At 35.5% G+C, this 72,089-nt stretch overlaps 4 protein-coding genes across 4 annotated transcripts; 1 reads left to right on the top strand and 3 right to left on the bottom strand.

Moving 5' to 3' along the window:
* Nucleotides 1-4,462: 4,462 nt before the first annotated feature.
* Nucleotides 4,463-9,852, bottom strand: LOC133320637 (uncharacterized). The gene is made up of 2 exons (XM_061529272.1): nucleotides 5,512-9,852; nucleotides 4,463-4,582 (listed from the first exon to the last, which is right to left on the bottom strand). The coding sequence occupies exons 1-2, from the start codon at nucleotides 9,850-9,852 to the stop codon at nucleotides 4,463-4,465; spliced, it is 4,461 nt and encodes a 1,486-aa protein (XP_061385256.1).
* A 14,415-nt stretch (nucleotides 9,853-24,267) lies between these two features.
* On the bottom strand, nucleotides 24,268-25,068 carry LOC133320635 (uncharacterized). The gene has a single exon (XM_061529271.1). It carries the CDS (start codon nucleotides 25,066-25,068, stop codon nucleotides 24,268-24,270), a length of 801 nt encoding a protein of 266 aa, XP_061385255.1.
* Nucleotides 25,069-25,070: 2 nt separating this feature from the next.
* Nucleotides 25,071-29,677, bottom strand: LOC133320634 (uncharacterized). Its single transcript, XM_061529270.1, has 2 exons — nucleotides 29,592-29,677; nucleotides 25,071-25,554 (listed from the first exon to the last, which is right to left on the bottom strand). Exons 1-2 carry the CDS (start codon nucleotides 29,675-29,677, stop codon nucleotides 25,071-25,073), a joined length of 570 nt encoding a protein of 189 aa, XP_061385254.1.
* An 11,479-nt stretch (nucleotides 29,678-41,156) lies between these two features.
* Nucleotides 41,157-45,644, top strand: LOC116767019 (uncharacterized). The gene has a single exon (XM_032657163.2). The coding sequence runs from the start codon at nucleotides 41,157-41,159 to the stop codon at nucleotides 45,642-45,644; it is 4,488 nt and encodes a 1,495-aa protein (XP_032513054.2).
* Nucleotides 45,645-72,089: the final 26,445 nt, after the last annotated feature.

The following is a 72,089-nucleotide window of genomic DNA, read 5'->3' as shown; positions in this document are numbered from 1 at the left end:
GCACTACACGTGTCATGCCATCGGTTTGTAGAAGTTTGTAGATATGATGCGCATGCACTACACGTGTCATGCCATCGGTTTGTAGAAGTTTGTAGATACAGATGCGCATATACTACACGTGACAGAGGCCCTGTACGTGTCAGAGAACTTGTAGAGTTTTGGAAAAATTGGGAGATGTTGTTTCAGTTGGTATTCGTAAGCCTGTTGTCATCACACTCGACACGCGACACTGCCATCCGTTCGTGTAGGTTAGGTACTTTTAGCAATTTTTGTGGTTTTCCTCTTCCTGTAACATGCTTAGCAAAATAACGGTCATTATCAAATATTTTATAAATCTCGTAGGGTACGCAAAGACCTAGGTCCAATGTTATATTCCCATCTATGTTAATTAAATTAGATATTCTAATGGAGTAGTGGTGATAATGGAGCTGTGATGACGTCGTGTCAGTAAAGTTAATTGAGAAATGCTAATGTTTTATGACTTGTACAATTTTAATGTTAGCCAAATCCAATGCAGTATGCTATTCAAAAGTTACCTATTTCTTGATCATCACTAAATAATTTTTCAAGATGGACTTGACGCACGTTCCTGATCCATTTGCTCGGCTAATACCTGGCTATACGGAGTAAATAGCTAATCCCAAAACTATCACAGAAAGTTTTAAGCTCTCCTAACAACTACCCCCGTCAACGATTATATTTCTTTTGGTGTACCAAATAATTTACCAACCAAAAGCATCACTTGTTCTAAAGCTGTCAAAATGGCTTTTGTCTATGCACGATATAATAACACGTATTTGGAAAAGACAGTAATAGTCACGATAATGCGTCTCTGTCTTTAAGTGTACCAAGTTTACTAGCAACGTACACGCTGATAACTTCAAATACCGAAGAGTGATTTGGTATGGGATGCTATCTGAGTTGTCTTGATACTGATAAACTTAAACATTTTCATTCATATTATGACCCGAGGGTCATTATATTCACCAGTGATTCTTTAAAATGGACAAGATTCGGACTGAAGTCAGCATACTGTAGTCCATTACATTTCTTATATTCAACACCAAAATCAAAATTTTGAAGGAAACCTCACCAACGGTGAATACGTGAAAGAACTCGTTTGTACTTAGATGCTTTCAAGGAGTCAAAGTCTTGTTAATGATTTGAATGACTTGAATTATCTACTATAAAAGAAATAGTGAACATATTTAATGGCGCGGACCACTACGCGAGTTTAAAGCTCCTACAAATGGTATCCGTTTTCAGCATCAGTAGTTCGTATTCTCCTATAATCGACAGCATGCTGTCTTTTGTTTTAGGACTTGAATGAGTACTGCCCTATAACCAAGAGGCCTTGCCTCGACATATGTTTCTATAGAAGCGTTTTCTTGAAATATGGGGAGAACAGGCTCAGCTGTTAGGAATTATATTATCATATTACGAGTCATCTCTTGTTCGTGAATCGAATTCCAATTTTACTTTTCTTGGTTAAGGCGTTATGATGTATACAGAAATTGGGAATAAACTCTCTAAAACTCCCTGCAAGACCGTTGAATTGTATTTCTTGGTTAATGGTTCTGGAAATAGGGAGATTTTATAGAATTTTTTACTTTTTGTCGGCCGGGACGCACTTTTCCCTTTGAAATTAAGTTACAGAGATATTCAACATACTTTTTTGAAGAAAGAGCACTCAATATTATTCGAAAAACTACCGAAGCCATCGACGAACATATGTCCAAAAAGAGCAAGCAGATGATTTATTTTCGTCTAAGGTATTAACTATTAAGTATTATTTATTACGTCTATAAGTCTGAATCAACATTTATGAATGACTACGTTGAAGTTTTTAAATGGATCATGTTTAAGAACGAAACCAATACCAGCCCCATATGTAACAATAACGGTGAGGCCGTTTTTCTCTAAAAATTTGTTCCCAAGAACATCTCAACGGAAAGCTCATGAGCTGACAAGACAAATAAACTGATTAAAGTATTATCCGAAAGGAATATGACCAGAACCGAACCGACTCCATCTAGTTCGTTAGTAAATGACGACCAAGGATTTTTTTTTTAAAGGTGCTCTAATAACGGCACAACCAGTACCACTATCAAAAAGGGCAATAAGAGATAAATTTTGAACTTATTTTACCATAGTGGTGAATGTAGGACTGCTATGTTCACTTATTGCTAGGAAATATCTTTAGTGATTGACATTACTGTTGCAGTAGCATCCTAAGGGTGACGTTGTTTGCATCTATAGCAAAATAAGCCCGATCCGATGATAAAATGATAAGATCTAATAATAGTTTGAAGTGAAATGGGTGGTTCCTTGTGATAACCATCGTTAACTCGACTTTTTAATCTTGCAGTGGCAGCTACAAAAATCAGTTTAGGTAAGGAATGAGTACTTACGTTCATAATTCTATGCTTAATTTTTGTCACCTGTATTTTCAATAGCAGCTTCCAAAAACGGCATTTTTTGACTTAATTTGTCGTTGGTAACTCTTCGCCATATGTTTTCGAACTTCTTGAAGAAAGGAAGTTACTTTCATTCGAACTTCCTACTCGTTCAAAGATTCTGGTTCCTCAATAGGAAACAAGATGCCCCAACGTCTTCATCTCAAAAATTGTGGTGCAACGGTTCTTGAGTCTTCAAAAACGTGCGGAGTTGTAAGTTAAACCAGGCGATTTCATGTAGACGATCCGGCGGTTGAAAGTGTGGCGTAAGACGTCCCTGCTTCTGATGTGAGAGCGAGGGGATCCTCGTGGAACCTTGGCCAAGACCCTAGTCCTTTAAAAGGCGTTCGAGTCTGGGCGTTAAGTACCGATGACGATGGACAGGCTTCCATTTCGAAGCATAGATAGTCTTTACTCAAAATGATACTTGTTTATTGCTAACAAATTCTTACAATGAATGTCAAGAATTGTATAACAGAGATTCTACCACTGTGGCTCCTAAGAGCGACCAACGTAGAATGAATTCAGTACGATTATGCTTGGACTTTTATATGATAAATTCTGTATTACAATTGTGGGTACTTGGAAAAAACTAATCACCTGATGTATTAATAAAATTATTAACATCGGTGAAGTGGGTAATTTGAAAACAATTATAATGAACGAATACACGAAAAGGAATATTTTCGATTCGAGAAGGCTGTCGGCGCGACATATATTATTTATTTGTTTGCTACGAAAGTGTGAGAAACAATACTTGATTTTTATAAATACCTGTTTTTCTATACAGTCAAATATTCTTAACTGAGAATTAGTTAGTTGTGACTGGACTGTTAGAGATGACTTGTTGAGATGAGTATTTTGAAATCATGGCCATAAGCCAGGTTTCTGTAGGAAACTTTACATGGAATTATTTTTATATATTTTTTTTATATATTATATGTATATATTACTCCTTCCTTACTTACTTCCATTGTATTTAACTTTTATTTACTTGTTAGTTTCCTCTTGTTCATTAGGATTTCTCAGCACTTTCAAATGCTAATGTCATTAAATTATAGTTTGTTTCTTTAAAACTATTTGTACGCTATTCAAATTCCTAAAACCTTAAATTTTTTTAAACCTTAAATTTTTTTTAAAAAAGTTTTTTAAACTTCTTAGGAATACATTTTGAAACTACATATTATGTATACCTTAAAAGCCTCCTTTATTTATATTGAACATTAGCCACAGTGGGCCGTCCTAATAATTAAACCAGAATACTTAAATTTGATCTTCTAGTATGCAACGCTATCAAGAACGTGACTCCCATACTATGATACATTAATCTGTAGTGAGATCAATATACTTTTTTTTTTTACATAAAAATTTAAATAAATAATTTATGAATCTACATTATATTATGAAATAACTGACTTGAACTATTTTGTTTTGTTTTAAAAATTAACGAGAAAATAATCCAAAACAATAATGATTAATTTAATGTAATTAAAAAGAAACGAGAAAAAATAATTGAATTATGCTAAATAATGTATCAGAAAAGAATTTATTTATTAAGAAATTCATCAAAGCGATAAATTTTTTCAGATTTCAGGCGAATTTATTAAAAATGTTCATTCCCAAATTTAGTAGTTTCAGGCGAATCAGCAAAAAGGAGTTATTCCCAAATTCAGTGAAACTAGAAGGCATTTCACAAACTAAAGGCATTTGTCTAAAAATAATATCGTTATTTCCCAGCAAGCAAGTTAAAAAGATTTTTTTTATTTCTCGTAGCTCCAACGCTACTCATATCACCTTACCAGGAGAACATAGATCTTTGCGGGTGATTTTACACTATAGATTGAAAAAAAACCGATATGGGACAGATGAGTTTTATTAAATTTATATCTTTTTTTTTTTTGGGGTCGGGTTGGAAAATATTAAGTGATGAAATACATGTGTATTTCATCACTTTATTACATGATTGTAGATTAGGGTAGGTTAATTCGACGATCCCCCGGGGGCTGTCAACTTGTGGTGGTGGGGGGCTTGAGTGCTCCAGTGATCCCCAGGGCTTTACCGGCAGGTACTACCATACCGGACGGATCTGGGGTGAGGGGATAGACTAAGAGCGACACAAGCGGTGTCTAAATACATAGTTTCACTGTTATATTTCTAAAAATGACAATTTTCCATACGAACATTCATCACCTGTTTTTACCCCAATTTTCGCAATAAAAAGTAGCCTATGTTCTTTCATTCCTAATAAAGTGTCTAAATACAAAGTTTCACTGTTATATCTTCAAAAATGACGATTTTCCATACGAACAGTCATCCCCTCTTTTTACCCATTCCCCCATTTTTTGCCATAAATACCAAATTTCATCAAAATCGGTTCACTGGTTTAGGCGTGAAAGCGTAACAGACACACAGACAGAGTTACTATCGCATTTATAATATAATAATAATAATAATAACAGCAATAATAATAATGATAAAATATTAGTATATAGTAAAATAGTATATAGTATAATAGTATATAGTATATAGTATGGATTTAATTTTTTGTTTTTTTATTTTGTTTTTAATTATTTAATTTTTTATTTTTTATTTTTTAATCATACATGAAGTATGAAATATTTAATGAGTAAATAAGAGATGGTTTTTTATTTCTGCCTTTACTTTATAAAACTACCTGTCTATCTTTACTTTTATTTACTTTTTACTGGATAATGCACGTTCCTTTAAAAAATAAGTTTAAATTTAAAAACAAATTGTGAACCGTAGTTTCAAGTCACGTTTATTGCGTACTAGCTTTTGCCCGCGACTTCGTTCGCGTGGACTTCAGGTTCGTCCCGTCTAGTCTAGTAATAAGTAAGAAATACGGTAACTAAGCACTGCAGAGCCCTAATCATAGGCCTATAGGTAGCTACTGCAGTATGCTCCTATAAACTACATTTAACGATCTTTTTCCTTCAGCATAAACATGCAGATTCTTCGCTTTGGAAACACGTGAGCAAGCCACATAGAGCTGACCGTGAGAAAAACATGGCGTGCCCAAATGTAGGCCTGCTACCTTCAAGGTTTGACCCTGCGATTTGTTGATCGTCATTGAAAATGCGACTTTTAATGGGAACTGCAGGCGTTTAAAATTGAATGGCAAGTTGTTGGGTATGATTGGGATGCGCGGTATAAGAACATTGTCTCCCTTGGCTTCTCCAGTTAAAATTGTAGCCTTCACTATATGCCTTCCTAATTCGGTAACTCGCAACCGAGTACCGTTGCATAATCTTGGCGCATCCAGGTTACGCATTAACAAAACGGGTACACCTACCTTTAATTCCAACTTGTGTGATGGCACCCCGGACAACTCTAAAGAGTTTAGGAACTCTACGGGATAACTTGTAGTGTCATCGGATGACATAACTGTGTCAATGGAATTATACACTGATGTTTCGCTGTTTATTTCGGCCAAGATGTTTTTATTTATTTTCGCAACAATCTGATTTTTTGGTGCCAATATGGTTCTTTCACACAACCAATTTTCGTCAAGAATATTTTGTTGCAGATTCGGAAAAACTTGTTCAATAAGTTCGTTTTCTGTCTCCACAGCATGACAAAATTGCTGTGTGAAAAGAACCATACCTACTTGGTCGGTGTTTAGGTGGCCTTCACCAATTTCTAGCAGTTTTTGAGCATATGCTCCTGATTCGACATCGCTGAATAACTGGACTCGCATGTTAGTGGTAAGATAAAGCTTTTCAACTTTAGACCACAGATATGAGGCTTTTAGACATGCGTTAATTTCATCTGCTGCAGTGCCTCTCTCGATAATAGGTAAAGTCTGTCTAAAATCCCCTGCCAATAACACTACCACACCACCCATCAACTTTCGATTGCTGTGAATATCTTGTAGACAGCGATCAAGCGCCTCAATGGCGCGTTTGTGTGACATAGTGCACTCGTCCCACACGATCAGCATACATTGTTGCAAGAGGGCGCCACGGGCACTGCTCTTACTGATGTTGCACGTTGGGGTTTCTTCGCTCGCCAGATTAAGAGGTAATTTAAAAACCGAATGTGCCGTTCGTCCACCGCTCAGCAATGTTGCAGCGATCCCAGAGGAAGCCACCGCTAATGCAACTTTACGGTCCTTACGAATTTTTGCTAGAAGCAAATTAAGCAAAAATGTTTTACCTGTACCGCCCGGGGCGTCAAGAAAGAAAAGGCCGCCTTTGTCAAGCTCAACTCGTTGTAATATTTTGTTATAAATGTTTTTTTGTTCGGGTAGCAGGCGTGGTTCAGTTTCGCTGACCTGAGCGTCTAATAAAGCAATATCGTAGCTTAGCTCTTTGATCAAATCGGTCGACAACTCTCCTCGACGCTCTGGTGTAGGCATACCGAAGTCAGACAATTTCTTACCGGAAATCGTTATTATTTTGTCCTCTATATGTCTCAGTGCTTCATTGAAACATAGATCATTGTTGACTTGATCCATCCTTTCAAATCTTTGCAAGATATCCTCCGATAATGCAGATTTATACTTATCCCATAGTTGAAGAGGATTGGATAAACCGCAAGTGCATATCAATATTGCAAATAGTTCTCTTATTTGCGAAGGAGAGCGACACAGCACTGCCTCTTCCATTGTGGCATCCCAGTGGTTGTCATCTTCCAACAACCCCAACTTCTCACACGCTTGTCGAAAAGTTTGAAGTTCTTGGCCGTCAACTGTTTTTAGATCCAAAAAGCTAGTGGGGCCCTGTACTACATTCAGCAGCATTCGCAAACAGTAACATTCGAAGTTACTAACATGCACTGTGTAAATGCGCCCAAGAGCATCTCCTGCCTTCACACCTGGCCAGCCGTCGACAGGTGTGCCTTGTAAACGACGTTTCCATTCTTTCGACGACACGTTCCATGTATAGTAGCGGGGTACGTCAACATAAAGTAATGTTTTTGCAAATGCGTCATTTTGGCAAAGCAGGAAAAATGCAGTTAGTGTCGTCTTAGGTGGTGCGGCCATTCTCTCTCTAAAATTGTTTTCAGTGAAGTAAATCCGCTGACCATTAGGCAGATGAACCGCAAGGTGAGTGACTGTTGGGTGTCTTTCATGCAGAGGCAGACCCAAGATCCGCCACGCTGCTTCGTTACTACTAACATATCTACCGGCTCGATACGTTTGCACCTCATCTCTCGGGTCAATATTAACATTCCCTTGCTGTCGAATGTTAAAAATAGCCTGGTCGCTGCCTTTGTTTATATATTTACAAATATATTTTATCGCCTGTACCGTATTGCAGAACTCTACATTTATGTGAAAGTTATAAATTTTAGACAGAAGAGGAGAATATGGGACAATCCAGCTATTGTCAACCAATACTTCCTGTGTTCCACCTCGGGTTTTTAGAGTTATCGTACGGCCGCCATCTCCTGGTGTTCTACGCCTGTACAAAGGATAGCCTTTGTCGTTAGTTTGAGTATCTTTCAAAAGCGCCCTTGGATACTTTTTGGTGCATTTTCCTTCTTTCATGCATGGTGATGACGGATTTAGTGCACCACAGGGACCGTGAATCATATTTTTGGTTACAGTATCGTAGAGTTTTCGATCACTTTCTGGATTTGGTATCTCCGCACTTATGACTTCATCAATTTGGTTGGGGCGTAATTTTTCCGTCAACCACAGCAGTAAGTGCACGTGAGGCAGACCTCTTTTTTGCCACTCGATCGAGTACATGAAACACTTCATATCTCCAAATATTTTACCTTTTGTAAGTAGAGCAACCAATTTTTGTACTTTTATTTTAAATAACCTGGCTGTTAAGTCATGTCTGTCTGTTGCATTTTGACCTGGAATGAGCTCTTTAGTAATTTCTGGCCAAGCGGGATTACATGTCATTGTAATAAACAGATCAGGCCTCCCGTAGTTACGCACGTATGTGAACGCATCCTGCGTGTACTCATGAAGATATCTCGGGCTATTTACAAATGACGATGGGAGTATTACCAATTGACCCAAATTGTTTGGATCTAAATCCGCATCATTCCTGACCGCGTCTTGTAAATGTATATAGTTTTCTGCTCGCAGTTTTGTTTGGTTTAAAGCAATAAACCTTAAGCGCTCACTCTCCACTTTGACATACATGTCCACCAAAAACTGAAGCAAGAGAAGCCTACATCGAAGCAATAAATTAAAATTGTTGCGACGTACCATCATATGATATGCATAAAAGTCTTTGCACGACACTTTTTTTTTCGGTATAGGCTGTTTTGTAACTGGGTTTGTCTGAGGAATATCAAAACTGTACCCCTCTTGTCCTTTCCAAAAAATTATCGGGTACTCGAGAGCATCATAAAATCTATGAGTGTCCGGAACTCTAGTAAGCCGGCCATCGTGCGCCTGAATAACAATGTCCCGAGACGCAGTTTGTTCAGTACTAACTACTACGGCAGCTATTTCGTTTGTGGTCGGGGCATTGAATCGTCTTTCGTGTTCACCACGTGGTACACGATCTGGGTGTATCACGACCTTGTAATTATCGCTAGTCACTCTATCTTTAGCCATTTTAAATTCATGCACTAAAACGTTGTGATCATGTAGAACTTTTTGTATTTTTTGAACTGTGTTTCTTTCCACACCTGGTACGTACTCAGAACGCCTATCAACTTGTGCTTCCTCATCACCCATGAAATAAACTTGCAAAAATTTTGGTTGCGTATTAGCAGCAGGAAGCAAAGAGCCAATTGTGTGGTATATTTGCCCTTGGATTGTAAAAGTCGGGCAAAATCCTGGCATCGACACAATGTTATCAGCTCCAAAAGATGTCATATGGAAGCATGTATTGTATTTTCTTATGTTTTTTAAAAAACGGCGAGACTCATCTGTTTCATTTGAAAAAAGTTCTTTAAGAGGTTCAACACGCTCGTCTATTGAAGGAAGAACTACTTTTCCTCCCGAACAACACATGCCTGCAGCTTCCTCTTTCCATTTAAGAGCACCGCAAAATCTGCATTCTTTATTCATCGCTTCTATTTTTATAAGCTTGTGGCTTTCGTAATCAAGAGTTTCATCGTACTCAAATGCAGCTTTATCAAATACTCCCCACGCGTTTCTTGTAAATATTAATCGTCGCTGTTGTGCCCTTTCAGCAACAGCGCATCTGCAAGCTTCAGCAGCTTCAACAGTTTCAGTAGCTCTTTGGGACCCTATGTAAGTCGCTTGCTGAAGACGCCGAGCTTGAGACTGTTCGGGTGTCTCTGCAGCCCGTTGAGATGCTAGATACTCAGCATGCTGTCGACGTCTATCTTGGGACCGCTCTGGTGTCTCAGCAGCTCTTTGAGCTGCCTCACGCTCTGCTCGTTTAAGCCTTCGCAGTTCGGCTTGTGGAAACGTCTCGTTAAGTCTAGCTACTTTCATAGTTCGAGCTTTATTAGAGCTTTGGGAAAGATTAGACTTACGCTTTCGCGGCATAATTCTTAAGTACGTGTTGTTTCTATACTTCCAAAAAATACAGTACGGTAGTTATTGTTATGATTGTACTTTAATGCAATCCTTGCCTATTTAATTAACCTATCTATATAGTAATTCAATTATCAATGAAGTAATTCGTTATAATTAACCTATTTATATAATTTGTTATAATTAACTGTAAGTAACCTATCTATATAGTAATTGAATTATCAATGAAGTAATTCGTTATATAATTAACCTATTTATATAATTTGTTATAATTAACTGTAAGTAACCTATCTATATAGTAATTGAATTATCAATGAAGTAATTCGTTATATAATTAACCTATTTATATAATTTGTTATAATTAACTGTAAGTAACCTATCTATATAGTAATTGAATTATCAATGAAGTAATTCGTTATATAATTAACCTATTTATATAATTTGTTATAATTAACTGTAAGTAACCTATCTATATAGTAATTGAATTATCAATGAAGTAATTCGTTATATAATTAACCTATTTATATAATTTGTTATAATTAACTGTAAGTAACCTATCTATATAGTAATTGAATTATCAATGAAGTAATTCGTTATATAATTAACCTATTTATATAATTTGTTATAATTAACTGTAAGTAACCTATCTATATAGTAATTGAATCATCAATGAAGTAATTCGTAAAAATGAAGTATCTTTTGTACGTGTAACTCCTAACCAAAAAGAAACCTGGCAATAACTAACCTTAGGCCTATATTACTTAAAGTAGGCGACCATACGTTTTTATCAAATCGCTAGTGCCTTGAAAATTCGCAAAACGGACACAACCGTCAACGACGTCTGCCCTCACGCGTCTGCCCGCGTTCGGGTCGCGCACTCAGCGATGAGCCACTTCTTCCCCACCGCACCTACCCCGCTCCCCCCACGCCCCGTTCGCCTGGCGCCGCTGCCGGTATTTATCACCGAAACGGTATTTATCGCCGAAATTGCTATGACTCTGCATTTTAAATCTGTGATATCTTCGAAAATATTTATTTAATTTACATGCTGTAAAAAGCCATATTGATCTTTATTAAATGCACAATGTATTTAAGATACTTAATTGGATAAGGATTAATACTGTATTGCTTAAAATCGCTTCGTAAATAAGCCATTATTTCTCGTACAAAGTAAAGGATAAAAAATGGTTATTGTGGGTTATTCCTAAGAGATAAACATATACCATACATAGACCTTTTTAAATTGTACAATACTGTAGTAAATTGTTTTGATCTAATGAGATCTAAGATTTTCGCGAGTATTCATTTAAATGAAACTAGTATTTTTCGGATTTACTACGCGGATTTTATTATTTAAAAACTACATAATCCCGACGTTTCGGTTACTTTGCAGCAACCGTGATCACGGGCAGACGAGGTGTGAATGTCTGTCAGTTGGTCCTTGTTATTTATCATCTACCGCCATCGATTTCTTAATTTTCTGGCGTACCGCTCTGGATGCCGGCAGAATGCGCTCACGGTGTCTTGAGGTCCTGCGGTGTGGTTTCGGACATGGGATTTTATATTTTTAAGAACGGGGTCCCAGGTGTTTGATAGATTCCAGCCATCTTCTCTATTGAAATTGGGATGTTTTTTAATTTCAATAGCCTCGCGAATTAATCTCGGTATATACTTGTCTTCCCGAGCGAGGATTTGAGGTTTATCAAAACGAATGTAGTGGCCTGGTTTGTCCATTGTGTGTTCACACACTGCTGACTTCGACGCGCGCCTGTTTTTGATGTCTGAGATGTGTTCTTTAACCCTAGTACCGATGCTCCTCTTCGTCTGTCCAATGTATGACAAGCCACAGTCACAATCGAGTTTGTATATATTGTGTTTTGATCTATCTTGTAGGATTCAGTCAGCGTTTGCAATGTAAGCGCAAAAAATGTGTTTTTTTTTACGACCTCACATTAAAAACCTCAAAAATTGTAGCCTATGTGTTATTCTGATGTATAAACTATATTGTGGTAAAGTTTCATTCAAATCCATTCAGTAGTTTTTACGTGAAAGAGTAACAAACATCCATACATCCATACTTACAAACTTTCGCCTTTATAATAGTAGTAGGATTATGAAGTACCAGGTGTTCATAAAGCTACAGAATACTATTACACAATTTGCTACGGGGATGCTACGAAAACCCAGAGAATTGGTTCTACGATAAACATACAAATATGCATTTCAAAGGGTTAATAGTGCAGACGTTGTGACAAACATGCATGCACGAACTAAGGCGAAACTATATTTTAGTGTCGGCTATCATGAAGAAAGGAATTCCCGTTTTCAAAATTAAATCAAACTAAGATATCTAAAATCAGAGAGCATAAAGGGCAATTGTATCAGGCTTACTGAAAACTAATGTAAAAAACAATTTTTTTTCTTCTGAGATTTTCTTAGACATACATTTTGTAACAATATATTTTGTCAATCTTAAAATTCTGCCTTACATACATATCTTGAAAACTAAGAGCAGTGGGTAGTCGTATCAGTATTGTATACAAATCAGAATACTTAAGTCTGTTCTCCTAGTATGCAACGTTATCAAAAACGTGAGTCCCATATTATGTATTTATACGTAACTGTAGTCAGGTCAATAAAGTTTTACTTTTCACAGCAATCATGAAACATATTGTACAACTCCTTCAGACTTATGAAGTCCTGGTTCCCGCACTATGAAACAAACGTGACCAATTTTCGAAGTTCTGGTGATTCCTTTGTAGCAAGCAACCATGATCAATTGACAGACGAGATGAAAATGAAATCATATACATATTTTCTAATCAGAAAATACATATATGTCGAAGTACGGTCCAGGCCGTGGTTTTTAAAAAGAGTGACGCCAGCATAACTGACGTCATCAATGACTTTATTCTTAATTGTAGACCAACATTGTTGTGACTACACTTACACAGGTGGCTACGCAGGTGGTTATGCGGCTAACACCTGATTATTTCAACTACCCACAATTATTAGTTTTTTGAATAATAAGAACTACGCCGTTATATATGTTTTTTTTTCAGTAAATTTTAGTCAAAATTGATTAAGTGTATATTTCGAAGTAGAGAGACGAAAGTGGCTGTACGAACTTAGTGCCTTATCATTTATAGAAAAAGAAATGCCCGCTTCGAAAGTAAATTTTTTTTTATTGGTCTCGTACCGCAACTCATAACATCGTACCAGGGAAACATAAATCTATGAAGGTGATGTTTCACTATGAATTGAGAGTGAAATTTGTGCTATATGAACATATTGGGACGGACGTGTGTTTTAAATATTTCATATCAATATATATTGATATTTATTTGTTTGTGTGTGTTCGTGTGTCATGGCCTAATTTACATTAATAAGAGCTTATTTATTTATTATTTTTTTCCCGTTATTCTTATGAATATAATTTTGTTCTTGTGATATATAAGTTTCTTTTGCGTGTTCCTGAAATCTTGCATTATGGAAGTGAATTTTGCTTTCATAAAATAATTTGCATTATTTTCAAGTTCGTAGAGCAGTGGACCATCGTCGTTCCGTATTGCATACAAAACATGATTCCTGAATTAATGTTCATCTGTAATACAAGGTTATAAGGTCAGGGTATATAAAACTATCAAGGTGATCTTTCTCCGCTTTAATCTCATCCTTATGTTTGCCCGTTGTTAATTTTTTTTGGGTAATTTTAAGTGTTGCATTGCATTGCATTGCAAAGATTTCAAGTTTTGTAGAAAAAAAGGATAAGAGATCATAAATTCTTAAAATTAATTTAGAGTCATCTCAGAGTCTCAGAATTCCAAAGCACCGAGAGAATTTTTTCAGCTTTGTCTAAAAAAGCCTGATTATAAATATAAATTATAAATACGTACACATTTACATACATATATACTTATATATTAATATTATACATAATATCTCTACAAAATATTTGAAGCGTAGTAGTACTCTTTTCCTTTAGTGACTTTACTAGTGCCCTTATTACTAAAATAAACGTGAGTACCTAATAATATCTTGCATTCACATTCATAGACGATTCACGACGAGCAATTTTTTTATATTCTCAAGGTATTTTTTTTTTATTTTGTAAACCTTGATCAGAAAGGAATTTTATACAAAAATAACCAATCGGACCATACTTTCTACAAAAAGAATTAATCCAGAAAAATTTCAATGTAATTTTCAAACTGTCTGTTTAATGCAGAGATGATTCTCAATAAAAATAATTAATCAATCTAGAAAAGAAAAGTCGATGGATCTCCTTCACAAAGCTGATTTTGATTTATTGATTGATTTCATAACACCGCCACAACTCACTAACTAACTCACTAACATCTTACCAGGAGAACATAAAACCAAGCCGATGATGTTTCACGGGAAGATAAAAGTGAAACTTTTCATTCATATGTATTTATTACACATTAAACTTATGTTTGTGGGTCGGTCATTATTATGTTTCTGTGAGCTTGTGCTGACTGGCATTATCGATTTTTCATCCTATTGCTTTTAAAATGTAGTGATTCACAGCGATACGCTAGTCACAATCAGCTGACTCTCACTGCTATGGAATGTCTGCCTCCATCTGCCCCTAGAAGATTGAGGTCATAATTAAAAGAAAAAAAAACAAATATTTACAATTATCTCTACTTGTACTATGTATCAGTCTAACATCGTATTTGCCATAAAACTTAATAAATACTCCATTGCATAGTAATTTCATAAAAAAAATAAATTCAAACAAGAAAATTCAAATTTTCGAGAAAAAGAAACAAAAAATTCAAAGAAAGTTTTCTGAACCATTGCCTCTCAATTTATGTTCTCCTGGTTGACAGTGTTATGAACAACGTGACTGTTACGTTCTGTTACCTAACTCGAAACATCTTACCAGGAGAACATAAAACTGTGTAGTTAGTTCTATAGTGTGCTTTTGCTACGAAATACTCGTGTCTTATGATTTCCTGGTTTCCCATCCGCTGAGATAAACGTGACTGACTGTGGCTTGTTTGTTTGTTTGTTTGTTTGTTTGCTTGCTTGTTTCGTTTGCACAACAAACTACGTGAAGTTTGTTACGTACGCGCTACATATTATAAAATAAATGAACATTGCCGGGGCAACATCGTTGTATGGATAAGATATCATATAACAAGTAACGCCGCTGACTCCGCGGAACGAACACCAAGCCGTGTGAACCAGAAGATTCCTGATACCAAACAAGCTATGGAATGGGATTGCTATCCTAACATCGGGGCAATCATGTAGTCTTAGGTATAGGTTATAAGTTTTAATATATAATTTTTATTATAATATACATATAAGTAAGTTTCGTAGTTTTCCTGGAACCTCCGGTTGCCACCTTATATAATTAGTTACTTCTTTATTTGGTGACTGGGGAGTTGGTTTAAAACGTTAAAAAACCGTTTTGAAATTTTGTGAGTAACTTTATTTTATAAATTTAAACTACTTACTTTTTTTAAAATAATACTGTGGAATATTTGATTATTTCATAATAGAAGGCAAATTTCGTCTCAACTTCCATATTAAATAAATAATAAATAAAAGAGAAAGTATTATCTCCTTGAAAATCATCTGCTCACAGGCATTGCATTTAAATGAGGGCTTGCGAAAAAAAAATTGTCTCAAGTATCATGAAGAAAAGGAATTCCCGTATTCCCGTATAATTAACTCAAAAAAGGGTGAATAAGACCGAATGACAAACTCCAAAATTCTGTTTACCACGAGACTTCACATTGGCTCCTTTCTATAAATAAAATGATCGTTTTAAATCTTTAAAGACTTACTAAATAATTCTTTAAAAATTTTAAGGCTATTTTCACTATAATATTGTTTAACAAAGTTTTCTAAGTAGATCTTAATCCAACAAATGACAACTAAAAGGATGTGCAGTCTTGTCAATTTGCAGCTATTATAAGTTTCGAATTACTTGTGGTATTAGAAATCGGTGGCGGGAATAGGGGTTGTTTTATTTCAACAAAATTATATTCATTTATACGTTGAAGCAATCGCATGAAAAGCTTCTTAAAAGCGATATCACATGGCATAAAGGGCAATTGTACCAAGCGTGGTGGTTTCAGTGTGGTCATAATTTTATATTTCTTCACAACTGGAAAAATACATATGTGAATATACTTATATATATGTTCTCTTTGTTTTCGTAGTATTCTCGTACCACTCTCGTAGCATTGTGCCTTAAGATTATGAATACCTAGAACTTCATTTTATGAAATAAAGTTTGTTTCTTCGTAGTTTTTTTTTCTTATGAAACGAATAAAACAAAGAAAAAATATATATTTTTAAAATTTTAAAAACTATAAATATACTTTTATATATAACAAAACATGTATATGAATGATAAATAATAAAAATAAATCAAAAGGGTTATACGTAGAAAAAGTGAATTGTTTGAAATATACATACACAGATTACTTTCAACTAAAGCAGAAAGAAGCTTGTTTCAATAGTTATTCTGTCTGGTGACTCTGAGTTCCCACTGAATTTACTATCGGAACATAAACAGAACAAGGATATTCTATTATTTCTTTTATTTCGGTTTAAGGAGTTTGACAATGTGTAAATTTTAATGATATGAAGTGTACATTGAAGTTGTACGAGTACATATTCTTATGAATTCTTAGATTTCGAAGCGTCCTCGTATCAATTGATACCATAGTACTTTACCTTTATAAAACTACATGGTGCTCCTTACTAAAGGTAGTCTGTTAAAGTAATCGTAAAACACGTCACGTTTCTACATCGCGGTATCAGTTAACACAGAATGTCTGGAGGTGTTTTAGTTCATATTGCACATAAATGTAATAAATAAATAATAATAAATATTATAATACTAAATATAATATATAATATATTGTAATACTAAATATTGTACTAAATTCCTAAATATTAAACAGTCTCAAAATACTAGCTATAGGTTGTATTCGCAAATTTTTGTAGATCTCCGAAATGGATCTGATAAACACGTCTTATTATGAACTAAACGTGAATATTGGCTTCGAGATTGCCATGACAGCGTCGTGACGCCACGAGAGCGACTTAATGCTTTTCCTAGTATAGACTCTATAGTTACTTTATTGAGTAATTGGCCCCATGTTGTAAAGAAAAAAAAAATAAATTCAAATAATTTAATCTAGTAAAATTTTGATATGGTTTTGAAAGCGTTTTTGGTTTCTGAAAGTCATTTCAAACAAGTTAATGATGTCAGTAGCAGAAAATTTTGTAATAAAATAATTTCAAAATAAAATCAACTATTTAATCATTTATATTTTGCATTGTATTTCGAGTCTTCAATCCAAATTCTTTCACTCAATTAATATTCACGGCTTAAAAACTACTCTTTCCAAATATAACTCAAAACTTGTCCGACGTTGATAAATTTGTTAATTTGTAATTTTTTTAATCATACATAAAGTATGAAAATATTTAACACCTAAATAAGATTCGGTTTTTTATCTTTATAAAACCACCTGTCTTTCTTTATCCCTATTTACTTTTTGCTGGATGATGCACGTTCCTTTTAAAACAAGTTAAAATTTAAAAACAAATTGTGAACCGTAGTTTCAAGTCACGTTTATTGCGTATTATGAAGTACCAGATGTTCATAAAGCTACAGAATACTATTACACAATTTGCTACGGGGATGCTACGAAAACCCAGAGAATTGGTTCTACGATAAACATACAAATATGCATTTCAAAGGGTTAATAGTGCAGACGTTGTGACAAACATGCATGCACGAACTAAGGCGAAACTATATTTTAGTGTCGGCTATCATGAAGAAAGGAATTCCCGTTTTTAAAATTAAATCAAACTAAGATATCTAAAATCAGAGAGCATAAAGGGCAATTGTATCAGGCTTACTGAAAACTAATGTAAAAAACAGTTTTTTTCTTCTGAGATTTTCTTAGACATACATTTTGTAACAATGTATTTTGTCAATCTTAAAAGTCTGCCTTACATACATATCTTGAAAACTAAGAGCAGTGGGTAGTCGTATCAGTATTGTATACAAATCAGAATACTTAAGTTTGTTCTCCTAGTATGCAACGCTATCAAAAACGTGAGCCCCTACTATGTATTTATACGTAACTGTAGTAAGGTCAATAAAGTTTTACTTTTCACAGCAATCTTGAAAATTATTGTACTACTCCTTCAGACTTATGAAGTCATGGTTCCCGTACTATGAAACAAACGTGACCAATCTTCGAAGTTCTGGTTGGTTCCTTTGCAACCATGATCAATTGATAGACGAGATGAAAATGAAATCATTCATATACATGTTTTCTAATCAGAAAATAAATAATAAAATATTTAATTAATTAATATAATATTAATTGATTTAGATTATAATTAATCAATGTTTTTCAAATACACGTATGTCGGAGTAGGGTCCAGGCCGTGGTTTTTAAAAAGTGTGACGCCAGCATAACTGACGTCATCAATGACTTTATTCTTGATTGTAGACCAACATTGTTGTGACTACACTTACACAAGTGGCTACGCAGGTGGTTATGCGGCTGACACCTGATAATTTCAACTACCCTCAATTATTAGTTTTTCAAATAATAAGAATTACACCGACATATGTTTTTTTTCAGTTAATTTTAGTCAAAATTGATTCGAAGTGGAGGGACGAAACTAAGTGCCATTATCATTTATAGAAAAAGAAATGCCAGCTTCGAAAGTTAAATTTTTTGTACTGGTCTCGTAGCTCCAACGGAACTCATAACATCCTACCAGGGAAACATAAATCTATGAAGGTGATGTATCACTATGAATTGAGAGTGAAATTTATGCTATATGAACATATTGGGACAGACGTGTGTTTTAAATATTTCATATATTGAATATATATTGATATTTATTGATATTTATTTGTTTGTCTATGTTCGTGTGTCATAACCCAATTTACATTTATTAGAGCTTATTTATTTATTAATTTTTTCCTGTTATTCTTATGAATATATTTTTGTTCCTATCATATATAAGTTTCTTTTGCGTGTTCCTGAAATCTCGTTTTATGGAAGTGAATTGAATTCATAAAATAATTTGCATTATTTTCAAGTTCGTAGAGCAGTGGACGATCATCGTTCAGTATTGCATACAAAACATGATTCCTCAATTAATGTTCATCTGTAATACAAGGTTATAAAGTCAGGGTATATAAAAATTTTAATTATTATTATAAAACTATTAACTATTATTATTTATTATCACTAAGGTGATCTTTCTCCCCATTAATCTCAAGCTCTAGTTGGTTTGTATAATTTTAAGTTTCATATATTTTTTTATTAAAATTATTAATAAATGCTAGATTTATTAATAATTTTATTCAATGCTTCCAATTTGCGTGTAACTTAATTATAACTGTAATTAACTGTATGATGATAACTTTAATAAACTCAGTTTAACGTATGAGAAGAAATGTGGGAAAAATTCCTCTAGCTAAGCTGTATTGGTTGCATAACACCAACTCATAACATCCTACTAAGAGAACATACAACCGCGTAGGTGATGTTTCACAAGGGGGTGGAAGTGAAACTATCTATCTATATTTAATATAGTCTACTTGTTTGTGTGATGGTTGTCTTTTATGTATGTGTAAGTTTGGTATGACTGGCTTGCTAGCTGGCTCTTTGATAATTACGAATATTGACATCGCACTATTATTTATTCTTACTTCAAAGTTAAATTCATAACGAGGGCAAAGTGGACAGAAAATTCAAAATAGTTTAGTTTTTCCCTGAGTTATTCACTAAACACAAATTGTATTCAAAATTTTGAAGCTTCTATATAAACTAGAAGCGCCTTACAGTTTGGATGATGGGTCAGTCAGTGAATGAAAAAATTTAACAAAACTAAGAACTTTGTCTAGTTGTAATGCTTGAGTTACTTTTTTCTTGCTTACCAGAAATATAGGCGTCAAGTTTAATGCGAAATGTACTTATAGGTCGAAAATGTCCCGAAATAATTTGAGAAAAGTGTAATACGGCCATGCCGCTTTTTTATTTTTGCTCGACTTGGCGGTTCACTATCGTACAAACAGGTAAATTTTACAATTCATTTTTCAGACAATATCGAATTTTATCTATAGTAACAAAATAGTTTTAAATCCAATCACCACTTCAATAAGTCAATATATATTTTTAGTTATAATTATTTAAAATAATTTAAATTGTGATATTCTTGATGATTCTAAGCTTAACGATATTTATATTCTAATATTTATTGGAAACTCTTATGATGGTTAAACTAGCGCCATCTGTATATTTGTTATAATAGTGTAAATTAATGTTAATAATGTTTCTGTACAGTAATTTAAATGTCCAAATACTTGACAATTGGTTTTATAATTTATAATGAGAGCTTCTGCATGTTTTACGTAATGTTCAGTGTTTTATAATTTTATGGAAACTCTTATGAGGGAAACTAGCGCCCTCTGTATGATATTGTAACTTACCCTCACCTAAAAATGTTACCTTTGAATATTATAAATAGGATGTAAGTGCTAGACTGGGGGATTTCTGGTACGAGTTGTGGAGCAATAGACATCTAAGTGGAAGTACTGCCTTATTTATTTCTAACAATATGTACAAAATTTCTATTTAATTAATGTCGGCTAGGTATGCGTGTTCATATTGTATCATATCTTAGGTCTATCCAACGACGATCCCTATGTACACTACGAGGTTCTCTAACCTCTCGCACAAATTGGTAGATTTAAAATTCTCTCTTTAGATAAACGAAATGTATGTAATGAGACTAGTATTTTTCGGATAAACTACGCGTGATTTATTTTTGTAAAAAACTACATACTCCCGACGTTTCGGTTACTTTTCAGCAACCGTGATCACGGGCAGACGAGATGTCAGATGTGATCACGGTTGCTGATCATGGTTGCTGATCAGGAATTCGTCAAACAACAAAAGTATATAATGAAATGTTTGTCTGGTAAAATTACATACTATTATTATCCAATAGCCAGTTATAATTAATTATTAGATGTCTTTATGGCAAGGAGTATTCTTAAATTTCACCATTATATTCAGGGATATATAACATGATATGCAAAATATAGCATAGTGGAGCCTCGTGATATCCCTTCCTTTAATACAAATTTTTTCCATAAATCCTTCTCTGTCCAAGGTGCACAGCTTTGGAACTCACTCCCACCTTCTGTTTACAAAGAGAGTCCAAGTGCACCTGTATTTAAGTGACATCTTCTGTCACTTTTACCTTCTGATATGTAATGTTTATTTTTTTACTATTTGTATATATTTATGTGTATTTATGTATATATCTACATAGTATGTATAATATCAAAATTTTCTATGATTATATATTTTTTTTGTATGCTTATATATATATACCTCTATATTTTTTTTCCTTCACTATTTTTATTGTACCTATGCACACCATGCTTTTTATGTAGTTTCCTTTATGAAAAGGGTTTCTGGTAGAGGTCTCTTTTAAGAGATAAGTTATCATTTGTGCATCACATTTCTTTCATAATTAATTATGTAACTATTTCTTCTCTTGGTATATAAATATATATATAAATCTACCGATTTGTGCGAGAGGTTACAGAACCCCGTAGTGTACATAGGGATCGTCGTTGGATAGACATAAGATATGATACAATATGAACACGCATAACTTTTTTTTTTTTTTTTTTTATAAAGGGGAAAATCATCATATGACCCCTCTTGTCCTGGGTGGGGCAAGAGGGAGTGTCAGACTCTTACTGACTAAAGACCCCCCCGTACCTTCTCCTGCTCCGAGCCAGGCCGCGGTACATCATTTCGCTTGCACCCGCAACCCGGCTTGGCAACGGCTCTCGGGCCCCATCTGTGGTGGTCAGATGTCTCTTTGAGGCGCGCGCGGTACGCTACGCGCCGTACGCTTAGGTCTGGTTCTGATCGGGCGACAAGCTACCCTTGCTCGCCGTCCGCAGACCCGCGCTTACGGTGGCTGAAGGTCATCTCGCGATCCCCAACGCCTGGAGCGTCCCCTGCAGCGTCTGGCGCGTGAAGAGGATCGTTCCCTCATGCGCTCCGCGTCCTCCTTAGCTAGCATGATTGCTTCGCAAAAGGAGGACACGGCTTCCCAGTGCCTCTTGCTCCGCACCATGGCCTGAACTAAAGCCGCACGCGAGAGGTCACCGCCGCCGATGGCTACCCTGAGGACACGGCGGTGCTCAGCCCAAGCTGGGCACTCCGCCACCGTATGCTCCACCGTGTCCTCTGGCTGGTCGTCGCAATGTCGACACCCGGGCGTCTCCTCCCTTCGTATCCGAAACAGGTACCTCCCAAAACATCCGTGCCCGGAAAGCACCTGCGTCAGGCGGAAGGTGAGCACGCCGTAGCGTCTCTCCAGCCACTCCTCAAAGATTGGTTTTACCGCTGCGATAGTAGCGAGCCCAGCCTTCGGCTGAGACAATCGTTCCTTCCACTGTGTCATGAGATCACGCTGGAGTTCATCTTGCCACGCTCTGATCTGGCACGGCAGCGGAGCTTGGCCCTGGCGACAAGCTTCAGCGCGCAAACTGAAGACCTGCGCAAGCGCCTTCGCCTCTAGATCCCAGGGCGGTGATCCGGCAAGGAGGTTCGCAGCCTCTCCGGAAATAGGGCGATAACCACGGATTATCCGAATGGCCATAACCCTCTGGGACGCGATCAGCGTACGAGCTGGACGCCGGCTCAGATTTAGCGCCCACACAGGGGCTCCGTAGAGGACCATGGACTGCATGATTCCCAAATATAACCTCCGGCAGGAGGCATTCGGACCCCCCAAGTTAGGAAGGAGCCGCTTGAGCGCAGCCCCTGTCCGTTCCAGCTTAGGAGCCAAACGTCGGAAGTGTTCCGCGAAGTTCCACCGGCTATCGAGGACAAGACCTAGGTACTTCATCGTCGACTCGACGCCGATGGTAACCCCTCCCGCCGTTATTCGGGACCTACCTGCAGGTGGTGCATTCCGCTGGCTGTAAAAGCTCATGGCCTCGGACTTATGGAGCGCCACCTCGAGTCCTAACTGCCGGATCTTAGAAACGAGTGTTTCAACTGCACATGTCATCAGGTTGGCCGCCGCCTGGTGCGACCTCCCATTGGCTAGCACCAGCGTGTCGTCAGCATAACAAACCACTCTGACGCCTCCGGGAAGGTCGGTGCGCAGCACCCAGTCGTACCCGATACTCCACAAGAGCGGGCCCAGAACCGAGCCCTGTGGAACACCGCGCGACATATCTCTGCGCTTCCACTCGCCTCGCTGACCAGGGTAGATGACAGACCTCTCCATCAGGTAAGCCTCGACTACACGGCGGAGGTAGGTAGGCACCCGGTGATATCGGAGTGCCTCTAGGATGCAGCTCCAGGGCAGCGAGTTGAAGGCGTTTGCGATATCCAGAGACATCGCCACGACAACCCTCCCTCTGGCCACTGCAGACCCCGTCGTGAGGTCCCTCACGCGCATGATTGCATCTACCGTGGAACGCCCTTTGCAAAAACCGAACTGGTTGTCTGCTAGATCCGGCCCTCTGCCGGTCAGGTGCGCGACGAGGCGGTTCGAAAGTATTCTTTCGAAGAGCTTTCCCACCTCATCCAGCAGCATGATAGGCCGGTACGCGGACGGAGAGTCCGCAGGGCGGTCCGGCTTCCTCACGAGAACCAGTTTACCTGTCTTCCAAGACAGCGGGAACTGGCCCCTCTCCAAACATGCACTGAAGAGACCAATTAGTCGAGGCTTTAAAGGCTCCGACGCCAAGATCCATGCCTTAGCAGGCAGATCGTCAGGTCCTGGGGCGGTTTTCTTGGTGCCCAATCGCCGCACCGCTGCTCTCAATTCTACCTCGGTCACCACCGGAGTACTGTCGTCATCCTCGTCAGAATCCGCATAAGGCACTCCAGGTTGCGGAGTCATTGTCGGAGGGGTGTACTCCCTTTGCAGTCGGGGGAATAATGTGCTCACCACTGCCTCCACCACCTCCGGCCGAAGTGTCTGAGTTAGCGGTTGAGCCATGGTGCGAAGTTTATTCCGCACCATTCGATAAGGCTGTCCCCACGGGTCTCTGTTCAGACTCTCCAGCATCTCCTGGCGGGCCTGGTCTTTGGCCCGCCGGATTTCCACCCTGAGAGTAGCTTTCGCAGCCCTGTTCTCCTCGTACAATTCCGCCTGTCTAGTTTCAGCGTCCAGAACCTGAATGCGGAGCTTGCGGTGCCTGGTGTATCGGCGTCGCGTTGCGATGCACTCACCGCGTAGAGCAGCCAGTTTCCGAGACCACCAATACACTTGCCCCTTGCGCTGACCCGAGGCATCGCTACGTCACACATCCTGGAGCCATCTTGCCTCCTCATTGACTTCGGCAGGCCTTTCTGGTGGAATTACCCAGGCCTGCACAATTGCGGCTTCGAGAAACAACTCTCGGTCTAGCTGCCTCAGGGCCCATCGCGTTCCACAGGGCGCCTGCCTGACCGGCGGGTCTTCGGACTCGGCAAAGACGTCGAACCGGATATACCGGTGGTCGGAATACGTCTCCACGTCCTCCATGACGCGCCAGTCAACGACGCGCGATGACAGAGTTGGGCTGGCAAACGAGATGTCCACCACCGACTCACCCTGCATCCGCACGCACGTAGGCACAGAACCCTGGTTTAGAATAACGAGGCCTGTCTCTAAAGCCCAGTCTTCCACCATCCTACCCCGTACGTCGGTGAGCCGAGAACCCCAAGCCAAGTTCTTGGCATTGAAGTCCCCTAGGACGAGCACAGTGAGAGAACGGAACTCGTTAACGACGTTAACCAAATCCCTAAGGGAGTTGTGAAACTCGGAGAGAGATCGGTTCGGAGAGAAGTAAACGCCCACCACAGCGATATCTCCAAACCGAGCAGCAACGCAGCCCCTGCTTCTCTGAGGCCTCTCTAGGGTCGGGGTGCCATTGGTAGCCGACGAGATGATAGTCACCGAGTCATCCAGGTCCACCACCCAGTGATCGTTGGGTGGAACGAAGTACGGCTCTGAGACTACAGCGACATTTATCGACCACTCCGCCATGCTCTGGAGCAGAAGATCCTGAGCAGCAGCGCAGTGGTTAATATTCGCCTGAAGTATGCGTAATGGAGCCATTATTAACAGTCCATCACGGCCTCCTCCGTGGTGGCAGCGGCGATAGCAGCAGTATCGGGAGTGGTGGCGACTGCGGCAACGGCGGCGGGAACAACAGCAGAGTCAACGTTGGAGGCAGAGAACTTACCCCTGCCCCTGGATTTGACGGGAGGGGAGCAGGACTTGCCCCCTACCCGATGGTCAGCCGGCTTGCCGGCGGCTGCACATGCATCACAGTGCAGCGGGGCAGTGCACGAACTAGCCCTATGACCGGGTTGACCACAGCGGAAGCAGAGATCGCTGCGGTCCACCTCCGAGGTGCATTTAGCGCTCACATGGTCCCCAATGTGGCATCGGAAGCACCTTAGAGGTCGGGGCTCCAGCAGCCTCACCTGCGCCGAAACCCAGCCCACCAGGAGCCTTTTAACCTCTTTTATTCTCTTGGCCGCTGTGACGGGACAGCTAACCACAACTGTTCGTAGTCCCGTACAATATGAACACGCATACCTAGCCGACAATAATTAAATAGAAATTTTGTACATATTGTTAGAAATAAATAAGGCAGTACTTCCACTTAGATGTTTGTTGCTCCACAACTCGTATCAGAAATCCCCCAGTCTAGTACTTACATCCTATTTATAATATTCAAAGGTAACATTTTTAGGTGAGGGTAAGTTACAATGTCATACAGAGGGCGTTAGTTTCCCTCATAAGTGTTTCCATAAAATTATAAAATACTGAACATTACGTAAAACATGCAGAAGCTCTCATTATAAATTATAAAACCAATTGTCAAGTATTTGGACATTTAAATTACTGTACAGAAACATTATTAACATTAATTTACACTGTTATAACAAATATACAGATGGCGCTAGTTTAACCATCACAAGAGTTTCCAATAAATATTAGAATATAAATATCGTTAAGCTTAGAATCATCAAGTATATCACAATTTAAATTATTTTAAATAATTATAACTAACACTCGGCCTTTCCTGATTCACAAATTTACGACCTCGTAATGGTATTGTGAACTATCTTACAATTTAAAATATCAATTTCCAGGTTTGTAAAAGTCCTAGAATCAAAAATTGAGGTTGTTTTTATTGAAGAAATTTTATAACTGTAAATAACAACTTATTTTCCAAAAATATTTTACTGCATGTATTAAAATATTTTACTGCATGTATAAGATTCCCCAAAAAATTAATTAAACGATCGGCCATATTGACAGCATATTACGTCCTCGTAATAGAATTATAACAATACAGCAGTACAAAGTTCTCAATAAACCTTAATTTATCTATTTCTGTTTTATGCACCGGACACAACAAGATGCTTTTGAAACTAGATCAATGAACAAACCAATTCGATAATATTTCCATGGGACACCTACATGGACTCTTTTTTTTTCTTAGCATCGGACACACCAGGATGCTTATAAAACCAAAACAAGAGTGATTATATTTCCATGGGACACATCAACATGGCTATTTTTCTTGTTTAACTTGGCACTGGACTTATCATAATGGACACACCATAAAGCCCTTTTTTTTAGAACTTTATTCACTGGACAAAACAATTTGATCTCAATACCATGGGACCCACCATCATGGCTATTCATTTTATTTAGCACTGGATACACCATGATACTCTTCAATTTTATTTATTTAAACTATTTTTATTTTAAAATATTAATCTCCCTAATAATGGGGCAAATATTCCAGTCACACGGGTCAGTGACCAAGTGTTTCTGGGAAGTGAAAATGTCAGTCAACTCATTAACAGATTCCAAAAATTCACGTACTATTCGACAGGTATTCAAAATAGCAGCTTTTTGCATGGTGATGTATGCGAGTGGTGGTAAATCCAGAATTTTTGACTTTGGTGTGAGTGTTTAGGAATGACTCCAGTAGCGGAAAGCACGATAGGGCCAATATGGATTAATTAATTTTATTTCCATGGGACACACCTACATGGATTCTCTTTTTCTTAGCACCGGACACCCCTGGATGCTTTTAATACTGGACAAACCAGTTAGAACTCTTATTTCCATGGGACACACCAGCTTGGTATTAACAAATTTTTGCCAAGTATTAGTATTTCATAATTTTTACTCTTGCATGGTATGCGACTCAACATATTCAATTATGTTTTAACATCATTATTATGATTACACATTGAATTTTCACTTTATAAAGCGTAAATATATATCACTTACTCTCCATATTGTAAGTGATTTACTTTGGATTTAACCTTTGATGAAAAGAAAAATATCAATTACATTAGATAGCTGAAACATTTTCTTTCTTAGTCAAATATCATCATCATTAGATTCACTATACAGAATAATGACATTTGTATTTAATTATTTGTATTAAATATGTTGTATTTTTATTAAATATTTTGTTTACTGAAATATGCTATAGGTTTTAATTCACCTTTCAACTGTTTTTAAAATAAAATACCACCAACTCCATGACTTGATGCATATATGTTTAACTGTGTTTCAAGTTCGGAATTATATATAGCCAGTACTGGTTCAGATTTTAAAGCTCGTTTATACCAATAAACGAATTTTGTTCTTCTTCCCCCCATTTCCACAATTGGTATTTCGTAGTAAAATACATAGCGGACGAATTCTATTCTCGAAAGATTTAATGAATTTACGGAAGTAACCAGCTTACACCCATTAAATCTTCTTAAATCGTGAATATTATTTGGTTCTCTAAATTCATTTAGTGCTTTTAATTTATTTGGCTATGGTTGGATCTCTCCACACGATATGATGTGACCTAAGTAATCGATACTTGCTTTTAAGAATGAACATTTGTCCCGACGCATTATTACACCATATTTGCTCAATAAAATCAAATCAAATTTCAAATTTCAAATCAAAGTTCTCAATTTTCCAAAGCCTGCGGGCTAGTTTTTGAAAATAATAAAATATCGTTGATAATGAGGAAGCGAATTCAAATCTATACTTATTCAGCATAAAATTCATCACTCTTTTATTGACATACGATACGGGTGATGATAAAAGGGAACTTAAGTGGTTAGTTCAATTTTTATTTCTATATCAAATCTCCTACCCCTACATGATCATCAAAACAATGATCAAATTTATTTAAGATTTTGAAGATTGTCTAGGTCCGATCTTGACACATCTGTATCGATTTTAATATTACCCGATTTATATTCAGAACCTCGAGTAATGCAAAGTGTAGCAAATAATGTTATCGGTTAATATATTAAGTCGTTTACGTCGATATACCCCCGGTTACCATTTATTTCAGTTATTTGTTCTGGAATATCAATTTCTTTACCAAGGCACCTATATTCAGACCGTTCAAGTTTCACAGAACACCATCGACATATTGTCGACAAATTGGTCCGTATAAACTAAAATTTTGATTAATCCATTAACAATTTTCAGGTCATGAGGTACCCTTAATTCTATTTTTGATAGATGGACGTCATTATGATTTAAAAATGGTAGTTCCATATTAACAGTGCTATTATTGCAGGAAAATGTTAAAGTATCCGTCGCTATCATAACACATATTCCCGGTAATTCACTAAAGGCCCGCCCTATTATCATGTCGGTGTCTTGTAGGTTATCACAAGACTATCAAAACCGATTTGCTAGCCCCGACGCCATCTATGTTCAAATTCAAAATTCAAAAGCTACTATAGAGTTTCACCTTCTGGTGTTATAATTTGACGCCCATAACCTTTTATGCTTGTTTGACATATATTATATTTTAAATTGATTTTTTAGAGCCGCTGATACTGTTATAGTATTATTAAAGTCAATATATGCAGTCAATTTAAAACCGTTAGCAATAATAATTTTACGAAATTTTGGTGATCCACATCAATCGGGCTAACAATTTAGATTTCTTTTCATCGAATTTATTGTTAGGTTTGACATAAGAACTATTTGGAGCCGATAGATTTTTAAAATAACAGTCTTTCTCTTCATAACCTACTTTACCACAGTGATCGGACTTTTTAAATCTGCAATATTCCGTTTTATGAACAATTTTATTATAATTATTACATCGGACGTTTTCCCTACATTGGGATGATATACATTGGGACGATGTGAGTCCACATGAAAAACATTTAGGCCCTGAACTTTATCAAAAGTTAAATTATTTGTTAATTGTGAGGGTTCAACTATAGTATCCGTTAAATAATTAAGTATCTTAAGAACCGGTGGCTTTAGAACCTGTGCCTCGGGTTCCAGCTTTCAAATTACGTGGCAGATTATATGATCACTTAACTCACATGACTCTCCAAGAGCTGGCTTTTTGAAAAATAAAAGTATCACCTGTGCATCCTGACGTTTGTTAGTTGCAACCATGTCGTGTAGTTTCGCAGCGAATCCGCGCTTGAGAGGGAAAAGTCTTTTCCACTCGCTCCAGGTCACATCGATGTTTTATTGGTGTTCAAACCGTAGCAGAGAGTTTCCTTCCAAGTTGCTTGTCATGTTGTATATTAAAGCTCTTTTTTTATCATCATATTTAAGCTTCTTACTTGAGCTTCAGCATCTCCTTGTTATTTGTATAGGGTCCAGGTTGTAATTGCGTTGCCATCTCACACTGGCTAGTAACTTCAATCATTTTCTCCAGGTGGTCTAAACGTTCAAGTATCTGTAGATCGGAGAGGTTTTCTTGTTTCTTTTTTCTTCAGGCTTCTTTGTGACATGTGGCAGCGGTTCATCTTCATTATTTCCAGTTGACAGGATATTTCGCGAACGATCCGTATACTTCTGACTTGTTAAAAATAAATAAGGCAGTACTTCCACTTAGATGTCTATTGCTCCACAACTCGTACCAGAAATCCCCCAGTCTAGCACTTACATCCTATTTATAATATTCAAAGGTAACATTTTTAGGTGAGGGTAAGTTACAATATCATACAGAGGGCGCTAGTTTCCCTCATAAGAGTTTCCATAAGACGAAGAGACGAAACCTCTTAGCATTCAATGGATTCACCGTGCGGGTGCCGGGTCCATTGCGTTGCAGGGAGTGGAGCTTTAACAGCGCCTGGGACTTGCGACCCAGGTGTAGGTTTAAGGGGCCCCTAACTAACGCGCGTTAAACGCTCACCTCCACTGTCCAAGCTCCTCTCCCTACCTAACCATATTTGACAAGAACCTACTAGGGCTGCCTTCGAAGTACGTTCCAAGAAAGAATTGATGTGAGTTCTGGACAGGCCCAAGTCTTTTAGTAGGTTGTAGAGAGATTTAGCCGTTATACCTCTCGCTCCCACTTCTACCGCATATAAATCCACGACGAACCTATTTCGAGTGAGTTCGTTTGTGAGCTCGTAATATTTGTTGACCTTGATGGTATGGTCTTTGGGGATGTTGGTTTCCCAAGGAACCGTAAGCTCTATCATCACAACGCGCTTTAAGATTCGCGAATACATGAATATGTCCGGTCTGGAGGCCGACGCACAAATATCCTCGGGGATTTTGTATTGTTTTTCACACGTATCCATCATTATAGTCCAATCCGTAGCCGCTTTAAGGATGGGGTAAGGCTTGACATTTGTTTTTATAGTCCTAATGCCCTCTCTCACAAAACCTACTGATCGCTCGTTTGTGGATATTCCTTTTTGCGCTCTGGCTACCGAAACACTAACCGCTTCACGTATGATTTCCAGAACCCTATCGTGACGACGCGAGTATTGACCGCTATCGAGGAGTACCTTACATCCCACTAACAAGTGCCTAGCAGTTCCAACTGCCTTCCCACAGATATAGCAAGTCTTTTCGGTACCTTTACCCCATCTTACTAAATTACTCTGATCTGGGAGAGTCATCTGGAATGCATTGAGATAGAATTTTAGCAATGCTGGCGACCAATCATGGATTAAGGTGCGCCATTTTAGTGCTAATGGGATGCAAAAATCTCCTATGTCTAACCACTCGTTCTGCATTTCTAAACTTATTGCATGGATCTTATATTTATCATTCTCGTCTTGTCGAATAAAAGACTTCAATATATCCGTATCTTGGACCTTCCTACTTGATCCTAACCCTACTCTGTTACTTTGCGCTCCTATCATAAACTGCTTGTGGAATTGAAGCCTTGACTCTAGCTCTGAGGCATCTTTGTCTTTTGGGAGCGATGTAACGACGTCATCCTGGGATTTCCCCAAGATGTACCTCTTGGAAACTCTCAGGTGTTTATAGAGCTCCGATGGCCTTTTTAGACTCATCCCAAAACTATTGCGATCCCTAAATAAAGCCGATGAATCAGCCGTTAGCGCGAGCCCGAGCCACAACTTCAACATCTTTATGACGCCTGCATCTAACTTTGACAAAAGGGTTTTATTAAAATCATAAACGAGGAAAGGCCAATTTAAACGTGAAGTTAGATAATTATCGTAGATCCAAGCTTTTTTATAAAACACTGAACATTACGTAAAACATGCAGAAGCTCTCATTATAAATTATAAAACCAATTGTCAAGTATTTGGACATTTAAATTACTGTACAGAAACATTATTAACATTAATTTACACTATTATAACAAATATACAGATGGCGCTAGTTTAACCATCATAAGAGTTTCCAATAAATATTAGAATATAAATATCGTTAAGCTTAGAATCATCAAGAATATCACAATTTAAATTATTTTAAATAATTATAACTAAAAATATATATTGACTTAATGAAGTGGTGATTGGATTTAAAACTATTTTGTTACTATAGATAAAATTCGATATTGTCTGAAAAATGAATTGTAAAATTTACCTGTTTGTACGATAGTGAACCGCCAAGTCGAGCAAAAATAAAAAAGCGGCATGGCCGTATTACACTTTTCTCAAATTATTTCGGGACATTTTCGACCTATAAGTACATTTCGCATTAAACTTGACGCCTATATTTCTGGTAAGCAAGAAAAAAGTAGCTCAAGCATTACAACTAGACAAAGTTCTTAGTTTTGTTAAATTTTTTCATTCACTGACTGACCCATCATCCAAACTGTAAGGCGCTTCTAGTTTATATAGAAGCTTCAAAATTTTGAATACAATTTGTGTTTAGTGAATAACTCAGGGAAAAACTAAACTATTTTGAATTTTCTGTCCACTTTGCCCTCGTTATGAATTTAACTTTGAAGTAAGAATAAATAATAGTGCGATGTCAATATTCGTAATTATCAAAGAGCCAGCTAGCAAGCCAGTCATACCAAACTTACACATACATAAAAGACAACCATCACACAAACAAGTAGACTATATTAAATATAGATAGATAGTTTCACTTCCACCCCCTTGTGAAACATCACCTACGCGGTTGTATGTTCTCCTAGTAGGATGTTATGAGTTGGTGTTATGCAACCAATACAGCTTAGCTAGAGGAATTTTTCCCACATTTCTTCTCATACGTTAAACTGAGTTTATTAAAGTTATCATCATACAGTTAATTACAGTTATAATTAAGTTACACGCAAATTGGAAGCATTGAATAAAATTATTAATAAATCTAGCATTTATTAATAATTTTAATAAAAAAATATATGGAACTTAAAATTATACAAACCAACTAGAGCTTGAGATTAATGGGGAGAAAGATCACCTTAGTGATAATTAATAATAATAGTTAATAGTTTTATAATAATAATAAAATTTTTTATATACCCTGACTTTATAACCTTGTATTACAGATGAACATTAATTGAGGAATCATGTTTTGTATGCAATACTGAACGATGATCGTCCACTGCTCTACGAACTTGAAAATAATACAAATTATTTTATGAATTCAATTCACTTCCATAAAACGAGATTTCAGGAACACGCAAAAGAAACTTATATATGATAGGAACAAAAATATCTTCATAAGAATAACAGGAAAAAATTAATAAATAAATAAGCTCTAATAAATGTAAATTGGGCTATGACACACGAACACAGACAAACAAATAAATATCAATAAATATCAATATATATTCAATATATGAAATATTTAAAACACACGTCTGTCCCAATATGTTCATATAGCATAAATTTCACTCTCAATTCATAGTGATACATCACCTTCATAGATTTATGTTTCCCTGGTAGGATGTTATGAGTTCCGTTGGAGCTACGAGACCAGTACAAAAAATTTAACTTTCGAAGCTGGCATTTCTTTTTCTATAAATGATAATGGCACTTAGTTTCGTCCCTCCACTTCGAATCAATTTTGACTAAAATTAACTGAAAAAAAACATATGTCGGTGTAATTCTTATTATTTGAAAAACTAATAATTGAGGGTAGTTGAAATTATCAGGTGTCAGCCGCATAACCACCTGCGTAGCCACTTGTGTAAGTGTAGTCACAACAATGTTGGTCTACAATCAAGAATAAAGTCATTGATGACGTCAGTTATGCTGGCGTCACACTTTTTAAAAACCACGGCCTGGACCCTACTCCGACATACGTGTATTTGAAAAACATTGATTAATTATAATCTAAATCAATTTATATTATATTAATTAATTAAATATTTTATTATTTATTTTCTGATTAGAAAACATGTATATGAATGATTTCATTTTCATCTCGTCTATCAATTGATCATGGTTGCAAAGGAACCAACCAGAACTTCGAAGATTGGTCACGTTTGTTTCATAGTACGGGAACCATGACTTCATAAGTCTGAAGGAGTAGTACAATATTTTTCAAGATTGCTGTGAAAATTAAAACTTTATTGACCTTACTACAGTTACGTATAAATACATAGTAGGGGCTCACGTTTTTGATAGCGTTGCATACTAGGAGAACAAACTTAAGTATTCTGATTTGTATACAATACTGATACGACCACCCACTGCTCTTAGTTTTCAAGATATGTATGTAAGGCAGACTTTTAAGATTGACAAAATACATTGTTACAAAATGTATGTCTAAGAAAATCTCAGAAGAAAAAAAACTGTTTTTTACATTAGTTTTCAGTAAGCCTGATACAATTGCCCTTTATGCTCTCTGATTTTAGATATCTTAGTTTGATTTAATTTTAAAAACGGGAATTCCTTTCTTCATGATAGCCGACACTAAAATATAGTTTCGCCTTAGTTCGTGCATGCATGTTTGTCACAACGTCTGCACTATTAACCCTTTGAAATGCATATTTGTATGTTTATCGTAGAACCAATTCTCTGGGTTTTCGTAGCATCCCCGTAGCAAATTGTGTAATAGTATTCTGTAGCTTTATGAACATCTGGTACTTCATAATACGCAATAAACGTGACTTGAAACTACGGTTCACAATTTGTTTTTAAATTTTAACTTGTTTTAAAAGGAACGTGCATCATCCAGCAAAAAGTAAATAGGGATAAAGAAAGACAGGTGGTTTTATAAAGATAAAAAACCGAATCTTATTTAGGTGTTAAATATTTTCATACTTTATGTATGATTAAAAAAATTACAAATTAACAAATTTATCAACGTCGGACAAGTTTTGAATTATATTTGGAAAGAGTAGTTTTTAAGCCGTGAATATTAATTGAGTGAAAGAATTTGGATTGAAGACTCGAAATACAATGCAAAATATAAATGATTAAATAGTTGATTTTATTTTGAAATTATTTTATTACAAAATTTTCTGCTACTGACATCATTAGCTTGTTTGAAATGACTTTCAGAAACCAAAAACCAAAAACGCTTTCAAAACCATATCAAAATTTTACTAGATTAAATTATTTGAATTTATTTTTTTTTTCTTTACAGCATGGGGCCAATTACTCAATAAAGTAACTATAGAGTCTATACTAGGAAAAGCATTAAGTCGCTCTCGTGGCGTCACGACGCTGTCATGGCAATCTCGAAGCCAATATTCACGTTTAGTTCATAATAAGACGTGTTTATCAGATCCATTTCGGAGATCTACAAAAATTTGCGAATACAACCTATAGCTAGTATTTTGAGACTGTTTAATATTTAGGAATTTAGTACAATATTTAGTATTACAATATATTATAATATTTATATTTAGTATTATAATATTTATTATTATTTATTTATTACATTTATGTGCAATATGAACTAAAACACCTCCAGACATTCTGTGTTAACTGATACCGCGATGTAGAAACGTGACGTGTTTTACGATTACTTTAACAGACTACCTTTAGTAAGGAGCACCATGTAGTTTTATAAAGGTAAAGTACTATGGTATCAATTGATACGAAGACGCTTCGAAATCTAAGAATTCATAAGAATATGTACTCGTACAACTTCAATGTACACTTCATATCATTAAAATTTACACATTGTCAAACTCCTTAAACCGAAAGAAAAGAAATAATTGAATATCCTTGTTCTGTTTATGTTCCGATAGTAAATTCAGTGGGAACTCAGAGTCACCAGACAGAATAACTATTGAAACAAGCTTCTTTCTGCTTTAGTTGAAAGTAATCTGTGTATGTATATTTCAAACAATTCACTTTTTCTACGTATAACCCTTTTGATTTATTTTTATTATTTATCATTCATATACATGTTTTGTTATATATAAAAGTATATTTATAGTTTTTAAAATTTTAAAAATATATATTTTTTCTTTGTTTTATTCGTTTCATAAGAAAAAAAAACTACGAAGAAACAAACTTTATTTCATAAAATGAAGTTCTAGGTATTCATAATCTTAAGGCACAATGCTACGAGAGTGGTACGAGAATACTACGAAAACAAAGAGAACATATATATAAGTATATTCACATATGTATTTTTCCAGTTGTGAAGAAATATAAAATTATGACCACACTGAAACCACCACGCTTGGTACAATTGCCCTTTATGCCATGTGATATCGCTTTTAAGAAGCTTTTCATGCGATTGCTTCAACGTATAAATGAATATAATTTTGTTGAAATAAAACAACCCCTATTCCCGCCACCGATTTCTAATACCACAAGTAATTCGAAACTTATAATAGCTGCAAATTGACAAGACTGCACATCCTTTTAGTTGTCATTTGTTGGATTAAGATCTACTTAGAAAACTTTGTTAAACAATATTATAGTGAAAATATCCTTAAATTTTTAAAGAATTATTTAGTAAGTCTTTAAAGATTTAAAACGATCATTTTATTTATAGAAAGGAGCCAATGTGAAGTCTCGTGGTAAACAGAATTTTGGAGTTTGTCATTCGGTCTTATTCACCCTTTTTTTGAGTTAATTATACGGGAATACGGGAATTCCTTTTCTTCATGATACTTGAGACAATTTTTTTTTCGCAAGCCCTCATTTAAATGCAATGCCTGTGAGCAGATGATTTTCAAGGAGATAATATTTTCTCATTAATTTATTATTTATTTAATATGGAAGTTGCGACGAAATTTGCCTTCTATTATGAAATAATCAAATATTCCACAGTATTATTTTAAAAAAAGTAAGTAGTTTAAATTAATAAAATAAAGTTACTCACAAAATTTCAAAACGGTTTTTTAACGTTTTAAACCAACTCCCCAGTCACCAAATAAAGAAGTAACTAATTATATAAGGTGGCAACCGGAGGTTCCAGGAAAACTACGAAACTTACTTATATGTATATTATAATAAAAATTATATATTAAAACTTATAACCTATACCTAAGACTACATGATTGCCCCGATGTTAGGATAGCAATCCCATTCCATAGCTTGTTTGGTATCAGGAATCTTCTGGTTCACACGGCTTGGTGTTCGTTCCGCGGAGTCAGCGGCGTTACTTGTTATATGATATCTTATCCATACAACGATGTTGCCCCGGCAATGTTCATTTATTTTATAATATGTAGCGCGTACGTAACAAACTTCACGTAGTTTGTTGTGCAAACGAAACAAGCAAGCAAACAAACAAACAAACAAACAAACAAACAAGCCACAGTCAGTCACGTTTATCTCAGCGGATGGGAAACCAGGAAATCATAAGACACGAGTATTTCGTAGCAAAAGCACACTATAGAACTAACTACACAGTTTTATGTTCTCCTGGTAAGATGTTTCGAGTTAGGTAACAGAACGTAACAGTCACGTTGTTCATAACACTGTCAACCAGGAGAACATAAATTGAGAGGCAATGGTTCAGAAAACTTTCTTTGAATTTTTTTGTTTCTTTTTCTCGAAAATTTGAATTTTCTTGTTTGAATTTATTTTTTTTATGAAATTACTATGCAATGGAGTATTTATTAAGTTTTATGGCAAATACGATGTTAGACTGATACATAGTACAAGTAGAGATAATTGTAAATATTTGTTTTTTTTTTCTTTTAATTATGACCTCAATCTTCTAGCGGCAGATGGAGGCAGACATTCCATAGCAGTGAGAGTCAGCTGATTGTGACTAGCGTATCGCTGTGAATCACTACATTTTAAAAGCAATAGGATGAAAAATCGATAAAGCCAGTCAGCCCAAGCTCACAGAAACATAATAATGACCGACCCACAAACATAAGTTTAATGTGTAATAAATACATATGAATGAAAAGTTTCACTTTTATCTTCCCGTGAAGCATCATCGGCTTGGTTTTATGTTCTCCTGGTAAGATGTTAGTGAGTTAGTTAGTGAGTTGCGGCGGTGTTATGAAATCAATCAATAAATCAAAATCAGCTTTGTGAAGGAGATCCATCGACTTTTCTTTTCTAGATTGATTAATTATTTTTATTGAGAATCATCTCTGCATTAAACAGACAGTTTGAAAATTACATTGAAATTTTTCTGGATTAATTCTTTTTGTAGAAAGTATGGTCCGATTGGTTATTTTTGTATAAAATTCCTTTCTGATCAAGGTTTACAAAATAAAAAAAAATACCTTGAGAATATAAAAAAATGCTCGTCGTGAATCGTCTATGAATGTGAATGCAAGATATTATTAGGTACTCACGTTTATTTTAGTAATAAGGGCACTAGTAAAGTCACTAAAGGAAAAGAGTACTACTACGCTTCAAATATTTTGTAGAGATATTATGTATAATATTAATATATAAGTATATATGTATGTAAATGTGTACGTATTTATAATTTATATTTATAATCAGGCTTTTTTAGACAAAGCTGAAAAAATTCTCTCGGTGCTTTGGAATTCTGAGACTCTGAGATGACTCTAAATTAATTTTAAGAATTTATGATCTCTTATCCTTTTTATCTACAAAACTTGAAATCTTTCAAGGTATAAGATAAAGGAGTGCCTCTGTGAGGTCGATCGTCTAAATAACCTACCCTAATCTACAATCATGTAATAAAGTTATGAAATACATATTATATATATGCTTCTTATGTTAGCTTATTAAAAGTTTCTTTTGTTTTTTATGTTTTTAAAGAAAAATCATTTTGCTAAAAAAAAATGCAACACTTAAAATTACCCAAAAAAATTAAACAACGGGCAAACATAAGCATGAGATTAAAGCGGAGAAAGGTCACCTTGATAGTTTTATATACCCTGACCTTATAACCTTGTATTACAGATGAACATTAATTCAGGAATCATGTTTTGTATGCAATACTGAACTGAAATGCAAATTATTTTATGAAAGCAAAATTCACTTCCATAATGCAAGATTTCAGAAACACGCAAAAGAAACTTATATATCACAAGAACAAAATTATATTCATAAGAATAACGGGAAAAAATTAATAAATAAATAAGCTCTTATTAATGTAAATTAGGCCATGACACACGAACACCCACAAACAAATAAATATCAATATATATTGATATGAAATATTTAAAACACACGTCCGTCCCAATATGTTCATATAGCACAAATTTCACTCTCAATTCATAGTGAAACATCACCTTCATAGATTTATGTTTCCCTGGTACGATAGTATGAGTTGCGGTACGAGACCAGTAAAAAAAATTTACTTTCGAAGCGGGCATTTCTTTTTCTATAAATAATAAGGCACTAAGTTCGTACAGCCACTTTCGTCTCTCTACTTCGAAATATACACTTAATCAATTTTGACTAAAATTTACTGAAAAAAAAACATATATAACGGCGTAGTTCTTATTATTCAAAAAACTAATAATTGTCGGTAGTTGAAATAATCAGGTGTTAGCCGCATAGCCACCTGCGTAGCCACCTGTGTAAGTGTAGTCACAACAATGTTGGTCTACAATTAAGACTAAAGTCATTGATGACGTCAGTTATGCTGGCGTCACTCTTTTTAAAAACCACGGCCTGGACCGTACTTCGACATATACTCGTATGTATTTTCTGATTAGAAAATATGTATATGATTTCATTTTCATCTCGTCTGTCAATTGATCATGGTTGCTTGCTACAAAGGAATCACCAGAACTTCGAAAATTGGTCACGTTTGTTTCATAGTGCGGGAACCAGGACTTCATAAGTCTGAAGGAGTTGTACAATATGTTTCATGATTGCTGTGAAAAGTAAAACTTTATTGACCTGACTACAGTTACGTATAAATACATAATATGGGACTCACGTTTTTGATAACGTTGCATACTAGGAGAACAGACTTAAGTATTCTGATTTGTATACAATACTGATACGACTACCCACTGCTCTTAGTTTTCAAGATATGTATGTAAGGCAGACTTTTAAGATTGACAAAATATATTGTTACAAAATGTATGTCTAAGAAAATCTCAGAAGAAAAAAATTGTTTTTTACATTAGTTTTCAGTAAGCCTGATACAATTGCCCTTTATGCTCTCTGATTTTAGATATCTTAGTTTGATTTAATTTTGAAAACGGGAATTCCTTTCTTCATGATAGCCGACACTAAAATATAGTTTCGCCTTAGTTCGTGCATGCATGTTTGTCACAACGTCTGCACTATTAACCCTTTGAAATGCATATTTGTATGTTTATCGTAGAACCAATTCTCTGGGTTTTCGTAGCATCCCCGTAGCAAATTGTGTAATAGTATTCTGTAGCTTTATGAACACCTGGTACTTCATAATCCTACTACTATTATAAAGGCGAAAGTTTGTAAGTATGGATGTATGGATGTTTGTTATTCTTTCACGTAAAAACTACTGAATGGATTTGAATGAAACTTTACCACAATATAGCTTATACATCAGAATAACACATAGGCTACAATTTTTGAGGTTTTTAATGTGAGGTCGTAAAAAAAAACACATTTTTTGCGCTTACATTGCAAACGCTGACTGAATCCTACAAGATAGATCAAAACAATTTACTACAGTATTGTACAATTTAAAAAGGTCTATGTATGGTATATGTTTATCTCTTAGGAATAACCCACAATAACCATTTTTTATCCTTTACTTTGTACGAGAAATAATGGCTTATTTACGAAGCGATTTTAAGCAATACAGTATTAATCCTTATCCAATTAAGTATCTTAAATACATTGTGCATTTAATAAAGATCAATATGGCTTTTTACAGCATGTAAATTAAATAAATATTTTCGAAGATATCACAGATTTAAAATGCAGAGTCATAGCAATTTCGGCGATAAATACCGTTTCGGTGATAAATACCGGCAGCGGCGCCAGGCGAACGGGGCGTGGGGGAGCGGGGTAGGTGCGGTGGGGAAGAAGTGGCTCATCGCTGAGTGCGCGACCCGAACGCGGGCAGACGCGTGAGGGCAGACGTCGTTGACGGTTGTGTCCGTTTTGCGAATTTTCAAGGCACTAGCGATTTGATAAAAACGTATGGTCGCCTACTTTAAGTAATATAGGCCTAAGGTTAGTTATTGCCAGGTTTCTTTTTGGTTAGAAGTTACACGTACAAAAAGATACTTCATTTTTACGAATTACTTCATTGATGATTCAATTACTATATAGATAGGTTACTTACAGTTAATTATAACAAATTATATAAATAGGTTAATTATATAACGAATTACTTCATTGATAATTCAATTACTATATAGATAGGTTACTTACAGTTAATTATAACAAATTATATAAATATGTTAATTATAACGAATTACTTCATTGATAATTGAATTACTATATAGATAGGTTAATTAAATAGGCAAGGATTGCATTAAAGTACAATCATAACAATAACTACCGTACTGTATTTTTTGGAAGTATAGAAACAACACGTACTTAAGAATTATGCCGCGAAAGCGTAAGTCTAATCTTTCCCAAAGCTCTAATAAAGCTCGAACTATGAAAGTAGCTAGACTTAACGAGACGTTTCCACAAGCCGAACTGCAAAGGCTTAAACAAGCAGAGCGTGAGGCAGCTCAAAGAGCTGCTGAGACACCAGAGCAGTCCCAAGATAGACGTCGACAGCATGCTGAGTATCTAGCATCTCAACGGGCTGCAGAGACACCCGAACAGTCTCAAGCTCGGCGTCTTCAGCAAGCGACTTACATAGGGTCCCAAAGAGCTACTGAAACTGTTGAAGCTGCTGAAGCTCGCAGATGCGCTGTTGCTGAAAGGGCACAACAGCGACGATTAATATTTACAAGAAACGCGTGGGGAGTATTTGATAAAGCTGCATTTGAGTACGATGAAACTCTTGATTACGAAAGCCACAAGCTTATAAAAATAGAAGCGATGAATAAAGAATGCAGATTTTGCGGTGCTCTTAAATGGAAAGAGGAAGCTGCAGGCATGTGTTGTTCGGGAGGAAAAGTAGTTCTTCCTTCAATAGACGAGCGTGTTGAACCTCTTAAAGAACTTTTTTCAAATGAAACAGATGAGTCTCGCCGTTTTTTAAAAAACATAAGAAAATACAATACATGCTTCCATATGACATCTTTTGGAGCTGATAACATTGTGTCGATGCCAGGATTTTGCCCGACTTTTACAATCCAAGGGCAAATATACCACACAATTGGCTCTTTGCTTCCTGCTGCTAATACGCAACCAAAATTTTTGCAAGTTTATTTCATGGGTGATGAGGAAGCACAAGTTGATAGGCGTTCTGAGTACGTACCAGGTGTGGAAAGAAACACAGTTCAAAAAATACAAAAAGTTCTACATGATCACAACGTTTTAGTGCATGAATTTAAAATGGCTAAAGATAGAGTGACTAGCGATAATTACAAGGTCGTGATACACCCAGATCGTGTACCACGTGGTGAACACGAAAGACGATTCAATGCCCCGACCACAAACGAAATAGCTGCCGTAGTAGTTAGTACTGAACAAACTGCGTCTCGGGACATTGTTATTCAGGCGCACGATGGCCGGCTTACTAGAGTTCCGGACACTCATAGATTTTATGATGCTCTCGAGTACCCGATAATTTTTTGGAAAGGACAAGAGGGGTACAGTTTTGATATTCCTCAGACAAACCCAGTTACAAAACAGCCTATACCGAACAAAAAAGTGTCGTGCAAAGACTTTTATGCATATCATATGATGGTACGTCGCAACAATTTTAATTTATTGCTTCGATGTAGGCTTCTCTTGCTTCAGTTTTTGGTGGACATGTATGTCAAAGTGGAGAGTGAGCGCTTAAGGTTTATTGCTTTAAACCAAACAAAACTGCGAGCAGAAAACTATATACATTTACAAGACGCGGTCAGGAATGATGCGGATTTAGATCCAAACAATTTGGGTCAATTGGTAATACTCCCATCGTCATTTGTAAATAGCCCGAGATATCTTCATGAGTACACGCAGGATGCGTTCACATACGTGCGTAACTACGGGAGGCCTGATCTGTTTATTACAATGACATGTAATCCCGCTTGGCCAGAAATTACTAAAGAGCTCATTCCAGGTCAAAATGCAACAGACAGACATGACTTAACAGCCAGGTTATTTAAAATAAAAGTACAAAAATTGGTTGCTCTACTTACAAAAGGTAAAATATTTGGAGATATGAAGTGTTTCATGTACTCGATCGAGTGGCAAAAAAGAGGTCTGCCTCACGTGCACTTACTGCTGTGGTTGACGGAAAAATTACGCCCCAACCAAATTGATGAAGTCATAAGTGCGGAGATACCAAATCCAGAAAGTGATCGAAAACTCTACGATACTGTAACCAAAAATATGATTCACGGTCCCTGTGGTGCACTAAATCCGTCATCACCATGCATGAAAGAAGGAAAATGCACCAAAAAGTATCCAAGGGCGCTTTTGAAAGATACTCAAACTAACGACAAAGGCTATCCTTTGTACAGGCGTAGAACACCAGGAGATGGCGGCCGTACGATAACTCTAAAAACCCGAGGTGGAACACAGGAAGTATTGGTTGACAATAGCTGGATTGTCCCATATTCTCCTCTTCTGTCTAAAATTTATAACTGTCACATAAATGTAGAGTTCTGCAATACGGTACAGGCGATAAAATATATTTGTAAATATATAAACAAAGGCAGCGACCAGGCTATTTTTAACATTCGACAGCAAGGGAATGTTAATATTGACCCGAGAGATGAGGTGCAAACGTATCGAGCCGGTAGATATGTTAGTAGTAACGAAGCAGCGTGGCGGATCTTGGGTCTGCCTCTGCATGAAAGACACCCAACAGTCACTCACCTTGCGGTTCATCTGCCTAATGGTCAGCGGATTTACTTCACTGAAAACAATTTTAGAGAGAGAATGGCCGCACCACCTAAGACGACACTAACTGCATTTTTCCTGCTTTGCCAAAATGACGCATTTGCAAAAACATTACTTTATGTTGACGTACCCCGCTACTATACATGGAACGTGTCGTCGAAAGAATGGAAACGTCGTTTACAAGGCACACCTGTCGACGGCTGGCCAGGTGTGAAGGCAGGAGATGCTCTTGGGCGCATTTACACAGTGCATGTTAGTAACTTCGAATGTTACTGTTTGCGAATGCTGCTGAATGTAGTACAGGGCCCCACTAGCTTTTTGGATCTTAAAACAGTTGACGGCCAAGAACTTCAAACTTTTCGACAAGCGTGTGAGAAGTTGGGGTTGTTGGAAGATGACAACCACTGGGATGCCACAATGGAAGAGGCAGTGCTGTGTCGCTCTCCTTCGCAAATAAGAGAACTATTTGCAATATTGATATGCACTTGCGGTTTATCCAATCCTCTTCAACTATGGGATAAGTATAAATCTGCATTATCGGAGGATATCTTGCAAAGATTTGAAAGGATGGATCAAGTCAACAATGATCTATGTTTCAATGAAGCACTGAGACATATAGAGGACAAAATAATAACGATTTCCGGTAAGAAATTGTCTGACTTCGGTATGCCTACACCAGAGCGTCGAGGAGAGTTGTCGACCGATTTGATCAAAGAGCTAAGCTACGATATTGCTTTATTAGACGCTCAGGTCAGCGAAACTGAACCACGCCTGCTACCCGAACAAAAAAACATTTATAACAAAATATTACAACGAGTTGAGCTTGACAAAGGCGGCCTTTTCTTTCTTGACGCCCCGGGCGGTACAGGTAAAACATTTTTGCTTAATTTGCTTCTAGCAAAAATTCGTAAGGACCGTAAAGTTGCATTAGCGGTGGCTTCCTCTGGGATCGCTGCAACATTGCTGAGCGGTGGACGAACGGCACATTCGGTTTTTAAATTACCTCTTAATCTGGCGAGCGAAGAAACCCCAACGTGCAACATCAGTAAGAGCAGTGCCCGTGGCGCCCTCTTGCAACAATGTATGCTGATCGTGTGGGACGAGTGCACTATGTCACACAAACGCGCCATTGAGGCGCTTGATCGCTGTCTACAAGATATTCACAGCAATCGAAAGTTGATGGGTGGTGTGGTAGTGTTATTGGCAGGGGATTTTAGACAGACTTTACCTATTATCGAGAGAGGCACTGCAGCAGATGAAATTAACGCATGTCTAAAAGCCTCATATCTGTGGTCTAAAGTTGAAAAGCTTTATCTTACCACTAACATGCGAGTCCAGTTATTCAGCGATGTCGAATCAGGAGCATATGCTCAAAAACTGCTAGAAATTAGTGAAGGCCACCTAAACACCGACCAAGTAGGTATGGTTCTTTTCACACAGCAATTTTGTCATGCTGTGGAGACAGAAAACGAACTTATTGAACAAGTTTTTCCGAATCTGCAACAAAATATTCTTGACGAAAATTGGTTGTGTGAAAGAACCATATTGGCACCAAAAAATCAGATTGTTGCGAAAATAAATAAAAACATCTTGGCCGAAATAAACAGCGAAACATCAGTGTATAATTCCATTGACACAGTTATGTCATCCGATGACACTACAAGTTATCCCGTAGAGTTCCTAAACTCTTTAGAGTTGTCCGGGGTGCCATCACACAAGTTGGAATTAAAGGTAGGTGTACCCGTTTTGTTAATGCGTAACCTGGATGCGCCAAGATTATGCAACGGTACTCGGTTGCGAGTTACCGAATTAGGAAGGCATATAGTGAAGGCTACAATTTTAACTGGAGAAGCCAAGGGAGACAATGTTCTTATACCGCGCATCCCAATCATACCCAACAACTTGCCATTCAATTTTAAACGCCTGCAGTTCCCATTAAAAGTCGCATTTTCAATGACGATCAACAAATCGCAGGGTCAAACCTTGAAGGTAGCAGGCCTACATTTGGGCACGCCATGTTTTTCTCACGGTCAGCTCTATGTGGCTTGCTCACGTGTTTCTAAAGCGAAGAATCTGCATGTTTATGCTGAAGGAAAAAGATCATTAAATGTAGTTTATAGGAGCATACTGCAGTAGCTACCTATAGGCCTATGATTAGGGCTCTGCAGTGCTTAGTTACCGTATTTCTTACTTATTACTAGACTAGACGGGACGAACCTGAAGTCCACGCGAACGAAGTCGCGGGCAAAAGCTAGTACGCAATAAACGTGACTTGAAACTACGGTTCACAATTTGTTTTTAAATTTAAACTTATTTTTTAAAGGAACGTGCATTATCCAGTAAAAAGTAAATAAAAGTAAAGATAGACAGGTAGTTTTATAAAGTAAAGGCAGAAATAAAAAACCATCTCTTATTTACTCATTAAATATTTCATACTTCATGTATGATTAAAAAATAAAAAATTAAAAATTAAATAATTAAAAACAAAATAAAAAAACAAAAAATTAAATCCATACTATATACTATATACTATTATACTATATACTATTTTACTATATACTAATATTTTATCATTATTATTATTGCTGTTATTATTATTATTATTATTATTATTATATTATAAATGCGATAGTAACTCTGTCTGTGTGTCTGTTACGCTTTCACGCCTAAACCAGTGAACCGATTTTGATGAAATTTGGTATTTATGGCAAAAAATGGGGGAATGGGTAAAAAGAGGGGATGACTGTTCGTATGGAAAATCGTCATTTTTGAAGATATAACAGTGAACCTTTGTATTTAGACACTTTATTAGGAATGAAAGAACATAGGCTACTTTTTATTGCGAAAATTGGGGTAAAAACAGGTGATGAATGTTCGTATGGAAAATTGTCATTTTTAGAAATATAACAGTGAAACTATGTATTTAGACACCGCTTGTGTCGCTCTTAGTCTGACCCCTCACCCCAGACCCGTCCGGTATGGTAGTACATACCTGCCGGTAAAGCCCTGGGGATCACTGGAGCATTCAAGCCCCCCACCACCACAAGTTGACAGCCCCCGGGGGATCGTCGAATTAACCTACCCTAATCTACAATCATGTAATAAAGTGATGAAATACACATGTATTTCATCACTTAATATTTTCAACCCGACCCAAAAAAAAAAAAGATATAAATTTAATAAAACTCATCTGTCCCATATCGGTTTTTTTTTTTCAATCTATAGTGTAAAATCACCCGCAAAGATCTATGTTCTCCTGGTAAGGTGATATGAGTAGCGTTGGAGCTACGAGAAATAAAAAAATCTTTTTAACTTGCAAAGCTGGGAAATAACGATATTATTTTTAGACAAATGCCTTTAGTTTGTGAAGTCTATTTCGAGTCTCCACTTTCTTAACTACTAGATTTGGGAATAACTCCTTTTTGCTGATTCGCCTGAAACTAACCGAAAAAATCTATCGCTTTGATGAACATTAATTAATAAATAAATTATTATTATTTTTCTGATTTCTTTATTTAGAATAACAATAAAATACATTTTTTTAATTCTGTTTTTCTGCCTCTTATACATTAAATTAATCATTATTGTTTTGGATTAATTTTCTCGTTCTTTTTAAAACAAAACAAAACATAGTTCAAGTCAGGTTTATTTCATAATATAATGTACCAGGTATTCATAACGCTCCAGAGTACTGTGCTACGATTTGATACGAGATTTTTATGTAAAATTAAAAAAAAAGTATATTGATCTCACTACAGATTAATACATCACATAGTATGGGAGTCACGTTCTTGATAGCGTTGCATACTAGAAGATCAAATTTAAGTATTCTGGTTTAATTATTAGGACGGCCCACTGTGGCTAATGTTCAATATAAATAAAGGAGGCTTTTAAGGTATACATAATATGTAGTTACAAAATGTATTCCTAAGAAGTTTAAAAAACTTTTTGTTTTACATTTTCTTTCAATAATCGGAACAAGAAAAATGATTTAACTTATAGTCTTCTACACGGAATTATAATTGTAAGATATTGAAAATCTTCATAAAAGAAAATGATGTGTTTAAAGTTAAACATTTTTCTTCTTTTAATTTAAGGTTTTAGGAATTTTAATAGCGTACAAATAGTTTTAAAGAAACAAACTATAATTTAATGACATTAGCATTTGAAAGTGCTGAGAAATCCTAATGAACAAGAGGAAACAAACAAGTAAATAAAAGTTAAATACAATGGAAGTAAGTAAGGAAGGAGTAATATATACATATAATATATAAAAAATATATATATATAAATAATTCCATGTAAAGTTTCCTACAGAAACCTGGCTTATGGCCATGATTTCAAAATACTCATCTCAACAAGTCATCTCTAACAGTCCAGTCACAACTAACTAATTCTCAGTTAAGAATATTTGACTGTATAGAAAAACTGATATTTATAAAAATCAAGTATTGTTTCTCACACTTTCGTAGCAAACAAATAAATAATATACATTTATAAAAAATTTGATAATGTAAAATAATTTAAAATGTCCTTCCGACGTAAACTGACTAAAAATAGACGTGTGGCACTCGGAGACTGCCGCGGTAAAGCTATTGCATAGCATTTTATCAACTTATGCAATTATAATTATATTTTTATTTTATATATGCAGTATTTTTTTTCTTTGTTCTTTTTTTCTTTGGAGATGCCGTAACTTGTGCTATCTATTTCAATAAAATCGTAATAAAATAATATAATGATACGTGTCAGTGACGAGTGCTCATTGCTCGGATGTGTATTCTTTAGTGTGATGCCACTACTGTATTTATATCACAAGCTTCTCGTCAGCAAGTCTAATAACACGTGATGTCACGTAATTATTTTTTTATAATTTTAACACCATATATATATGTACATATACATACACGATAAGGTCTAACTAGTTGCGGGCTTGAACTTACTCGTGGACGAAGACAAAAAGCACCTAGCGTTGTGTGTGAAAGAGATAGAATCAGTCGTGAGCAGTTAGCAGCTAGTTAGCCCTCATAGTGTAGTCGCACGCACACATACACCGTGCCGAAGATTGCCAAACTGAAACGACGTTCGATGTTAGGAGTTAGAAATTTTCGCTACGGAATTTCTGAATTCGGTCTCCGCGCTCAAGGCCCGCGATAGAAGCTATGCAATAAAAGGTTTAAAAGGTCTTGTACACTAGAATTTAAAAAAGACCAGGAATTCTTAAGAGTTAAGTACAATCCATGAAGAGATTGTTACAAAATTGCTAGGAAGAGTATATTTCCCCTTTTTTGATAAAAAAATATATTTCATTGTAACATAAAAATATAATGAAATCTTAAAAAACAATCAATTCGTTAGATAAATAAATTTTTGAAATAGGCATTCTACATAAATATTGGGTTACAAACCATATATACATACATACATTCTCATATAGTACTTTTAACTGTCAGTCCTTACATTGGTCTTACCATTATAATTTGATTTATTTCATTTGATATATACCCACACATAGACATAGGCATGAACAGAAATATATAATAAGTTGCAATAAATATGTATCATTAACAAGACATTGTCAGACCCCTTATAAAAAATTAAATAAAAAAATAAAATGTAATATTCTTTTGTTTTTTTATGTTCCGATAATAAATTTAAAGCGAATTCCGAGTCTCCAGGCAGAATAAATATTAAAAAATACTGCGAAACTATAGAGATCTCGTGTATTGTATAATATGAAGTAGTATGAATTCAAGCAATATGCAACGATCTGCTACAAGAATGCTACGGAAACAAAGAGAACATTGGATAATGACCTTATGTTATACTGACAACGGTCAGTGAATGAAAAAAATTAACAAAACTAAGAACTTTGTCTAGTTGTAATGCTTGAGCTACTTTTTTCTTGCTTACCAGAAATATAGGCGTCAAGTTTAATGCGAAATGTACTTATAGGTCGAAAATGGCCCGAAATAATTTGAGAAAAGTGTAATACGGCCATGCCGCTTTTTTATTTTTGCTTCACTTGGCGGTTCACTATCGTACCAACAGGTTAATTTTACATTTCATTTTTCAGACAATATCGACTTTTATCTATAGTAACAAAATAGTTTTAAATCCAATTACCACTTCAATAAGCAAATATATACATATGTACAAAATTTCTAATTAATTAATGTCGGTTAGGTATGAGTGTTCATATTGTATCATATCGGTTTCGGTTTAAAGACATTTATTTCTCATAAAGAACACAAAAGTTCACTTATAATAAGAAATCACAATAATTTTGCTTGAGGGTACATTTAAAAGTCTGCCTTATGAATTATATACAGTAAAATGAAATGTTGCGGGTAGTTATATTAGACAAACATGTTTAGGTAGGGGTTACATTAACTTATAAATTATTTTGCACATATTCCATTACACGTTTTTTGAATATAGGAAAACTCTTGCTATTAATGATTAAGTCTGATAATTTATTATAAATTTGAACTCCTTCAAATAAAATGTTTTTCTTTCCATAGTTGGTTTTGGTTTTTGGAAGTTCTAGTTTATTACGTTTTCTAGTGTGGTATGTATGTGTTTTTTTTATGAAAGTGTAATTGTAAATGTGTTTTATTTGTTATTATTTTTCTAATCAACATGCAGGTTTTTAAAGTGTATAATTGATTTATATTAAGAAATTTTGTTTTTTTTTTTTATATAATTCATCATATTTATAAAGAACTTTAATAATTTTATTTTGTAAAGTTTGTAATGACTTTATGTTAGACTTCGCAGCAGTTCCCCATATTTCAATAAGATATTCGATATGAGGTTTTACTAAAGAATTATAAATAATAGGACGAATTGTATTAGGTATACATAAGGAAATTCTACGTAGTGCTCCTATCAAAGGGGATATTTTATTTTTGAGATGATCAATATGATATTGCCAGGTTAACTTGCTATCCATTATAAGACCTAAATATTTTTCATGATCAGTTTTATTTATTGGCTCGTTAAAAATTGTTAGTTGGTCATGATTTGGTATATTTTTATTTTTAGGCGCGAAGATCATATATGATGTCTTTTTGGTATTAATAGTTAATAAATATCTCAAGTCTATCCTACGACGATCCCTATGTACACTACGGGGTTCTGAAACCTTCGCACAAATCGGTAGATTTAAAATTCTCTCTTTATATAAAAGAAATGTATGTAATGTATGATTAATTACATACCCACATACATACCCACATGATCACACAGTTTTTAGTCATTGACACGGCCACATAGTCGGATAGTATTATTAATGAAGCACACAGTTACATTTTCCATAACCATGACATTAGAAAATCATAAAGTCTTGGTCGTTGACACACTCTTACGCATCGGTGATATCTGTTGTTATTTTAATAAAACATAAGTTGATTTAATATGGTTACTATGACAACCGACATAAAACCTAATTTTATGACGGTGACGTGTTAATAGAATGAAGATCCAAATCTACCGTACAATCGGATATGATATTAATCGGTAATTTAATGGACCGAATGATTCGTTGTGAATTCGCAATGCGAATGTAAGACACTCCGTCTCTGCTTAATACGAGTACATCGGTGCCTATAACTACCGGAGTATTCAAGAACGTACTCGGTACTTATATTATTTGGTATTTCCGCGCCACCAAAACCACGCAACAGTGGAATGCACGTGTTAGAATATAGTTAAAATATTTTATAAGAAAACTAGATTTACATACATATTTCAAATAAAATAGTTCATTAAACACATAATAACATTTATTTTCTGTTCATTTTAACATTTAACAAAACTATTGTTTTTTTATAAAGAAAAACCATACAATAAAATACACTTATCTCATCTATGTATTTCGCAAAATGGTTTTCACTATATCCAGAACTTTTCGCTTGAAGGTCTGTCCCTTGTTGGTGTCCGACGTGAGAACTGACTTGCCCCAGTGAAGGGCTATGTTTTATAGGTCTTATCCACACCACTCGATATTCAAGATGTTTACTTTTTAATTGTTACAAAATATATATTGAAAATATACATTTTATAAATAACTAAATAATATAAAAATAATAATAGTAATGTTTTGGTAAATGGTATTTGAAAGCGGGTTCCAATTTAAAGGTATACTAAACACATTTGACACGTTACTGGCGACGAACCGCTTTTGTACCTTAGTCTTACTCTTACTCTTTAATAATAATTCCTTCAGTATTAAATCAGATAATATTTTAAATACAATAAATATATTTTTAAGTGTTATTTATACATATAACAGTTATATAACAAAGCTGATTTCAATATAATTGTATACTAAACACTGGTTTGATATATTATTAACGACGCAACACTTTTATAAGTCTTACCCTCACTATTCGATTATTAATCTTTAAATGATAATTTATATAAAAATAGTATCTTCAATAAACATTGTATAAATATAGAACAGTATCCTAACACACGCATGTAGTTTGCATGAAAAATGCTTAGCTAAATCAGAGCTAATTAACGAGATGTATGAACCGGTATCCATTAATACATCTGTCGGGATGCCACCTAGTACCGCCGTAATTACGTCACGATTATTAATGTCAGTTACGACTTCTCGACAAAAATTTACGTTACCCGAGTTCGTTCGTCCTTAAGCAAAACAGTTCGGTTCACTATGACCGACTTTCTTACAGAAGTTACAAGCTACGGATTTAAATTGAAACGAATTAGTCCTTGAGGATTGAAGCAAGTTTCGTGGCTTAGTTTTATTATTGCATGATGCACTCATGTGTCCCCATTTATTATACTCACAGCATTTAATATTTATTTATTTATATATTTATATACCAAGAGAAGAAATAGTTACATAATTAATTATAAAAGACATGTGATGCACAAAGGATAACTTATCTCTTAAAAGAGACCTCTACGAGAAACCTTTTCATAAAGGAAACTACATAAAGAAGCGTGGTGTACATAGGTACAATAAAAAGAGTGAGGGGAAAAAAAATATAGAGATTTATATATAGATAAGCAAACAAAAAAATATATAATAATAGAAAATGTTGATATTATACATACATAGATATATACATAAATATACATATATACAAATAGTATATATAAATATATACAAATAGTATGAATAAATAAACATTACATATCAGAAGGTAAAAGTGACAGAAGATGTCACTTAAGTTAATGTTTAAATGCAGGTGCACTTGGTCTCTCTTTGTAAACAGAAGGTGGGAGTGAGTTCCAAAGCTGTGCACCTTGGACAGAGAACGATTTACGGAAAAATTTTGTATTAAAGGAGGGGATATCGAGAGGCTCCACTATGCTATATTTTGCATATCAGGTTATATATGCCAGAATATAATGATGAAATTTAAGAATACTCCTTGCCATATAGACATCTAATAATTAATTATAACTGGCTATTGGATAATAATAGTATGTAATTTTACCAGACAAACGTTTCGTTATATACTTTTGTTGTTTGACGAATACCATAACGAATACCATATCCCTAAACATAACGAAATTTTTAAGAATGTGCCCTCATATCTTAGAATTTATAAATTAAAAATGCCTATGTGACATACAAACTGTGTGATCATGTGGGTATGTAATTAATCATACATTACATACATTTCTTTTATATAAAGAGAGAATTTTAAATCTACCGATTTGTGCGAAGGTTTCAGAACCCCGTAGTGTACATAGGGATCGTCGTAGGATAGACTTGAGATATTTATTAACTATTAATACCAAAAAGACATCATATATGATCTTCGCGCCTAAAAATAAAAATATACCAAATCATGACCAACTAACAATTTTTAACGAGAAAATAAATAAAACTGATCATGAAAAATATTTAGGTCTTATAATGGATAGCAAGTTAACCTGGCAATATCATATTGATCATCTTAAAAATAAAATATCCCCTTTGATAGGAGCACTACGTAGAATTTCCTTATGTATACCTAATACAATTCGTCCTATTATTTATAATTCTTTAGTAAAACCTCATATCGAATATCTTATTGAAATATGGGGAACTGCTGCGAAGTCTAACATAAAGTCATTACAAACTTTACAAAATAAAATTATTAAAGTTCTTTATAAATATGATTATTATTACTTTAATTACAAAACACAACTGACTTTTCAAAGAAAATAATTAAAACAGTACGACTTCTTGGTAAATCACTTGTTTATTTCCAATTTCACAAAGTAATGCACAATTACATCCAAAAAGGCTCTTTATATAATCTCTCCTCCCCTCTCCTCTCCTCTCCTCCTCGATACATCACACCACTCCACACCTCGCCCGCCGCCAACTCGCCCCTTAGTCAATACAGCTCCTCTTATTTTTTGTTACAGTCGGCCATCCTGGAACAATTGCACCGCAATTGGCGCAAACATTCGATGAGCTTTCCAATAAACCAATAAGATCATCTCTAGTTACCAAGTCATCATCACTACTAGTCTCACTACAGTCTCACTAAAGTCTGGAGCACTACGATATAGTCTAAGAGAATCTGCTGCAACAATTCCCGAAAACTCTTTATAGCCCCTCATTCCTTTAACGCTATCGATTTCATGTCGCCCATTATCAAGAACCTTTTGTACAATGTAAGGCCTAGAATACAACACTCGCAACTTACTATTTACATTCTTAACTTCACTTAACGTGGGCGATTGCTTATAGAGAACTAAAACTCCCTTGTTAAATTTATTCTCAGGTTTACGAAGCTTTTCATATTTTTTTCTTCATAATTATGGCTTTTCGTTTTAATCGCTCGGAAGCATTTTTACGTTTCTCGTCAACCGGCTTAAAATTTTCGTTCCCGATCAAATTAGACATGAGTCGATCTCTATGACTAAACATAATTTCATAAGGGTGATAACCTAGACTTCCGTTAATTATATTTTTGATTCCCCAAACCACATCGGGTATACACTCTGTCCACATGTTAGTATCTATATTACGAGTACGCATAGCATCCAATAATGTACGGTTGTATCGTTCAACCTGTCCATTGGCGCGTGGACATGCTATAGGATTTAAAGTATGGCGAAAATTATGATTAGTTGAAAACATCTTTGAAAATTCTACTAGTAAAAGCCAAATTTCTATCCGATACTACTCTTCTCCGATAACCGAACAAACTAAACATATCTTTTAAAATAAATTACAGCCTCTACGGAATTCATTGTTCTAACAAAAACTTTGAAAAGGAATCTACTATCATTGAAATACATTGATGACCCTTTTTAGTTTTACCAAAAGGCCGGAGATGATCAATGTGAACTAATTCCATAGAAATAGAAGACTTAGGAATGGGATGTAACTCATCACTTCGTTTACCATAATCTCCTTTTGAATATAAACACTCCAAACAATGATTCACATATTTTTTTAATAAAACGAGTCATCTTAGGAAACCAATAATCCGATTTAATTAGTTCCTCACATTGTTTGAAGCCGATATGACCTTTTTGATCGTGAAATTTTTGCATAAACTTCCATCTTGCAAAGGAAGGAACGACGAACTTAGCAGCCCTTTATAGTTTTCCTGTATAATCGTTTATTTTTAATTTATAATCATTTTTAACATCAGTGCAAGCCTGACCTTCTGATAATTGCTTTATTATGCTATTTAATTTATCATTTTTCCGCTGAATAGTCAACTACCAGTCATCAGAAGATATCATATTTATATACCTATCGAACACTTGAGAATACCGAATGTGTTTTGTTGACTTAGCTTCACCTATGTCGGACTGCGACTGAGAGCATCGACATGCGTCATACGTTCTCCTGGTCTATATGCGATCTGGATATCGTATTCCTGGATCGTAAGCCGCCACCTTGCTATACGAAGGATTAAATCCTTTTTGAGCAATGTATACCTTACAGCTGAACAATCGGTAACTATTTTAATTAATTGTCTATAAACATATATACGATTTTTTTTTAAAGAATCAACGACAGCTAACGTCTCAAGTTCATAACTATGATACATACTTTCTTCGAGAGAAGTAACTACTATAATAAAACACTGGTTTTAATTCGCCTTCCGTTTAAAGTTGGAATAAAATTCACGGTACCCCTATTCTACTTGCGTCTTTATGTATCTCACAAGGTAGTAATGGGTCGTATAAAGCCAACACAGGTTTACTATCCTAGATCCATTCAGATTTCTTTTTTGTTAAATCTGTCAACGGCTTCGCTATGATTGCAAATTTATTAATGAACTTTCTGAAGTAACTACACAGTCCCAAAAATTGTCGTAATTGATGTAGATTATTCAGCTTAGAGAAATTCTCCACTGCGTGTATTTTATGATTACCGGTCCTAAAACCATTCGAACTAGTCTCATAACCCAGAAATGAAACTTTTGTTTTAAGGAATGAACACTTTTTAAGGTTTAATTTTAAATCTGCTTTACGCAACTGAGATAGTACCTTTTCTAATAATTTTAAACCATCACATACGCTCGAAGTTGATAATAACATGTCATCCATAAAGGTTACAATTTCATCACTACCCACAAGTTTCACAAATTTTTTTTTTGGGATTACCCTCATGAAAACTGACGAGGCATTGGCTAACCCGAATAGTACCCTCAAATATTCATAAAGACTATCAAGAGTAATTAATGACGTTTTATGCATAGAATCTGCTCTAATTAATAAGTTATGGTAGCCGAAAAATAAGACTAAATTTGTAAAATATTGTTTACCCGACAACTTATTTAATTGGTCATCTATATGAGGCATAGGGAATTTTTCTTTAATAGTAATTCTATTTAATTCCCTGAATCGACACACAATCTACAGTCGCCCTATTTTTTTTTTCGTACTAATATAATCGGAGATGCGTATTGCGAATTCGATTCTCTAATAATACCCCCTTTTATTAAATAATTTACCATTGTCTTTACAACTTCTCTTTCCCTAAGCGCTAATCTATACGGCTTTCGAACTACCGGTTTGTTTGTTTCGAGCTCAATAGCCATTTCACCTAAATTTGTACACCCTATGTCGCCAATATTTTTAGCAAAACAATCCTCATACGACTTTAAAAGATTAATTAACGTTACTTGATCATTATTCTCAATATCACTGACATCAATATTTTCAAATTCATTATAATTATCAGAACACTCTCCTCTCCTCAAAGTAAAGCAGTATGATCTCACCTCTGGGTCCGATATGCATTTTTCACCTCGTTGTTCCTTTTTTTCAATAAATGGTACGGGAACCAATATTGCAGACTCTTATGAAGCCGTTCCCATTTCGTAGCACGGAGCTGGTTACGGCATATACTACGTTACCTCATCCTGAACTGCCTGGGCCTCGTACAGTAATCTCCACAATCGGCGTCACGTATTGTAAATTGAACCAAGTTATCTCCAATCGGTACAGAAGTGTCTTCGACTAATTTTACTCTGTAATAGCTAGTATCATCACACAGGTCGATATTATACAAGTTATTGGGGGTAGTTGTTGCCCTTGATAAGTGAGCGCCACACTGAAACACTTTTAGCGTTATGTCATTTTGATTTACAACGGTCTGGCCTATAATAAGAGAGATATCACCCAAATCGACGTTTGTTACTACAGCAGACGTTTTGACGTGAACCTCGTCGATTGATAATTCAAACTGTACCTCTCCTAATGCTCGAACTGTATCACCGTTAAATCCTTTTAACACTGTATTTGTAGGCATTAGTTTGAGTTTAAGGGCATCAGATGCTCCCTTGAGTAGTTTATTAAGCTCGCTACCAGTATCTAAATAAGCCTTGAAAAAAAAGTTCACTTACCCTCACACTTTTTCTTATACACATCATTCAACTGTGATATCAATTGAACTTTCCTAACAGGATTTGGTTCTACTTCTGTTGAATTACACATGTTCGCCAAGTTCGCCATGTTCGCCAAGTTTACCACACCTGAAACACTTCGTTTATCGGTTAATTTACATGTTGTAGCCACGTGCCCTGTTTCTTTACAGCGATAACAGATCGGTGATTTTTTTGAATATACTCGTACTGTCTTCTGTATGTGATGTGTCGAGGTCCTTCTGCATGTGTTGCTCTTGGTATATTATTTGATTTAGAGGGTAGATATGAATCAAAAGCTGACAAAAATCCTTCATATAACTCATCCGGAGTAGAACACTGAACATTTCTACTCGTTTTTGATCGTACGTAATGTCTTTGATGCTATCCGGATCTCTTCACTTTTATACTTTTTGTTGTAGGTAATCGCACTTCTGATTATTACTTTAATTACAAAACACAACTGACTTTTCAAAGAAAATAATTAAAACAGTACGACTTCTTGGTAAATCACTTGTTTATTTCCAATTTCACAAAGTAATGCACAATTACATCCAAAAAGGCTCTTTATATAATCTCTCCTCCCCTCTCCTCTCCTCTCCTCACCTCACCACACCTCTCCTCACCACACCTCTCCCCTCCTCGATACATCACACCACTCCACACCTCGCCCGCCGCCAACTCGCCCCTTAGTCAATACAGCTCCTCTTATTTTTTGTTATAATATTTTGGCCACGATCGGAATCCAAGACTGATAGAATCAATAACAGGTAGTCTAGGTGGAAAATTTCACAAACCCATTTCAAGCCCTCGATTATATCTACTGGTTTTGTCGATTGGTTGAACTATCCAAAAGCCGCGACAGTGGGTCAATTAATTTAAATAAATTAATTATCTTTGACCTCAACAGGGACCTAGAGCGGACCTAGAGCGACATTGAAAATAGTTACGAGTTTGGATTAAGTCTCTACTCAAAGAAGCTGGTATTGAAGCTTCTAGCAGATCTGTAAGATCTTCAGTAGCTTCCCTTAACTGAATGGAATACTTTTCAAAAGATACAATTTAAAAACTGGAAAATGGAGGCAAGATCCTTTAGAAGATACTTCAAAAGAGTTGTTTTAAATCAGTCACAGTAAAATACAAAAGCTTAGCTGTCAAGCTATTTTGATTGTATTCCATAAATCAAATTGTTATTAAAATAAATTATTGTATTCCAATAATTTAATTTTTATTGGACACATTATAGCAAGGTCATAATATTTATGACCAGGTGATAACAAACACGTCACTCAAGATGGATTCCGGATGTCAACATGTAACAATAATTGAGAGTTTTAACTAACACTAAAACTTACCTATTATTTTTCCTTAAGACATCCGGAATCCAGGTAATTTCTACCTGGTTCATCTCGAGTATGTATAATGAATTAAGAATTATCAATTTGTTAAAATGTGCAAATTTCCTCCCGCCAAATTCACATTAGAGAGCAGCACTTGCACCGGAAGGGAGTGAAAACTGGACTAAAAGGCTAAAAAGACAGGTGCTTGACTCAAGATGGATTCCGGATGTCTTAAGGAAAATAAAAGGTAAGTTTTATTGTTACTTAAAACTCTCTATTATATTCAGGGATATATAACATGATATGCAAAATACAGTATAGTGGAGCCTCTCGATATATATATATGCCCTCCTTTAATACAAAATTTTTCAGTAAATCGTTCTCTGTCCAAGGTGCAAAGCTTTGCAACTCATTCCCACCTTCTGTTTACAAAGAGAGACCAAGTGCACCTGCATTTAAACATTAACTTAAGTGACATCTTCTGTCACTTTTACCTTCTGATATGTAATGTTTATTTATTTATACTAGTTGTATATTTTTAACGAACTAATAATTCTTTTAACAAAATATTTGTGTAATCACTTTATATCACTTTAAACATTGATTTAGTAATTTAACACGTTTTGACTTATACTGTTTTACAAAGTTTCGTTGCAGCTCTTGATCCAACTGATGACAACTGATGTAACGAGCTCTCGTCAGTTTGCAGCCATTATTATAGTCTCGATTGTCTATGGTGGGAGCAACCGGTGGCGGGGGATGGGGGCAGATTTAGTTCGTCAACACGGCCTCTCCTGACAAGGCAGCGTCCTCGCGGCTACCCTGCTCAGCTGTGGTTTGTTCTTCGTAGGAATCGGATTCACAGCTCTCAAAGAATGCTGCGCAAGCGTCGGGGGTCCACTCACCTTTCCAAGGTACTACGTACTCGGCAGCCGCTTGTGTTACCTTGCCATAAGAGTTTGAGAGTAAGGTAAGCTCATAGCGGTTGTTTGCTAGCGCTTTGGTGACGCGGTATGGACCCCTCATGCCACTGTCCAACTTTCCTGCTCTTTGAGATTGTTTTATAACATAAACTAAATCATTAACCTTATATCTCCTAGGCGTATTGCGGTATTTATTTCCGTAGGCGTCCTGAAGTTCTCGATTTTTATTCAAATTGGTTTCAGCCGTTTGTCTTCTTAATTCACGCCATGCTTCGCGATTAGGCGTGGATCCCTCTATCGTTACATCCTTAATAAGGGAATTGATTAACGGTGTAGTCGCCTCCGTGTCAATGAGTAAGTTTAATGCTGAATACGAAGTAGAGGCATGTTTAGTTATATTCAAAGTTAATTGAACCTTCCATAGAACTTGTGACCAATGTGCAGACTTCAGTTTTATTTCTACTCTAATCATATTTAATACGGTGCGGCAGTACCTCTCAACCTGGCCATTAGACTGGCGCATTTCGGGAGTAATTAAGTGCATCTCAATGCCATATTCTATTAGAAAGGTATTAAAATCCGCGCTGTCGAACATTCGACCCCTATCACAAACGAGTAACCGTGGTGTACCGAAGATACCTATTGCGTTAGTTATAATTCGTTTTAATTCGGATGAATCTTGTTTACGCATTGGGAACATTAAACAAAATTTGGTAAAAGCGTCTATTAAAATTAAAAAGTAATTATAACCGTCGGATTCCGGCAGCGGTCCTAAAGAATCGACATGTATCGTGTCAAATGGGATTGAAGGTTTTTCCCACGATGTAATTGGCTGGAGTGGCGCACGTGGTACCATTTTATATGTTAAACAATTTACACAATGTAAAATATACTTTTTAGTAAAACTATGCAATCCGGGGAACCAAAAATGCATCAAAATTAAATTTACTGTCTTTTCATAACTCAGACGCTGGTGTTCGTCGTGAAAAACACGTAGTAGGCTAAGCCTGTAAGCTTTGGATACATAATATAAAAGTCGCGACTGCTCACCTTTGACATCATATTTGTTATACAACATGTCATTTTTCTTTTTGTATCGGGTATCGTCCAATTGACCATCATTAAGCTTTTCTAATAAGACTGCTATCTCGTTGTCAGCGGATTGTGCAATTTGGGCCCACGTTTTAGGTTTAACCGGAGTACATAGATTAACAGGATTCCTACTGAGGTAGTCAGCATCAGACATCATTGTACCCTTTCTATATTCTAAAGTGAAGTCATAATCTTGAAGATATATCCACCATCTGGCTACTCTGGGTTGTAAGTCCTTTTTGTTTTGCGTTAACTTAAGTGCATTGCAATCGGTAACTATTTTAAAATGCTTAGCAATCAAGTATTGGCGGAAATGCTGTAGTGCTCTTACTACTGCAAGGGTTTCCAGCTCATAAGAGTGGTACTTTGGTTCTGCTCCTACTGTGACCCGGCTGTAATAAGCAATGACGCGTTTACACTTCCCGAGATCCACCTGTAGTAGAACCGCTCCATAGCCTTGAGAACTAGCGTCTGTATGAAGTTCAGTTTCTAACTGCGGATCGAAAATTTTTAAAATCGGTTCACTCGTTAAAATTTTAATTATTTCCTGCCTTGCTTTTTCTTGTTGAATTCCCCAATTAAATTTAGTATTCTTGCGAGTTAGTGCAGCGATGCAGGCTGTTTTATAAGAGTAACCACATATATATCGACGGAAATAGCCCGCTAAGCCTAAAAATTGTCTAAGCTGTTTGACGTTCTGTGGCTGTGGTGATTAAACCAACGCTTTTATTTTATTCTCGCTTGGCCTTACCTGACCATTGCCAATGATTCTACCAAGATATTCAACTTCTGGAGTTAAAAATGTACACTTTCGAATATTCACCGAAAAGCCAGCATCGGTGAGCGTCTTTAGAACGGAATCGAGTAATTTTAAACCTTCATTGATGTCATTGAAGTCTCAGTAAGTTTAACTCGATACTTAAAAATAATTATATTAAGATTTGTGATTAACTTTTTTTTTCCTTTTTCATATTTCACATGATATAAGTTTGGTTTATATACATTTTTACACTTGTTAGTTTTTTTTTTTTAATTACCATACATTTAATTTTACTGTTTTATCTCCTTTATATATATGTTCACTTCCAGATTAATTATTTGTGGAAACTGTATTGGCATGTGTGTTATTTAAGGTTTATAAGTTTTATGTAATATAAAATATGCTGTTTGTTTCACTTACTTACAAATAAATAAATAAAATAAGTAAATATATATGTACAAAATTTCTAATTAATTAATGTCGGTTAGGTATGCGTGTTCATATTGTATCTTAAGTCTATCCTACGACGATCCCTATGTACACTACGGGGTTCTGAAACCTTCGCACAAATCGGTAGATTTAAAATTCTCTCTTTAGATAAACGAAATGTATGTAATGTATGATTAAGTACATACCCACATGATCCACCGTACTCGTCCGCTTAAAGAAACTACGAAATACCAATTGTGGAAATGGGGGGAAGAAGAACAAAATTCGTTTATTGGTATAAACGAGCTTTAAAATCTGAACCAGTACTGGCTGTATATAATTCCGAACTTGAAACACAGTTAAACATATATGCATCAAGTCATGGAGTTGGTGGTATTTTATTTTAAAAACAGTTGAAAGGTGAATTAAAACCTATAGCATATTTCAGTAAACAAACCACATCCATAGAACAAAAATATCACTCGTATGAACTTAAAGCAATGGCAGTTGTGTTTAGTATTAGAAAATTTCGTGTATATCTCTTGGGTCGACCTTTTAAAATATTTATCGATTGTCAGGCTCTCAGTAGTTACCGAGGATAGGACGATGATGGCTAGAACTACAAAGTTACAATTTTGAAGTGCAATATAGACCAGAAATACAAATTCAACACGTAGACGCCCTGAGTCGCAATGCTCTACCTTTACAACATATTACAACAGAAAATTGGATTACAGCAGTGCAAAATGATGATCTTGAATTACAAGTCATTATTAATAACATAAATAATTATGAATATAAGAAGTTGTATCTATTAAAAGACGGTATTCTGCATAGAAAAGTAGACGAGTATAAAATCGCAAAAATGTTTCATGATAATGGTCACACGAATGCAACCAGGGTTATTGAGATTGTTCAGAGACAATATTAGTTCGAAAAACTAAAACGATTTGTTACTAAATATGTGAAGGTATGCATTCCGTGTCAATTTGCCAAAAAAAAAAACCATTTGGGAAACGAGGCTTTTTAAATCCCATTGAAAAACGGAATATTCCGTGGCATCTCAATAATTTGGTCCCTTGTGTAAATTCGTTAAACCAAAATTGTTACTTATTGGTAGTAATAGACGCTTTCAGTAAATTTGTTTGACTGCAACCTGTTCCTAATACTTTTACAATTCACGTAATACATACAATGAATTTTCTTACGCTCGTTTTCGGACTGGCTACTCGAATAAAAACAGACCGTGGGAAGGCTTTTACCAACCAAAAGTTTTCAAACTATTGCACCCTTAAACAAATTCGGCATATATTAAATGCAGTTCCCTGTCTAAGAGCAAAAGGGCAAGTCGAACGTAGTAATCGCACCATTCTTCAATCATTAACAGCGTCTACTGGTGAAAATGAGATAGACTGGGAACAATTTATTCCATAAGTGGAAAAGAGGCATCCATTACAGCATAAACAGCAGTACCCAGAAATGTCCTTTAGAATTACTATATGGATATAAGCCTCGATTTGAACTGCATTTTATACTGTAAAACAAAAAACAAAACTCAAATATCCGAGTTGCGTTCTCAAGCTCAAAAAATAATATTAACGTTTCTATAAAAAGTAAAGAGGGGTACGATAAAAAAGACTTAATTATACAAAATTCTTTTAGGCGATTTAGTACAAATTCAGCGTAGCATAATAATAATAATAAAAAAAAGGATTAACGAGTGGAAAACTTGTCAACAAATATGCCAGATTTTATAAAGTTGCAAAATATATGATAACGATCATTATAGGGTGAAATCCTTGAATAAAGGCGGATAAGATATTATAATGTTATAGCGGGGGACAAAATGAAAAGTTTCTAATACAACATGTTAGTAGTGGTGATAATACGGACAAAGAAAGTTGAAAGAAATAAGTAAATAATGGTGCATGGTGTAGATAGATATGATGAAGAATTTTAACCATCAAATGTAATTATTTTCGAAAATTATTTATAATTTTATTAAATCATATTAAAAGCTGACGGTCAATATACAATTATTACATAAAAACGATGAAACGAACAGTAAAATATATACTAGTATGTATATACACAAAATCACTTACCTCGTACTGTTCCAGATTTCACATAAAACGACGCACAAAATGAATTTAAACTTACTGCTTGCACTAAAACCCACATACAAAATGAATCTAAAAATTGAAACTTTACATGGACTACATGTACTACAATAACATGCTACCTACAAGTAAAAAAAAGTACTTGATTATGTAAAGTCATGAATTAAAAGAATATTTGAATTATCGTTATAGAAATATATGTATATCTTAAATTAATATAGAATTTAAATATAAAATATTTAATAAAAATACAAAATATTTAATACAAATAATTAAATACAAATGTCATTATCCTGTATAGTGAATCTAATGATGATGATATTTGACTAAGAAAGAAAATGTTTCAGCTATCTAATGTAATTGATATTTTTCTTTTAGTTTCTTTCTCATTATTACGTTCACTATGACCGACTTTCTTACAGGAGTTACAAGCTACGGATTTAAAATGAAACGAATTAGTCCTTGAGGATTGAGGCAGAGGCAAGTTTCGTGGCTTAGTTTTATTAATGTCAGGTTTAGGCCGTTTATTACTGCATGATGCACTCATGTGTCCCCATTTATTATACTCACAGCATTTAATATTTATTTATTTATATACCAAGAGAAGAAATAGTTACATAATTAATTATAAAAGACATGTGATGCACAAAGGATAACTAATCTCTTAAAAGAGACCTCTACGAGAAACCCTTTTCATAAAGGAAACTACATAAAGAAGCGTGGTGTACATAGGTACAATAAAAAGAGTCAAGGGAAAAAAAATATACAGATTTATATATAAATAAGCAAACAAAAAAAAATATAATAATAGAAAATGTTGATATTATACATACATAGATATATACATAAATATACATATATACAAATAGTATATATAAATATATACAAATAGTATGAATAAATAAACATTACATATCAGAAGGTAAAAGTGACAGAAGATGTCACTTAAGTTAATGTTTAAATGCAGGTGCACTTGGTCTCTCTTTGTAAACAGAAGGTGGGAGTGAGTTCCAAAGCTGTGCACCTTGGACAGAGAACGATTTACGGAAAAATTTTGTATTAAAGGAGGGGATATCGAGAGGCTCCACTATGCTATATTTTGCATATCAGGTTATATATGCCAGAATATAATGATGAAATTTAAGAATACTCCTTGCCATATAGACATCTAATAATTAATTATAACTGGCTATTGGATAATAATAGTATGTAATTTTACCAGACAAACGTTTCGTTATATACTTTTGTTGTTTGACGAATACCATAACGAATACCATATCCCTAAACATAACGAAAATTTTTAAGAATGTGCCCTCATATCTTAGAATTTATAAATTAAAAATGCCTATGTGACATACAAACTGTGTGATCATGTGGGTATGTAATTAATCATACATTACATACATTTCTTTTATATAAAGAGAGAATTTTAAATCTACCGATTTGTGCGAAGGTTTCAGAACCCCGTAGTGTACATAGGGATCGTCGTAGGATAGACTTGAGATATTTATTAACTATTAATACCAAAAAGACATCATATATGATCTTCGCGCCTAAAAATAAAAATATACCAAATCATGACCAACTAACAATTTTTAACGAGAAAATAAATAAAACTGATCATGAAAAATATTTAGGTCTTATAATGGATAGCAAGTTAACCTGGCAATATCATATTGATCATCTTAAAAATAAAATATCCCCTTTGATAGGAGCACTACGTAGAATTTCCTTATGTATACCTAATACAATTCGTCCTATTATTTATAATTCTTTAGTAAAACCTCATATCGAATATCTTATTGAAATATGGGGAACTGCTGCGAAGTCTAACATAAAGTCATTACAAACTTTACAAAAAAAATTATTAAAGTTCTTTATAAATATGATTATTATTACTTTAATTACAAAACACAACTGACTTTTCAAAGAAAATAATTAAAACAGTACGACTTCTTGGTAAATCACTTGTTTATTTCCAATTTCACAAAGTAATGCACAATTACATCCAAAAAGGCTCTTTATATAATCTCTCCTCCCCTCTCCTCTCCTCTCCTCCTCGATACATCACACCACTCCACACCTCGCCCGCCGCCAACTCGCCCCTTAGTCAATACAGCTCCTCTTATTTTTTGTTACAGTCGGCCATCCTGGAACAATTGCACCGCAATTGGCGCAAACATTCGATGAGCTTTCCAATAAACCAATAAGATCATCTCTAGTTACCAAGTCATCATCACTACTAGTCTCACTACAGTCTCACTAAAGTCTGGAGCACTACGATATAGTCTAAGAGAATCTGCTGCAACAATTCCCGAAAACTCTTTATAGCCCCTCATTCCTTTAACGCTATCGATTTCATGTCGCCCATTATCAAGAACCTTTTGTACAATGTAAGGCCTAGAATACAACACTCGCAACTTACTATTTACATTCTTAACTTCACTTAACGTGGGCGATTGCTTATAGAGAACTAAAACTCCCTTGTTAAATTTATTCTCAGGTTTACGAAGCTTTTCATATTTTTTTCTTCATAATTATGGCTTTTCGTTTTAATCGCTCGGAAGCATTTTTACGTTTCTCGTCAACCGGCTTAAAATTTTCGTTCCCGATCAAATTAGACATGAGTCGATCTCTATGACTAAACATAATTTCATAAGGGTGATAACCTAGACTTCCGTTAATTATATTTTTGATTCCCCAAACCACATCGGGTATACACTCTGTCCACATGTTAGTATCTATATTACGAGTACGCATAGCATCCAATAATGTACGGTTGTATCGTTCAACCTGTCCATTGGCGCGTGGACATGCTATAGGATTTAAAGTATGGCGAAAATTATGATTAGTTGAAAACATCTTTGAAAATTCTACTAGTAAAAGCCAAATTTCTATCCGATACTACTCTTCTCCGATAACCGAACAAACTAAACATATCTTTTAAAATAAATTACAGCCTCTACGGAATTCATTGTTCTAACAAAAACTTTGAAAAGGAATCTACTATCATTGAAATACATTGATGACCCTTTTTAGTTTTACCAAAAGGCCGGAGATGATCAATGTGAACTAATTCCATAGAAATAGAAGACTTAGGAATGGGATGTAACTCATCACTTCGTTTACCATAATCTCCTTTTGAATATAAACACTCCAAACAATGATTCACATATTTTTTTAATAAAACGAGTCATCTTAGGAAACCAATAATCCGATTTAATTAGTTCCTCACATTGTTTGAAGCCGATATGACCTTTTTGATCGTGAAATTTTTGCATAAACTTCCATCTTGCAAAGGAAGGAACGACGAACTTAGCAGCCCTTTATAGTTTTCCTGTATAATCGTTTATTTTTAATTTATAATCATTTTTAACATCAGTGCAAGCCTGACCTTCTGATAATTGCTTTATTATGCTATTTAATTTATCATTTTTCCGCTGAATAGTCAACTACCAGTCATCAGAAGATATCATATTTATATACCTATCGAACACTTGAGAATACCGAATGTGTTTTGTTGACTTAGCTTCACCTATGTCGGACTGCGACTGAGAGCATCGACATGCGTCATACGTTCTCCTGGTCTATATGCGATCTGGATATCGTATTCCTGGATCGTAAGCCGCCACCTTGCTATACGAAGGATTAAATCCTTTTTGAGCAATGTATACCTTACAGCTGAACAATCGGTAACTATTTTAATTAATTGTCTATAAACATATATACGATTTTTTTTTAAAGAATCAACGACAGCTAACGTCTCAAGTTCATAACTATGATACATACTTTCTTCGAGAGAAGTAACTACTATAATAAAACACTGGTTTTAATTCGCCTTCCGTTTAAAGTTGGAATAAAATTCACGGTACCCCTATTCTACTTGCGTCTTTATGTATCTCACAAGGTAGTAATGGGTCGTATAAAGCCAACACAGGTTTACTATCCTAGATCCATTCAGATTTCTTTTTTGTTAAATCTGTCAACGGCTTCGCTATGATTGCAAATTTATTAATGAACTTTCTGAAGTAACTACACAGTCCCAAAAATTGTCGTAATTGATGTAGATTATTCAGCTTAGAGAAATTCTCCACTGCGTGTATTTTATGATTACCGGTCCTAAAACCATTCGAACTAGTCTCATAACCCAGAAATGAAACTTTTGTTTTAAGGAATGAACACTTTTTAAGGTTTAATTTTAAATCTGCTTTACGCAACTGAGATAGTACCTTTTCTAATAATTTTAAACCATCACATACGCTCGAAGTTGATAATAACATGTCATCCATAAAGGTTACAATTTCATCACTACCCACAAGTTTCACAAATTTTTTTTTGGGATTACCCTCATGAAAACTGACGAGGCATTGGCTAACCCGAATAGTACCCTCAAATATTCATAAAGACTATCAAGAGTAATTAATGACGTTTTATGCATAGAATCTGCTCTAATTAATAAGTTATGGTAGCCGAAAAATAAGACTAAATTTGTAAAATATTGTTTACCCGACAACTTATTTAATTGGTCATCTATATGAGGCATAGGGAATTTTTCTTTAATAGTAATTCTATTTAATTCCCTGAATCGACACACAATCTACAGTCGCCCTATTTTTTTTTCGTACTAATATAATCGGAGATGCGTATTGCGAATTCGATTCTCTAATAATACCCCCTTTTATTAAATAATTTACCATTGTCTTTACAACTTCTCTTTCCCTAAGCGCTAATCTATACGGCTTTCGAACTACCGGTTTGTTTGTTTCGAGCTCAATAGCCATTTCACCTAAATTTGTACACCCTATGTCGCCAATATTTTTAGCAAAACAATCCTCATACGACTTTAAAAGATTAATTAACGTTACTTGATCATTATTCTCAATATCACTGACATCAATATTTTCAAATTCATTATAATTATCAGAACACTCTCCTCTCCTCAAAGTAAAGCAGTATGATCTCACCTCTGGGTCCGATATGCATTTTTCACCTCGTTGTTCCTTTTTTTCAATAAATGGTACGGGAACCAATATTGCAGACTCTTATGAAGCCGTTCCCATTTCGTAGCACGGAGCTGGTTACGGCATATACTACGTTACCTCATCCTGAACTGCCTGGGCCTCGTACAGTAATCTCCACAATCGGCGTCACGTATTGTAAATTGAACCAAGTTATCTCCAATCGGTACAGAAGTGTCTTCGACTAATTTTACTCTGTAATAGCTAGTATCATCACACAGGTCGATATTATACAAGTTATTGGGGGTAGTTGTTGCCCTTGATAAGTGAGCGCCACACTGAAACACTTTTAGCGTTATGTCATTTTGATTTACAACGGTCTGGCCTATAATAAGAGAGATATCACCCAAATCGACGTTTGTTACTACAGCAGACGTTTTGACGTGAACCTCGTCGATTGATAATTCAAACTGTACCTCTCCTAATGCTCGAACTGTATCACCGTTAAATCCTTTTAACACTGTATTTGTAGGCATTAGTTTGAGTTTAAGGGCATCAGATGCTCCCTTGAGTAGTTTATTAAGCTCGCTACCAGTATCTAAATAAGCCTTGAAAAAAAAGTTCACTTACCCTCACACTTTTTCTTATACACATCATTCAACTGTGATATCAATTGAACTTTCCTAACAGGATTTGGTTCTACTTCTGTTGAATTACACATGTTCGCCAAGTTCGCCATGTTCGCCAAGTTTACCACACCTGAAACACTTCGTTTATCGGTTAATTTACATGTTGTAGCCACGTGCCCTGTTTCTTTACAGCGATAACAGATCGGTGATTTTTTTGAATATACTCGTACTGTCTTCTGTATGTGATGTGTCGAGGTCCTTCTGCATGTGTTGCTCTTGGTATATTATTTGATTTAGAGGGTAGATATGAATCAAAAGCTGACAAAAATCCTTCATATAACTCATCCGGAGTAGAACACTGAACATTTCTACTCGTTTTTGATCGTACGTAATGTCTTTGATGCTATCCGGATCTCTTCACTTTTATACTTTTTGTTGTAGGTAATCGCACTTCTGATTATTACTTTAATTACAAAACACAACTGACTTTTCAAAGAAAATAATTAAAACAGTACGACTTCTTGGTAAATCACTTGTTTATTTCCAATTTCACAAAGTAATGCACAATTACATCCAAAAAGGCTCTTTATATAATCTCTCCTCCCCTCTCCTCTCCTCTCCTCACCTCACCACACCTCTCCTCACCACACCTCTCCCCTCCTCGATACATCACACCACTCCACACCTCGCCCGCCGCCAACTCGCCCCTTAGTCAATACAGCTCCTCTTATTTTTTGTTATAATATTTTGGCCACGATCGGAATCCAAGACTGATAGAATCAATAACAGGTAGTCTAGGTGGAAAATTTCACAAACCCATTTCAAGCCCTCGATTATATCTACTGGTTTTGTCGATTGGTTGAACTATCCAAAAGCCGCGACAGTGGGTCAATTAATTTAAATAAATTAATTATCTTTGACCTCAACAGGGACCTAGAGCGGACCTAGAGCGACATTGAAAATAGTTACGAGTTTGGATTAAGTCTCTACTCAAAGAAGCTGGTATTGAAGCTTCTAGCAGATCTGTAAGATCTTCAGTAGCTTCCCTTAACTGAATGGAATACTTTTCAAAAGATACAATTTAAAAACTGGAAAATGGAGGCAAGATCCTTTAGAAGATACTTCAAAAGAGTTGTTTTAAATCAGTCACAGTAAAATACAAAAGCTTAGCTGTCAAGCTATTTTGATTGTATTCCATAAATCAAATTGTTATTAAAATAAATTATTGTATTCCAATAATTTAATTTTTATTGGACACATTATAGCAAGGTCATAATATTTATGACCAGGTGATAACAAACACGTCACTCAAGATGGATTCCGGATGTCAACATGTAACAATAATTGAGAGTTTTAACTAACACTAAAACTTACCTATTATTTTTCCTTAAGACATCCGGAATCCAGGTAATTTCTACCTGGTTCATCTCGAGTATGTATAATGAATTAAGAATTATCAATTTGTTAAAATGTGCAAGTTTCCTCCCGCCAAATTCACATTAGAGAGCAGCACTTGCACCGGAAGGGAGTGAAAACTGGACTAAAAGGCTAAAAAGACAGGTGCTTGACTCAAGATGGATTCCGGATGTCTTAAGGAAAAATAAAAGGTAAGTTTTATTGTTACTTAAAACTCTCTATTATATTCAGGGATATATAACATGATATGCAAAATACAGTATAGTGGAGCCTCTCGATATATATATATGCCCTCCTTTAATACAAAATTTTTCAGTAAATCGTTCTCTGTCCAAGGTGCAAAGCTTTGCAACTCATTCCCACCTTCTGTTTACAAAGAGAGACCAAGTGCACCTGCATTTAAACATTAACTTAAGTGACATCTTCTGTCACTTTTACCTTCTGATATGTAATGTTTATTTATTTATACTAGTTGTATATTTTTAACGAACTAATAATTCTTTTAACAAAATATTTGTGTAATCACTTTATATCACTTTAAACATTGATTTAGTAATTTAACACGTTTTGACTTATACTGTTTTACAAAGTTTCGTTGCAGCTCTTGATCCAACTGATGACAACTGATGTAACGAGCTCTCGTCAGTTTGCAGCCATTATTATAGTCTCGATTGTCTATGGTGGGAGCAACCGGTGGCGGGGGATGGGGGCAGATTTAGTTCGTCAACACGGCCTCTCCTGACAAGGCAGCGTCCTCGCGGCTACCCTGCTCAGCTGTGGTTTGTTCTTCGTAGGAATCGGATTCACAGCTCTCAAAGAATGCTGCGCAAGCGTCGGGGGTCCACTCACCTTTCCAAGGTACTACGTACTCGGCAGCCGCTTGTGTTACCTTGCCATAAGAGTTTGAGAGTAAGGTAAGCTCATAGCGGTTGTTTGCTAGCGCTTTGGTGACGCGGTATGGACCCCTCATGCCACTGTCCAACTTTCCTGCTCTTTGAGATTGTTTTATAACATAAACTAAATCATTAACCTTATATCTCCTAGGCGTA

The sequence above is a fragment of the Danaus plexippus genome, unplaced genomic scaffold, assembly GCF_018135715.1.
Source record: "Danaus plexippus unplaced genomic scaffold, MEX_DaPlex mxdp_42, whole genome shotgun sequence".
Lineage (NCBI taxonomy): Eukaryota > Metazoa > Arthropoda > Insecta > Lepidoptera > Nymphalidae > Danaus > Danaus plexippus.
The sequence above is the reverse complement of the archived record's forward strand: the minus strand, read 5'-3'. Positions and strand labels throughout refer to the sequence as shown.

Excerpts from the sequence above, each read along its gene's own strand:
- LOC133320637 (XM_061529272.1), bottom strand. The coding sequence starts at position 9,852 with ATGAAAGTAGCTAGACTTAACGAGACGTTTCCACAAGCCGAACTGCGA. Across the intron at positions 4,583-5,511 it reads CGCAGGGTCAAACCTTGAAG|ACACCGCTTGTGTCGCTCTT; the intron begins GTAGCAGGCCTA and ends CTATGTATTTAG.
- LOC133320635 (XM_061529271.1), bottom strand. The coding sequence starts at position 25,068 with ATGGCTCCATTACGCATACTTCAGGCGAATATTAACCACTGCGCTGCT.
- LOC133320634 (XM_061529270.1), bottom strand. The coding sequence starts at position 29,677 with ATGATTGAAGTTACTAGCCAGTGTGAGATGGCAACGCAATTACAACCT. Across the intron at positions 25,555-29,591 it reads AAGGAGATGCTGAAGCTCAA|GTATGCGTGTTCATATTGTA; the intron begins GTAAGAAGCTTA and ends ATTGTCGGCTAG.
- LOC116767019 (XM_032657163.2), top strand. The coding sequence starts at position 41,157 with ATGAAAGTAGCTAGACTTAACGAGACGTTTCCACAAGCCGAACTGCAA.